General features: G+C 35.6%; 3 protein-coding genes and 1 pseudogene across 3 annotated transcripts; 1 reads left to right on the top strand and 3 right to left on the bottom strand.

Moving 5' to 3' along the window:
• Nucleotides 1-11,380: 11,380 nt before the first annotated feature.
• On the bottom strand, nucleotides 11,381-16,823 carry LOC133879221 (endoglucanase 13-like). Its single transcript, XM_062317751.1, has 6 exons — nucleotides 16,620-16,823; nucleotides 15,345-15,758; nucleotides 15,155-15,241; nucleotides 14,911-15,063; nucleotides 13,543-13,824; nucleotides 11,381-11,701 (listed from the first exon to the last, which is right to left on the bottom strand). The coding sequence occupies exons 1-6, from the start codon at nucleotides 16,821-16,823 to the stop codon at nucleotides 11,381-11,383; spliced, it is 1,461 nt and encodes a 486-aa protein (XP_062173735.1).
• A 7,870-nt stretch (nucleotides 16,824-24,693) lies between these two features.
• On the bottom strand, nucleotides 24,694-38,416 carry LOC133879220 (very-long-chain aldehyde decarbonylase CER1-like; annotated as a pseudogene).
• Nucleotides 38,417-46,035: 7,619 nt separating this feature from the next.
• Nucleotides 46,036-46,482, bottom strand: LOC133879219 (uncharacterized mitochondrial protein AtMg00310-like). The gene has a single exon (XM_062317750.1). It carries the CDS (start codon nucleotides 46,480-46,482, stop codon nucleotides 46,036-46,038), a length of 447 nt encoding a protein of 148 aa, XP_062173734.1.
• A 6,490-nt stretch (nucleotides 46,483-52,972) lies between these two features.
• On the top strand, nucleotides 52,973-54,838 carry LOC133879218 (uncharacterized). Its single transcript, XM_062317749.1, has 4 exons — nucleotides 52,973-53,487; nucleotides 53,536-53,935; nucleotides 54,095-54,620; nucleotides 54,777-54,838. The coding sequence occupies exons 1-4, from the start codon at nucleotides 52,973-52,975 to the stop codon at nucleotides 54,836-54,838; spliced, it is 1,503 nt and encodes a 500-aa protein (XP_062173733.1).
• Nucleotides 54,839-60,948: the final 6,110 nt, after the last annotated feature.

The raw sequence follows: 60,948 nt of genomic DNA, 5'->3' as shown, positions 1-60,948 counted from the left end.
TTATTATTTGTTTTTGACCACTTTTGGTTACATCCCTTCTCAAACTAGAGTCATAATGGATTTGTAGGCATTAATCATAATGGTTAACATATTTGAATTTGCAATAATTTTGTCTGAATTATTAATAATTGGGACAAAAAAAATAATATGAGAATCATATGAGGTCTACCTACCTTATTAAGTCGGGAGGCTGCTCAAAACTTTTTGAAAAAGTTAAATTTTATAGAAGCTTTCGCACATCTACTAGAGACCGCTATCAATTGTTAACTCATCAAACTCAAGGGAATGTATGTGTGTGTGTATATATATAAGGAATAATTTTACAAAATGGTATCGAATTATACGTCGTTTTGAGATAAGGGTACTGAACTAGCAAACGTCTAAAACTTAAATATTTACATTTCCAAACGTCTCACTTAAGGGTACTCTGTTAAGATTTGCGATTAAATCATAACAAAGTATCTAGAATACCCCTCTTTTTTTAGGAAAAAAAAAAGAAAAAAATAATGTTCGGATTTAGGTGTTAGTAAGAATTTAACGGAATTTATAAAAATACTTATACTTGAATATTTTAAAAAAATTATAATTTTTTTTTTTTAAAAAAAAAAAACACTGTATTATTTTAAAAATTTTGACAGGATTTAACAGCAAATCCTAACGGAGTGCCTTTAAGTGAGACGTTTGGAAACGTAGATATCACAGTTTAAAATGTTTGCTAGTTCAGTACATTTATCTCAAAACAATGTATAATTTAATACTCTTTTATGAAATTATCCCTATATATAATTTGTTTTCGTGTAAGTTCTATAACTCTTCCTTTCTTAAAAATGCTATTTTATATTTCGTGGTATATATTTTGTACTCTGAAGTGTCAATCCATTTCTTTTTCACATCAATAATCTGAATTTGTAAGACCAAAAAAAAAAAAAATAGCATTTCCCTTCTTCATTATTTAACTCAAAGTTAATTAGGTTAACAAATTCCCTCAAAAAATTAGGTTAACAAATAAGAATGACCCTTGGGACTTACAAAAAAATAAAAAAAAATTGACCCTTGGGGTTTTAAAGAAGGCTATAAGGACAACCATAGCTTATAGTAAACATCATCAATGTAAAGCTCAGAAAACAAAGAAAATAACGAATGGACATCATCAATCAATGTGGATCAGATCTTCTTCTGTTCAAATCAATTCAGAAATGCTAGGGGTTTTACTTGAACTTTTATAAAAGGAAGCTTAAAAACTGATATAAAGCCTCGTGAGAGGCTCCACATCAGCTTATTATTAAAATAAGTTAAAATAAATTTTAATATATAGACAAAAATATCCTTTCATCTCTTGAACCCACCTTGTCGGAAACTTAGCAAGTCGGCCACGACCACTCCGACCCCGACCATGCTTCTGGTTGGGGAAGGGCCAGATCCCGGCCGTTCTGGCCGAGGATGGGCAGGATCCAGGATAGACGGCCGGGAACGACCAGATGACGCCACTCGAGAGTACGACCGGCGCTTGAGGGGAGAACGGCCGGTCATCCTTTCATGGGTTCGGAAATGGGTTTGGAAATGTGATTCTCTGCAGTTTGGCCATGCTTCTTCAGTGAGGGGAGAACGGCTGGCGAGAGGGGTGACTGCTGGAGATAGATTTTGAGCTGGTAAAAAGAAGGGCATTTTCGTCTTTGTATAAATGCTACGTCAGTTTGTAAGCCTCCCTTTGTAAAAGTGTAAGTACCTCTAGCATTTTCCAATCAATTAGAGTGTTGTCCATTCATGTAAACAGAATTTTACCCTTTTGTTTATAACATGAACAAGCTCTCCTCCGATTGAAATAAACCGAAGAGCATCTAAAAAATATATTTAAGCAATTTTATTCTTTCGTTTACTAGGAAAGAATATATTTTCTTTAAATTCAGGAATAGTTACTTCTCTTAAATTAATAGGAATAGATATTTCTCAATTTAGGAAATAGTCATTCCCTCATACGCTATGGGAATGAATATTTCAAGTGTTGGAGTATATGTCTACTTTAACGCCAATACTATTTTATTTCACTTTCTTCTATTCATAATAAGGCTATATTTTTTTTCCTAATAAAATAACCATTCCGCGTACCAAACATATATATTCTTAGTGTTTTTTTTTTAAAGAAAATCATGGATATCATTATCGATCAATGCCGAGTACAATGTTTCATCCCTGCATAACGTATTCTTAGTGTTTAGTTATTTTGAAGGAAAAGATAGAGAAAGAAAATGTTTTGTGCACCGGCCTCATCACTTTAGGGACTTGATTTGGTTATTAAAAGTGTGGAAACTTATTTAATATTTTAATCTTACTTAACAAATTTTATGATAATAAAATGTATTTAAGCCTTTTTTTTTTCTTTGGAATAATATAGAATTTTTCCTTCTAAAGATCATACTATCAAGTGCAACTTTAACTTCGATTTTTTTTTTTTTTTTTTTTTTTTTTTTTTTTGTGATTGATTTTATTTCACTTTGATATAATAGCATAATTTAGCCTTCAATATCAAAGAAAAGGACAAAAATTATGACAGAGGTGATTTAGTGGAAAAATAAATTATAAGGATATATTGGTGATCACTTTCCCTTTTGCCTCTTGAAAACTTTGTCCCCCCTCCCTCCCACAGCTGCAGAAATCTTTTGCAAACTTTTAGACATGATTGCAGTGGGAATCTTTTGCAAAACTTTTAAATTACTTACCTGATGAAGTGGGGAGGAACTTTATATTATCATTTGATATGCTATCTTTCTTTTCCATTACTAAAATTTTTGGCTTACTTTTCTCAGAGTTGCCCCTTTATTCTCTTTTTCATTTTCTCCATCAAAAGTCTTACACTCACCTATATATGTCAGTTCCAACTTCTTCAACCATGCCCCAAATGTTGATGCTTGGGTCCAACTTCCAATATTTATCGATTCCCATTTCTAGCAACCAACGTTTACAGCAGCCTAATCGATGCTGACTGAATGGTAGTCTTTTTTCTTCTAGCAGTTTCTTTCATCTATCAATACTCAACGGCTTAAAACTATGCTCATACATAATACAAAAGAAATTTTAATCTAGCCTATAGGTCGTCCCTTCTGTGACTCGACCATTTTAAAGCCGTAACTCATTCGATCTCATACTCGACATGGTTGCGTTTTTTATATCAAATAATACAAACTTCAGGTATAATTCACTTTTGAAAATCAACTTGTAAGAGGAGAATGACCAAGAACTTATATACACATAAATAAACATTAATATAATCCATGCGAGAAATCTTTCGAAGAGAGATGATTTTTTTATGGCAAAAACAAGAATCTTTTCTTTTGGGGTCATGCAGGCTTTGGGCACCAAGGTTTTAGTGAGTTCCAGTAGGATAAAAAGTTGGCTGTTTCGTTGTTCTTTTTTCTTGCCTCGAGCACTACTATGGTTACTTTTTCCAATTTTCTTTTCTGTTTTATAATGTTGCTTTAGTTTAGACTTTTAGAGACTTCTAATCTTATATATTTTTTAAGTTTTTATTGGATCACATCAATAAAAAAGGAAAACAAAAAAGAAAAAAAAAAACTATGTTTTGTGAATAATTTCACAAACACGTGATGAAAAAATTTATTAAGTTTTGAGGAAATCTAAACCCTTTAAATTTGTTAAATAAAACCTAAACATTTTCAAACACAAAGTTTAATTTGAAATTAATTACAATCAATTTTTTAAAAGTTATTATCTTATAAGGTAAGTACCAAATCAAAAATAAATTACAAAGAAAAAAATATATTTTATCCATGAGTTTATATAGTTTTGATCGATACTCTCGAGCATTTCAAAGTTTAATTTATATACGTAAAATATTTAATTAAAATAAAATATTAAGCGTAGAGTTATGATTCAAATTCTTCACCTCTACTCTTTAATGTTTTAGTGTGTCATCAATTATCTTAAAGACAAACGCATAAAAACAAAATTTAAAAAATAATAAAGAGAGAGGATGATGATTAAACGACAACTGAGCTGATGTGAGTAACGTTAATTTGACAAGACAAACACCAAAAAGTTAGGATTAGAGGTTTTTTATTTTATTTTTTTTGTTTTGTTTTATTTCTAAACTATTGATCCGAGGGGACTTGACTTTTTGTGGGTAGGCTGTAGGCATCGGAGCCCGTAGAAACAATAGCAAAAAACAAAAAAAAAAAAAGTGTGTGGTAAGATGTCATTTGCAATGCAATAATAGATAAACTATTCTACGATTTGTCGTTTTAGGATTTTCCCACAATGTTTGGTCGGACGCACGTGGAATGTTATCTCTCCACGTATGAGAGAGGAAAAGGAGAGAGAGATTCATTGTATTGGAAAAAAGATTAAATAAATAAGGTGGGGTTTGGAATGATTGAAGTTAATTACTTAATTAGATCGTGATATCACAGCTAATGGAAAGTTGGTAGAGGAGAGACGAGACTGTACGTCGTTTGCGAATATTTCAATTAATTTGGAAGCATTTTGTAGTTTCCCAGCAATATTATTTGTTTATATATATAACACTCTAGTACCATGCTTTATGTAGGATGATGCTAATTGCACTCTCATTAGCGGTTGAGAGTGGCTGATCACGTGGTATTATAATTTTTATTATTTTTCTTACAAAATTTCGTGTTAATTAGTTTATAAAGTATGAAAATGAATATCACGTTGGTTGTCATATGGCAATTTAAATTTTAGTGGTTGACATGATAAGCATTACGTGGATTGTCACGTTTGTAAACGGGATAAGTATTATGTGGATTGTCATGTACAATTCACTTTTTAGTCGCTAATGCGTTAAGTCACGTGGATTATTACAATAGTTTGTAAGGAACTTATAGTGAAAAAATCATTAATCGTAACAGCACTCTTATATCTATAGCAAAGCATACATAATTATGTGTGTATGTATGTGTGGTAGTGCGTGAGAGTAATTGCCTGCATGATGGAGGGGTCTCGCCATCTATATATAGGTTGGTGTTCCCGCCTTCTCTCCCCTAGGGCTTTATGAGCCTCTAGCTAGATTTTTTGTTGAGGGGATATAAGGACAATGAGGTAGTTTCTGGCGTGGGAGGTTGTTATATGACCAGACGGAAGAGGCGATCAAATGTGGTACGTCCCATTGAGACAAAGGTGCATCCTGTTGTTAGTCTCAAACCTGGTGTGGACTTGGCCGCACCATGTTTGGTCCTAGCATGGTCTCGACTTTGCTGATATGTACATCTCTTAAGGCATCCTTAATTGTTATTCTTAGCAGTCGAGCCTTAAAAGCCAATTGATAACATGGTCCTCTAGTAGCCCCAAAGTTCCCTTGGATGGTTAGCTTGTTAACAAATCTACGGGAACTCGGTTGAGTTAGGTTTGGCGGTTGATGGAACATTAAGGTTGGGCCTTGAGAATGTACTGGTGATATGATCTTACTCCTCTAGTAACCTATCGCTTCATTTGGCCGACATGTCTAATTAGTTGGGCATTGAGAATCTTGTGTGTACTCACAATCAAGGTTGCTTCTCACCTTTAATATCGGAGGATAAGTGTTGGGCATCAGGTGCCTAGTCGGGACCGCTAGTATTGGAGTGCCTAGCTCGTGACATAAGTCTTAACCCCTCGAGCTCGTGACTCCATACTTCTCGAATCGTTGTCAGTAAAGTTGTCAAATCATTATTCCTTGGGGCCAAGACAAAGTCTTTGTGTAGATGCATGGGCGAAGCCATGACTTTAGTGTCTTGGGTCTAACTTAACGCCTGAGGGCTAAAACTACGCACTCGGTAATGAGAACTTGAGGTCTTTACCAATAATTAGAAGCCTATTACAAAATAACTTTCTAATCCGACAAAAAATTCTTATTATAAAAAAATTGTAGCTTGTAAAATATGGTCCTCTTAAGGCCTCCTTAATTGTGATTCTTAGCAGTCGAGCCTTAGAGGTCTATTGATAATATGGTCTTACTCCTCTAGTAACCCATCGATTCCTTTGACCGACTTGTCTAATTAGTTGGGCATTGAGGATCTTGTGTGTACTCGCAATCAAGGTTGCTTCTCACCTTTAATATCGAGGGAGAAGTGTGTTAGGTATCAGATGCCTAGTCGGGACCGCTAGTGTTGGAGTGCCTAGCGCGTGACGTAGGTCTTATTCCCTAGGGCCAAGACAAAGTCTTCGTGTAGATGTATGGGCGAAGCCACGTTTTTAGTGTCTTAGGTCCGGCTTAATGCCCAAGGGCTAAAAGTACGCACTCGGTAATGAGGAGTTGAAGTCTTTACCGATAATTAGAAGCCTAATGTAAAATAACTCTATAATCCGACAAAAAATTCTCTTATTATAAAAAAAAATTGCAGCTTGTAAAATATAATTCACCAAGTTACTCCAAACTTAATTGATCAGCAATCCCAAAATTGGAGCCGACAATCTCTAGATAAGACAAAAGTTTCTGTACACAAGGCCAACTAAGAAGAATTGGGCCAAAAGATGAATTATTTTGAAACCTATTGGTGGTCTAGATCAAATGTTGTACTTTTTTTTTTTTTTTTTTTAACAAAAAAAAAAAAATAAAGGAATGTTACAAAAGTTAAAGTATGTTATCCATCAGCTTATGGCCTTGGGCGCTGTGCGCGCGTGTCAAAAAGGTATGTGAATCATGTGATGATCATATCTCAATCGTGAATTTGTGATGATCACATCTGGGGCATTCACAACAACAACAATTAATAAGGATTACAAACAACTATAAACACAATTTCTTTTTCTTTTCTTTTTCACGTGATGAACACACCTCAATTGTCATTTCTCTAACCCTACTTTTCCCATTTAACAGTACTTTATACATGCTGTTAAAGATGAAAACAATTTTTTAAGTTCATGTGTTGAACAGCCAAGATCATGGCTTCGTGAAATGCAGCAGTTTGTGATGCCCAAAAACAAATTCGGATGTGTTTGGTGTCATTTACTATTTGTAAATTTATTGTTAAATTTATGAAATCTACATCATGTGGATTTAATATATTTAATGGTAAATTTGCATATTTTTTATAAGAAAATAACAAAAAAAATATGTAAGAATAAAACTAAACATTTCACATACAAATTTTAGAGAATTAACCATAAGACACCCGCAACCCCCAAGGAACAAAAGCTACGGGCACGTAGCCATGAGATCTTGAAAATCCTAGTGATTTGCATGTGATCGACTTGGCCTGAATAGCAACAATCCAATAGGTGGTGTCCATGTCGGTATGTTTCTTAGTTAATTGCTTTGGCTAAGAGAAACGCTACACATATTTTTACTCTTATGCTCCTAAATGCATATTTATGATATGACACTAAAATTTTTCATTAGATTTAAAATGGATCACGTACTATCGAATTTTAGATTTAATGGTAATTTTTAGTACCATCTCAGAGAGTATCCACTTAGGAGTACTGTACTGGTGGTAGTGTGTAGTAGGACTGTAAATGCGGGCTGGTATTAACCGCAATTATCCGATACCCGTTATCCACTATTCGCATATGCAGATGCTGATAGCGGTTAGGGTATGCGGATGCGATTAATAACCGCATCCACATTCCTTTTATATAATAATAATAATAAATTCACTAAAATGACGTCGTTTTGAATTTGGCAAGAATTGTTTGTTTAGCTATGATTAGGTTTTTTTCTTCTCTCATATAAAACATGTCCAAAACACTAAAAATATGTTCAAATTGTTTTTTAAAATCGTTTAAAATAGGCCTTAATAGGAACTCAAAGAAGGCACATTACCTCAAAATGTGAAAATCAAATAATAATCATATTTAATAACTGTACGGATGCGGATAATAATCGCATGATACGAATGCAAATATTGTCAATAACTGCATCCGCATTTACAACCTATCGGGTAGCACTTTTCGCCCGGCCTAGCAATTAATGGATCTTGATGAGGGGATTCCATTGAAATCAAATAGAAAAATTAAGGGTGTTAATTTGAAGTTTGAAAAGTTGAGGGCTCAAATTTACAATAACTAAAAAAATGGAAGAAATAAAACCAATTCCAACCAATAATAATAATAATAATAATAATAATAATAATAATAATAATAGAATAAAAACAAGAAGTAAATAATGACAAGGAAAATTATGAGGGGGGAAATCACGTGTAGCATGTAGCCATCGAGTGGATTTGAACATTTTATACGACACGTTTGTCGTTTGCTTCGATTCCTTGTGCTGCGCTGGCAGTCTCTGCCATGACTGACCAACATTGCCGTACGGCTCTCACGTCAGAGTGAGAGCAACCCCAACTCAACTGAGTACCAAATCGTACGCTGCCTGTAATTCAGAAATCCAATAAGAAAATTAAGAAAAAGAGACTAGCTAGTTCGGAGCCGGCCCTAAAGAGAAAATAAAAGAAAAAAAAAAGAAAAAAAAGAAAGAAAAGAGATGTTTGAGGAGGAGGGAGGCTCCACACTTTTCTCTTGGGATGATACTTCTCTCCTAGTCCCTTTAAGGTTACGGAGGTTTTTGTTTTTTTCTCGGCTTAGATTCAGTTGAGTTTTTGTTCTCCTAATCTTTCTAAGGATATGGAACTTTGGATCTCCTAATCCTTCTAGAGCTATGGAGTTTTGTATTTTTTTATTTTTTATTTTTTTCTTGTTTTTTGGTTTCTTCAGGCCGGAAGGTTAACATGAAACGTCTCGTAGGAAAGCGACATCTCCATGCATTCGTGTCACTGGCTAAAGTTTGGTTGAGCTTTCTTCTTCTACATCTACTTTTGAGACCATATCAATGTTTTTTCACCGGTTCCTACACGACAAGCACATGATCTCTTCCGACATCGGCTTGTGTTAGATGCTTTCTGTAGTGGGTTTTTTCTCTTTTTTTTTTTAGAGTAGTTTTTGAAAGTGTATTTGTTAAGTTTGCAGATTTTACTACACTTTTTATGGCTTATTAGCTAGATCAACCATCTTTTCTTTGTTAGGAGTGCTTTATTGTTAAAGAGTAGTTCAAATATCCGTCTTTGTAATATTTGTTGATTTGTAGTTCAAAGAGTAGCTCCGGTTATTTATTTATTTATTTTTTTAAAAAAAGGAATCCAATAGGTGCATGGTACTAAAAGAGTTTTTTTTTCAATGTTTTTATGTCTATCTGACAATTACCATTTTTTCCCTTCATTTTTCCTTAATTTCTACCAAAAGAAAAATGTTAAAACATTAACAAATAACTTTTTTTTCTCACAAAAACTCAAAGCTCGTTTTACCTTTGTATCATGTCACCAAAAAAAAAAGAAAAAAAAAGAAAAAAGAAAAAAAAAAGGCCCTTAAAACGGTTTGTCAAACACCACCTTTGATATTTTTGCTAAGAGAAAAAACGTTATAAAACCAGGCCAAAATTTTGTGCTAGATGTATGCACTCGTTAAGAAATGAGCTAGGATATGGGTTATGATTATCTCCCCAACTTAATACATATAAATGATGAATTTAATTTTTTAATTAATATATATATATATTTTTTACGCGAGGTTAGTACAAAGTCAATGTTAGAATTCAAAATTATGATTTTGATAGCATATACGATAAACCATTAATTATTTTAAAAATTTATGCTGATAAAAAATAATAAATTTGATCATTAAATGTCTCGTTTGGGTGTATTATTTTTTGAAAAATTGTGAATACTAAGAAAATTTGCTTTTTAAAATTATGTTTGAACGGTTTAAAAGACCTGAGACAATTTTTTTATTTTATTTTTTAAATAGATAAAATCTTAGTAGAATTTGATATTTGAAAAATATCTCTCACCCAAACATGCTATAACAATTATTATAAAAATTATGGCTTAATTTGGTAGCTAGTCTGGTTGTTTTTTCAAACCAGAAAATATACGTGAAAGAGATAGATTTAGTAAAGTTATGATTTATCATATGGCACAACCAATTAATTGACAAGTCAATTTAAATTAATCTTAGTCTTAATTAATACATTTATTTTCTACTTCAATTTTCATTGCTAACTTTCTTAAAATTATTTAAACTTAAAAACATGCTTCTTGCTGCGTTATTGTTTTTCCGGCCACTGTACTTTAATATTTCAAATGTAGGGTTAAATTAAAGGGTGGACCTAATTGTCTTCTTTTCTTTTTCCGAACAGACATATCTCCTGGGATCTTGTTCTGTGTAGGCTTCAGGTCCTGGCACCTAGGTGTCCCTCAATTGAGGTGGAGGACCAAGATGGTCGATCTTGATACTTTTGGATTTTATTCACCAATAATTGCCAGACAGATACAAATTTGGATTGTGGTATCCAATGAATCCAAATATGCTGTAACAAGATTGTGAAAATGATTAGACACAAGTGATAATAACCATAGAATTTGCATCTAGATTGTTGGAAATTAAGTGGCCTGTAAGCGAGAGTCGAGCTGAGTATTGAATGTTTATGTTCGGTTTATTTAATTTTGTTTTTTCGAACATGAGCCGAGCTTATCATCGAACCAGATAATCTATTCAAGTTCTGTTCATTTTTTTTTTGTTTTTAATTTGAACTCGTTCACGAGCTACTCAATTAATTTAGTCATTCCATATATAAAATAAATGTCGCGATTGTTCAATTTTTTTTTAAAAAAAATTAATACCAATTATTAGGTACTTAATTATAGTTAAGATTTATTATTTGAGTAATTAGAAAAATTAACTCAAATCTTAAAGAATCTAATCTCAATTTTTTATATGTTTCTCTTATAGTTTATATATACATTCATATGCACACATATATACATACACAAGCTCACTCATCATATACACACAAATGCACTTATATCTATATCTAAACTCACAATTACAATAATTCAACTAATTATATCTATTACATTACGAAGATCATTTTTTTTTTTTTAAAAGAAAAAAAAAACTTAATATGTTTTCATTATAAAGTTAAAAATTAAAAAAATGAAGCTATACAAGCCTATATACAAGCCATTTTATTTATGATAGATCACTATTAAATTTTGATCAAATTGTGATTTTAAAAGAATAATATGTTCTCATTACTTAATATATGTTCTTCAAACTGGCATACAAGAAAATTGTTACTATTAAATAATGAGTAATGCTATTTAGTAGGCAGTTTACGGTTATATGATTGTTGTATAACTGGAATAATGTAACACTGAAAATCAACCCATAATTATTATTTTTTTTTTTCTTTTCGACGACCTTCATTAAAGACCAATTTTCTTGTAGTGATCAGTTTATATTCTATCATTACAATGCTATTATTGCTATATAATAACTACTTTATCGATATTAATTCCTTGGATGCCCATGCACGTAAAATGCATGTTAGGCATCCGCATGCATGCATTTGAAAACTTGAAAGTGATGGGTCTGATCACGAGGCAAGGCGAGCGAGAACGCCGACGAGTGGTGCAGTGATAACAGTTGAGGGTTCGGCCTGTTGAAAGTTAGATCTGGAGTCGGTGTAGCGATCGTTCACATCGGGGCCTCCAACGACTGCACCCTCCAAGACATTTGGGTTGGGCTGGTTCTTGTTGAAGTATAAGTCGAACCCTCCTTTGCATGTCACAGGTTCAGGCTTCTTCTTTATGGATTCAATGGATGCTCCTCTGTGATGAGCTTGTTCCACATACTTTGACCCGAATCCTACCATGTAGCTCATCTTTTTTGGATTTTCACCCAATATATAATCCACCTAGTGTATTTAATTGGAAGCAAAAGTTAATGCACCCAAAAATTCAACATATATATATATATATATATCCCATTCAAATCAGGTTTTCTCAGATTTTTTAAATGTTTTGTATTTCGTAAAATTGAAATTAAAAAAAAAAAACTTCACTTATAATCTTTGATCTTTGATCACTTTTGTAATTAAGTACTTAAACTTTAAAAAGTGTCAATTTTCAAGAGTATCTATCTTTTAATTTTAACATTCTGTTAAAATTTTCTATTAAATCCTGTCAAAATTCTCAAAATACCCATACTTTCTATTAGGAAAAAAAAAATGCAAGGATTGAAGTGTTGGTAATTAAGAATTTAACAGAATTTGCAAAAAAAAAAAAAAAAAAAAAAACTCATGCATACTTGAATCTTTGAAAATTTTTATAATTTTTTTTTTTAAAAAAATATTGGAATATTTTGAAAATTTTAGCAAGATTTTACGAAAAATTCAAATAGATGGTTGAATTTTTTTTTTTAAAAAAGAAAAAATTAAAAGATTGATACACTAAATTGATATTTTTTAAAGTTTGAATATTTAACTATGAAAGTGTATTATTTCTACATTTATCTCTATGACCGGGCACATCCCAGCCACATGGCGACCCACTGGTGACCTGTGGCTAGCTAGGATGACATGGCATTGATGAGATGCTGACATGGCTTAAGTACCTTACATTTTCATGTGTCGTGCTTTAATTAGTTTGACATGCATGGATATACTGATAGTTGGCAGATTGTTAATTTGTTTAAAAATTGACAGAAAATTAATTAGCCGGTTTTTATTTATTTGTCCCAAGACGAAAACTCAAGCTTTTAATTGTCAAAATTAAAAATTCAACTCCTAATTTGTTTGTCGATCGAGTAAATTACTCGTACCCTTATATGACAATTTCATTATCATTATTTATTTTCATAATTTTCTTTTTGGGTTAAGTATTTCTTGTCTTTCCGTTTTTGGCTTTTTAATTAGGGGGAAATTATATTTAATCCCTAAATTTTCATCTAATTTGAATTTAGTCATTGAGTTTTCAATTTTAAGAATAAGGTTCTAAAGTTTTACTCAAGTTTTAAATTAGTTATTCTATCACTTTACCGTCAAAATAAACGATTTTCTATTTATCACGTGTGTCTCATTTGACACGTTAGAGTCTACCTCAGCGTCAAAGTTAATGGTTTTTCCTCTAACGCTACAAATCTAGAAGATTGCTTAGATGACAAAGAATAAAGTTTTTGTTTTTGGACTTGGCCGGAGTTGGGGTCTTTTGTTTTTGATTTTTTTTTAGATGATTTGGCGCTTAAAGATATGACATTAATATTAGAGAAATGCTAGAGCTCATTCTAGTATCATTCTGGGGTCCTTCTATGCTAACATGACACCCTGTTTTTAATAATAAAAAAAAAACTACAGCTTGATTTCTTTCTCCTATTTTTATTAAAATAAAAAAAATAAAATAAGGTGTTATGTCAGCATAGAAGGACCCCAAAAAAACACTAGAATGAGTTTTAGCATTTCTCTTAATATTAGGTACGTGTTGACATGAATGTTAGCATGTCAATTGAAACACATGTGACATAGGATATAAACTATTCCTTTTAACAGAAAAGTGATAGAGAGACATTTAAAATCTTGGCAAAACCTAAAAACTATTCTCGAAATTAAAAACATACCTAATGACTAAATTCAAATCAGATAAAAACCTATAGACTAAATATAATTTTTTTTCCTTTTAATTATAATATAAAGTTTGTAGCATGCATGTAGACAGTTTATTGTAAATACGAGGAAATTAATTAATTATAGTACATACATACCTGTGATTGGGCAAACGCAATTAGTTCAGAGGGCTGTACAATGCCACCAAGGCATTGGACGGAAGCCTTTTTGGCGGTGAGATAGTCGGAATAAACTACCGCAATGAATGTGGCGGTGGCCGTGTATTGAAGGTTACTCCAGGGTTGAAACCACAGCAAACCCCCCGGCGACTTCAAAATATTACGGTTGCCTTTCTTAAGACACGAGCATATGAACTGCTCTGCCTGCCACTTGTACTCCTTCCATCTGCCTGAACGCCCAACCTTCCCCTCCAAAACAAGCTGCCCACACAACATATATATATATACATGCACCATGTATTTAGCTCCCATATATATATATATATACACACACTCATAATTCACGAGTTCTACTAGAGATATTAGAAGTTTTTTTATAAATTGACGTGACAAATTTTGTTGCTTAATTTTTTTATTTTTTATTTTTTTTTTATTTTTTATCACTAAGGTATAATTAATGTCGCATGTATGTAAAGAAGTTAAAGTAAAAGCTGCATGTAATACCTAAATATTTTCCTTATGTCACATGAGATAGGGGTATGATTTATAGTGTTCCTAGTTGACCCAATTAATTAAGCAAACATTCTCGTGCATAACACTCAATTAATACTAAACTTCAAACTTGTTTTTTATTTGCGAGTTATTGCTTTTCTATATAAAATATTGGAGAAACTTTAATTTAATTACTTATTACCGATCTTTTAAGGGTTTTGCAATCATAATCTCAAATTAACAAAATTTGCAATGTCGGGTTCCCAAGTTTCAACTCCTTTTAATTTCACTCATCCATTATAAATTTCTATTAAATCCTAACAGAGGATGCCAAAATAACTAAAATACTCCCTTTTAATGACATTTGATGACCCATGGCTACGTGTTTTTTTTTTTTTTTTTTTTTTTTTTTTTTTTTTTTTAATGTCTTAAGGGCAAGTTTTTATTTTTATAAATTATATAGGGGCATAAGATAACATGTTTCACCTATTAGCCGTTTGATTTAACGCAAAACCATAATAATAGAGATGAAATTAAAAGGGGTTAATTATAATTGTAAAATCCTTAAATTCAGGGCAGGGTAAGTGCAGTAGTTCTCCTAAAATATTTTACACATTAAATTTTTGCATATGCAAGTTGATTATTCAAATTGTAGGCATTATCATATCTTAGGCATCACCGGAGTATATATATGTAGGGGTGAAAAGATGGTTAGCAGTTATTGGCTAAAACAGCTAACCGCAACCGCCTAGACGGTTATCGGAAATCAACAACTCCGGTTAACGGTTATATGCATATATTTTTATCATTATTTTAAGTTATTAATTGTATGTGAATAAGGGAAAAAGTAGGTACCTTGGCCGCTAGGACCTGTACGCCGACGAACTTGTCATCCCACGAAAACATGGATCTGGTGCCACCAGTGTTCCCTGTTCCGCCGAGGAAATCTAGGTAAGTTTGGTCGCCGGTGGCACGATGAAGCCATGCAGCCGCCCACAACAATTCATCCTGTACGTACGTTAAAACAGGATCAGCTCCTCTATCTCTTGTGAATCAAAACATTCAAGTACGTTCCAATTACAATCTGCCACGACAATACCTCAAATCCACTGCTGCTGTAGAATTTTCCTGCTACAGGAATGCTGTTTTGGTACAACCCCCGGTGATTGCGTGCAAAATCATAGAGCTGCATGTAAACAAATGACATACACTATTGTAAGAAATTAATTAATTCCCATAACAATATATTGTAAGAATATTAATGATGATTATAAAGAATGATAGGAAACCTGTTTTGAATGGTTTAAAAGCTGGGAAGCATAATTGGAGTCTATTCGCTTGAAAGCAATAGAAGCAGCGGCGAGAGAAGCAGAAGTTTCAGCAGCAAGATCAGAGCCCGGATGCTGATCGTCAATCTTAAAAGATGTGCGTGGGGTTGTCATATCTTCTGGTCTCTGCCAACATTCATGATCAGAATCGCCGTCACCGACTTCGCCATAGAGAATGTTTGGCTTGGGATGTGCTTTGATCAGGTAATCCGTGCCCCACTTGATGGCGTGCAGTGCATTTGAAAGCTCCTTCTTAGCATTGAGATGTGCTTGGAAATCTATTGCGCTCCAGGAAAGCATGGTTATTGTGAATGCCATCGGAAAACCGAACTTTACGTTGTCCCCGGCATCGTAATATCCTCCCACAAGATCAACCTATTATGAAAAAAAAATAAAAAGTATGTACAATAAATAGTAATGCTACCCCTACAATTCTTAAGGAACGTTTGATATTGCAATTTTGTAGACAAAAAATGTGATTTTAAATCAAATCGTAGAAAATAGATTGTTTGAAATTGTGATTTCACAACTTATTGACACGTGTTAGCATGTGATTGAAGGATTTTAAAAACTTTTTTAGTGACAGATGTGGCTTCAATCAAATTTTTATCCCACAATACTGATGTGGCAGCAGTCCTAACCAATTACTTAATATTTTTTTAACAAGTTTTGATCGAATGATTGGTTGAGACTACAACATAACATTGTAGAATAATTGTAAGATAAAAATATAGTTTATAGAATTTCTCATTAATTAAGTTTTGTTTTTCTTTTTTAATGAGAAGGGTATAATAGTCTTTTCATGAATTTCGTTATTTATTTGAAGAAAATATGGCTAAAAGTTTTAGATTTAAAATCTTTAAAAACCTTGGTTATTAAATTAGCCAAATTGAAAGCTCAAGTCTAAAATGCAACATTCTAAAAAACATAGGGAATTTTAAAATATTCTCCCTAAATTAAATTTAAATCATGATCAAACTCGCTCATCATATTCTCTCAAAATTTCCCACCCAAAAAAAATATAATAAAATAAAATAGCAATATCAGAAAAACTTTATATATATATCCTTGATTCCTTGTCATGGAAAAGGAAAAAGATTAATAGAATTAATTAATAGATATACATAAAAGTGAATTAAGCAATTTATAAGTAGTGAAGGTGCATGTAGTGATGATGATGACAAATTAACACAAACATATATTTTTTTTTAAAAAGGTGAAAATGATCGATCTTACTCCTCCATCGCTACCATCATGAAGCCCAGAATCTCCCCGCCATTTCACTCTCTGGTTAGATGGCAGCTTCCCTGATCGTTGAGCCTCAAAATACAACAAGGATTTGGTCAGAGCTACCCCATATTCTACTGAAGAAACTCCATGAACCAACAAAAATGTGGAGAGCAGGCTTATAACCAAACCAAAGACACTCCTACAAGACATGGTTTCTGATAATACAATATTAATTATTATGAATATATATATAGGGACACGTATATACAACATTATAGTTAAATATTTATTTCTGTAATTGCTTGAAATTAAACATAATCCCGACTCAGATTTTGCTTTACATATAATATAATTGTTTTTCACAAAGAGTCAATGCATGTCAAGTTCTACAATTTTGGCAGAGAATAAGAAACTTATATATGGGAATTAGAGGAACATTCCATATTAATTAGTTGGTTTAATGAAAACATAAAATCTAATGAAATTGTGGGTTTTGAGGATGGATTTCCAAAACAGCATTTACAATCAGGATCTTCTTCATTTTATGGTCGGGATTTTATTTTGTGTGTAATATCATATCATATAAAAGATACATAGGCACTATATATCCTCCCCCGGGGATGTTTGGAAGGTATGATTTTCTTTCCGGTCATGTCATATATTGTGTAATTGAGTAAATAATGAATGAGTAGTGATTCACTACCACCTAAATATACAACTTTTCACCACCTTGTCTATGTGGCAAGGTGGTCCCCCACTTTAATTTATTTTAAAAAAATAAAAAAACTCAAAATGTTGTGGGGGACCACCTTGCCACATAGGCAAGGTGGTAAAAAGTTGTATATTTAGGTGGCATTGAATCATTATTCATAATGAATTGATTGCAGGCTGTTTGTCTAGATAAATAGAAAATGTTGATGACACGATCAATTTACTATCAACTTTCAACAATATTATGTCAAATTATAGACAAAAAAAGTTCAACTACATTGCATGTATTATCATAAATTGTTAGAGAAAAATAATGTAAAAATAAATCATAATGAGACATTCGTGGATATTAGGATACTAAGATATTAAAATAATGTTAACATAACTCCTAATTTATAGCTACCTGATCCTGATTGGTAAATTATTTTGTTCAGAAAAAAAAAATTATATAAAATGAGGTTTGAATTGCTTAGGCAGCAACTCCAGTCAACAGCAACCGTGGTTAGGTTGAACAATGGTTCATTGGTTTGTCAAAGCATGCATTTGGCGGAAACCTTGTTGGTTGTAGCATGCATTTGGGGGAAGCCTTGTTTAGTTGTTGCATTTCATATATGTGGAGTGATATGTATGAAGATTCAAATGACTTGAAAATGTGAATAGAAAAAAAATATGACTTGAAAATACAATTAAAAAAATAAAAAAGAAAAAAAAGAAAGGGACTTGAAATACTATCGAGTATTTAGATGGACAAAATAGCAAACATCTAGACAAAAATAAGATGAAATCGCAAACACCCATTGGACGACAGGCAGAGACAAAGCTTAGACGAAATCGCAAATGAAAAAAAAAAGACGAAATTGCAAATCAAATATTCATGTGTTGCTTAATGCTTAGGGCTTGATATGAGTAGATCATATTGTTTGCTAATTATGTTCGTTTTATCACTCGCAGGTGCTGCTGAAAATGCTGTGCAGTTACCCGGTCATGAAAATCTTGCTGACAACTAATATTGGGTAACATTTAGGGATATTTTGTTTCTGTATAGTAATCTGTATAATTTGTTATGAACCACTTGATAGAGATTGATTGTATATTTTGTTTATTGAAACTTTTGTTTTGATTGTTATATATCTATGATATATATGTTTGTAATTGTTGATCATCGATAAAAATGCAAATTGTTGTGATTGTGTTGATCATGGATTGATGAAAATGCAATAGATTGTTGGAACTTTTATTTTGATTTTTTAATAGTTGTGATTGTTGATTATCGATAAAAATGTAAATTGTTGTGATTATGTTGATCACAGATTGATGGAAATGTAATAAATTAGGGTCTAGGATGGATTGCAGAATTTTTTTTTTCCAAAAAAATAAAAATTGCCTTAATTAGTGGCCTGTCAACCAGTGACACGCCACTAAATCATAACTTCTAGAAATGTCACTAATTACATGCCTTTGTTGTTTAGTGACCTTTCAGACATCTTGAAAGGCCACTAAAATGCAGTCACAAAAATCATGTATTTTTGTAGTGAGTATACACATACACATAAAAATGAATACATGCATAACGAAGCCTAGATGGGATATGCATATGTTGCCACATAACATAAATAAATCCGTGAAAATAAATTGAGATTTTTTGAACATAAATAATTTTTTTTGATTGAATTTCAATGAAAAAAGATATTGACTTTACCTCCATAGGTGAATTGGAAATGCTACAAAGAAGGTGTCAAGGTGTGACGTTCCACATCACCTGAGAATGGGGATGTGCTTATATGTATAAACGCACCTTTATTGACATAACACGTTTTAAAGCCGTGATGGCCATGAACTTATCAAAACTCCGCAGTTAAGCGTGCTATGACCTCTTGGGAAGTCTGGTTCGGGGGAGTCAAAAGCGGATAATATTGTATCATAGGAGTGGGTCGTTACAATTGGTATCAGAGTCATTGTTCAACCTGAGATTGAAAGCGTGCAAAAGCCTATGAAGGTCACCAGAGGGCACTTGTTGGGACGCCAAGAATGGGGTGATCACATGAGGGTTGCTAGCGAGGACGCTGGGTCCCAAGAGGGGGTGATTGTGATGTTTCACATTGCCTGGGAATGGGATGTGCTTATATGTATAAACTTATCATTCTTGACATAACACGTTTTAAAGCCGTGTTGGCCATGAACTTATCAGAACAACGCAGTTAAGCGTGCTTCTGCAAGAGTTGTATCGGGATGTATGACCTCCTGAGGAGTCTGGTTCGGGAGAGCTAAAAGCGAACAATATTGTGTCATGGGAAGTAGGTCGTTACAAATTGGCCCCAATTAGAACTCAAATTAAGTCTCACTAGCTATCTGCTTATTGCCAAAAGCATGCTGAATGGGATATTTCCAAACTCATATAAAACGGGTTAGTTGAAATTTCTCAAATTTCAGTTTATTAAACTGTTACCTGTCATAATTAAAGTATATGATTTTTGCGTCTATTTTCAATTTTCACATATTCTAATGACATATATTGTCAGTACTCCAACTCAATTTAAAGAAAAATTGTCCAATTACAAAGTAATTAATACCAAAGGATATTTCCAAAATGGGGGTGGTTATGGGCCAAAAGGTCCAACCAGCCTGCTGCCTAGCCCAGCTCAAAAGAATTACATCTTAGTATGGGAAATAGGCATGTTGAGCTACGTACCCTGGCTGAACATTTCAGACATAATCCAATTTTGTGCTGACTTGACATCAGTGAAGAAGTACGTAATTAATTGGAAAGAGGCCGGAAGATAGAGGAAGAAATAAAGAAAAAGGAGACAGAATTAATTTGCGAGTGGTTTGATTTTAGATACTTACGTCAATTACTAGGAAAGAACTCAATAGAACTATATTGTGCTCCTATATGTTAACTTAATCTGATTATGTACTCTCTATTTATATAGAGGTTACAAATAATTTGAATAGTTTCAAATGTATAAATTTGTAATTAATCCTAATTGATCAAATTTATTCACTTAGGTAATTCAATCCTCATTTATAAATTTTTTTTTTTTTTTTCATTTTTTTTAACGAAGATGTTTATATATATATAAAACCAAGACTATCGTTAGAGAGAGAGGGTCCCAAGAGTTTCTAGAAAGAGAGAGTTTGATTTTTTTTTTTGCTGTGTTCTGGGGGGGGAGGGGGTGGAGATTCTACGCCTCCCTCCCCCGGTGGTGCTTTCCTCCTTGCCCTTCCAGGGTGGGGAGGTTTTTTTGTTACTCCCTAATTAGATCTAATGGAGTTTAGGTGTCTTATAGCCATTAGGGTTGTGGAGTTTTGTTCCACCGGGTTAGATCCGGTAATGGTTGGTGTTCCATAGCAGAAGACTTCACGGGATTTGGGTTGGGAAGCGACTTTTTGGTATGTCTCCATCAGAGTTTCTGACCTGGATTTTTGTTTTGTGTTTTTTCTTCGAAGTCAAATCTGCTCACTTCAACAAGTTTTTCCAAGGCACGCTCCTCTCCATGGTGGTCACTGGCTTCTTCCAGTCTAGCAGCATTCAATCACAGCCATGCTGGTTCTTCACTCTCGACGTATGGCCTGCACACGCCAGGGAGGTAGACTATTTATTGGCTTAAATGCTAGATCTGCCATCTATTATTTGTTGTGTCAGTTTGTGATAGGTTTCATCTTGTTGGACAAAATTACTTCTATGTAATAATGCTTTTAAATAGGGATTCCGCTATTCAGAGTGCTTCCAGAAGATTCTGCAGAGTCTACAAGTCAGAAAAATCGGATCCCTTGTGGCCGTCCAGATGACATGATATACCGTCTAGACGCCTAACTGTCCAAAGCATTATCTGTCTGGATGACGAGAACTTTTCGTCCGAACCTTCCTCTATGTTGAGAAGCTTCAAATTGTTGGACAAAATCACTTCTATGCAATGATGCTTTTAAACAAGGATTCCGCTATTTAGAGTGCTTCCAGAAGATTCTGCACAGTCTACAAGTCAGAAAAATCGGATCCCTTGTAGCTGTTCGGACGACGTGATATACTGTCCGGACGCCCAACTGTCCAAAGCATCATCCGTCAAGACGACGAGAACTTTCCATCCGGACCTTCCTTTGTGTCGAGAGGCTTCAAACTATTCCAGTTTGCGTCCGTCCGGACGTTTTAGCAGCATTTTTCGGATGACATTCAGTGTTCGACCAGCTTCAGGATTTCTTTCCGAAACACGGATATGGGAAGATCGTTGCAGCCGTCCAGACAATGTGAATTCCCGTCCGGACGCGCTCATCCATAAGGCAAGTATCGCATTCAAAATCCATAAGTCCGGACGCTAGTCTTCATGGTTCGAATGTGCAAGCATCATATATGGAAATTGCGTGCATTAGATCAACTGTCTGGACAACCATTCCTTTGATCCAGATACGTGAAGCCTTAATATGGAAATTGTGTGCAGCTGAAGTGTGACTGTCCGGACGATAGGGCAACACCATCCGAATGCAGCTTAAATCAGGAAAGAATTTTAGCGAAATTTTGGAAAGTCGATCGTACAGTTGCCCGTTCGGGCACCCTATGACTACTGTCCAGACGGGGCCAAGGTTTTATTAATCCCGACACTCAGTTGAACCTGCAGCCTATAAATAGAGGTCCCTAGACTTGAGAACATCAAGAATTCGGTATTGAATTCCTTAGTGCTTAAAGAGTTATATTGTAAGGTTATTGTGCTGAGTTAGTCTCTCTGAAGCCATTGCTGATCTGAAGTCTATCTTAGGTGAAAAATGAAATTGACTTCTAACACAAGGTAAGTGTGTGTGTGTGTGTGCAAAGTGTTAATAAAATAATAACAATGCGGAAATTAAACAACACAAGAATTTTGTTAAAGAAGTGGAAAACTCAATATGAGAAAAACCACTCCGGGGCAGCCAAACCCAGGATATCCACTATTCAGAAGACAGGACTAGTTACAAGATAGTAGCACTCACATATCCTTGATGCAGTGGTCGTACTTTGCACTTTAACGTGTAACCCAATACGAACGCCTCCCAACCAAGTCTCCTACCTGAAGGGGTCTTCAATGGGATCCTTTACCTTAGGGCCAACCCCTAAGATAGACTTCAAGTTAAGCGCATCAACAGCACACACAGCAACAGCTTTAGAGAGATCAACTCAGCTCAATAACCTCACAATATAGCTCTCCAAGCACTAATGGAATTCAATACCGAATTCTTGCAGTTCTCAAGCCTAAGGGCCTCTATTTATAGGCTGAGGGTTCAAATGAGCGTCTGGCTTGATAAAATTGGGCGCCGTTCGGACGGTAGTCATGGGCCGTCTGGACGGACAACTGTGGGACCGAAATTTTGAAAATTTCGCTGAAAATTTTTCCTGTTTGAAAGCCTCATCCGGACGGTGTTGCCCTGTCGTCTGGACGGTCGCACGTCCACTGCAAGTAATTTCCATATGGAGGCTTCGTATGTCCGGACCAGGAGGATGGTCATCCGGACGGTTGATCTGATGTACGTAATTTCCATATCTGATGCTCGCGTGTCCGGACCATGATGACTAGCGTCTGGACGTCTGGATTTTGAATGCGATACTTGCCATATGGATTTAGCTCGTTCGGACGGGAATCCACGTCGTCTGAACGGTTGCAGCAATCTTCCCATATTTGTGTTTTGGAAAGAAAACCTGAAGCTTGGTCGAACACTGAGTGTCGTCCGGACGGGCTGCTAAAACCTCCGGACTGATGCAAACTGGAGCAGTTCGAAACTTCTCGACACAAAGGAAGGTCTGAACAGAAAGTTCTCATCGTCCGGACTGATGAAGCTGTGGACAGCTGGACGTTTGGATGGTATGGCACGTCATCTGGACAGCTGGTAGGGAACCGAATTTTCTAACTTGCAAATTGTGCAGAATCTTCTGGAAGCACTTCTGAATAGTGGAATCCCTGTTAAAAAGCATCATTACAAAAAAGTGATTTTGTCTAACAGAATGTGGCCAACTACAAACTAACATTAGGGGTTGACCCTAAGATAAATGATTCCATTGAAGACTCCTTCAGGTAGGAGACCTGGTTGGGAGGCATTCGTGTTAGGTGACACGTTAGAGTGTAAGGTACGACCACTGCATCAGGGGTATGTGAGTGTTACTAATTTGTAACTAGTCTTGTATTCTAAATAGTGGATATCCTGGATTTGGCTGCCCCGGAGTAATTTTTCTCATATTGAGTTTCCATTTCGTTAACAAAATTCTTGTGTCTTTTAATTTTTGCATTGATACTATTTTGTTGACAATATGTGCACACATACACTTGTTTATATTAGAAGTCAATTTAAATTTTTTTAATTAGTATCAGAGCTTGGTACACTCTGTTTAGATTCAATTCTTGAGTGTTATTTTTTTTTTACCTTCTAATTTATAAAATTTCTCAAAGTTTTAATACTGTTTCTGCCTTTGATGGTACGAACTATGGCTATTGGAAAGCTCGTCTGCGGTTCTTTTAAAAACACGCGACTTTCCAATGATAAAGTCCTCCATGCTCTTTGTCAAGTACTCTCACCATCTGAATTCACAAGAATTTCAAATAGTGAGTTCTTTAAAGAAGCGTGGCAAATTCTGGAAACAACATAAGAATGCACTAAACTTGTTAAATCTGCTAAACTTCAAATGTTGATTTCCAAATTTGAAGAAATTAAGATGTTGAAGGATGAGACATTTGGAGAGTTTTACTCCAAGATGAGTGACCTAAAAAACCAAATGGTGAGTCTTGGGAAAACCGTCTCGGATGTAAAACTCATACATAAAATTCTAAGATCTTTACCTGACCATTTCAGGATTAAGGTAACTATAATTGAAGAAAGCAAAGATCTGGAGGAAATGAAGATTGAAGAGTTGGTGGGATCTCTTCAAACTTATGAGCTGTCCTTGCCTCTGGTTAAGAAGCTGAAAACTATTGCCCTGAAAGCTTCCAAGAAAAAGGTCGAACTCTCATATGGAGACGACTCTAAGGATGAAGAAAAAGCAGTGGGCATGCTAGCCAAAAATTTTGGAAGATTAATGAGAAATGAGCGGTTCAAAAAAAAGTTTTCTGAAAAAATGAAGAAGGTCCCCAGAGAAGCTGAACCTGAGGAAGCAGAGAAGAAAAATCCTAGAGGCCGAAGATGTTATGAATGCTCAGGGTTTGGGCATATACGGGTTGATTGTGGAAATCTCAAGCAGGGTAAGGGGAAGGCATATAACGCGACTCTCAGTAATGAGTCCGAAGAAGAAGAAGCTCCTGAGCAAGAGAAATTCTTAGCGTTTGTGGCACCGCATGTAGAAGAGGAAGATTCTTACTTAGAGCTCAGTAATGATGGGGAAGAACTTAAGGAGGCTTATAAACCCTCTATATAGAGTTCAAAAAGCTGAGGGAAGGTCGCAAGCAGCACATTCATGATCGGAACAGTTTGCAGATTGAGAAGACTTCATTGCTACTCAAAATACAAGAGCTAGAGGAGAAGCTACTAGAGACACAGCTCCAATTAGAGAGAGTCACTGATGAAAAGTTGACTCACATGCTATCTATCCAGAAGAGCACAATCGACAAGATTGGTATTGGGTATGTAGCTCCTCCCTCTTATACTCCTTTTACTTCTAGGACTGTCTTCATTAAGCCTGCAGTCCCAGAGCTCCCCCCCCCCCCCCCCCCCCAACTGTTGAAGATAAAGGGAATGACAAAATCAATGGAGATGTTTCGGGCACTCAGAAGCCTCCTTCCATCAAAAAATCTCCTATATGTCATCACTGCGGTCTAAGTGGGCATGTCCGACCCAGTGCTCCCTTCTTAAAGCTCAAAAAGCAAAGGTCAAGAAATAAGTGCACAGACAAGCAAATTATGGCACAAGACCTCTGGCCCAGCATCAGACTCCATGGTATCAGGCTCCTTATCATGCTCCATGGAATCAAGCACCAAGGCATCAGGCTTCTCAATGTCAAGCCCCTTGGTCTCATGCACCACAACACCAAGCATCTCAGCATCAGCAGCCTCAACAGCAATTTGTACCTGCCAATCATAGTGGCAAATCTAAGACCAAATCCAAGCACTTTAAAAGGCCATAGAAGGTGGAAGTTGATCAATACTGCATGGAGCCACCTATTTGGATGCAAAGCATGATGAAGTTGATGGGTCAACAGATGAAGTCCTGCCAACAACCACCCACAGAAAGGCAGGCTTGGGTAAAAGAGAAGGAAGACGTTCACCCCATGAAGGGGAATAGACTCACCTAGTTGGTGAAAGTACTCATGCCTAGGATTTGGTTTCCAATACTAAGGCATCAGGTTAGATTGCTTGATTCTTACTTGATATATCCTGTGTTTGCTGTGCAATCTGGAAACCATCTTTTTGCCCCTTATTTCTCCTGAGAGAATATTGTAGGTACTATATAGGGAATAAAGAAAAAGCAGGTTGAGCAATTGTTTTTCTGTATTGGCATCATCGAGCTTGTACAGGTTTGATCATGTCTTGCATGTTATATGATGTTATTTCCATATAGCATTTATATATATAAAACAATTGAGAAATTGCAGGAAATTTTTTTTGGCATGTCAGATATAGCTTGTGTTTTTACTTGATATCTCAATTCTTTTTGCATTAATTTACTTTGTTTAGATATGATTGAGAGTTTAGGACTATATTTACCAAGTTCTTCCTGTATATGCAAAAATTGGATAGCTTATTTCCTCATGCGATGAAAATGTACACCATCCAAGACTCCCCTAAAGGTACATATTTCTTTCTCTGACTTTTTGCTTCAAGAAATTTTGGATAAGAGAAGAGTTTTTTTAATAAGATGGCCAGTTTGACCAAAATGCTAGTTGAACCTAGAACCTAAAAATTCTAACATTTTCTTGATTGCAGCACTAAAAGAATCAAGCAGTTATTCTTATGAATTATATGCTATGTGCTTATATTCACTGCTTATGTACTAAATTAGCAATATACCTTGTCCTTTATGGTGCAAGTAAAATTTTTTCTTGTCCTTCATGGTTAAAGTAAAATAATTGGGTGCTACATCTTAGAGGGAGTGTATTAGACGAGGGTGGCTAGGCCTTAGTAATTAATAAGATTTGACTTTTGACTAATCTTTTACTGATTTTCTCTTTTATCTAGAAAATCTGATTGCTTTTTGTCATATCAGTGGAAGTCATACCTTTCGGGAAAAGTTTTCACACACACACACACACACACACACATTGCATGAGTTAAGTAATCTATTTAAACTTTCTGTCTACAGGAAAATCTTTGTGCTGATTGAACTCTGAACTCTCTTTTATATCTTTGCATAGTTTTGAGATGCTATCTGATTGTTTTATCAGTTGATTATACTTTCGTGTTCTGAAGTTGACTTTAGGAAAAATATTTTCTGCAAATTTTTCCTCAGTTTCTGTCTCTTCAGTGTGAAGCGTCCGAATGGTCTCTTTTTGCATCTGGATGGGTGTGGCTCAGACGGCCGGACAGTAAGGTTACAAGTCCGAACGCGCACGGCCTGTCATATGTTTACGAGGCAACGCGCGTTCGAATGAGTTAATGAGCCGTCCAGACAGGGACCCCACTAGCTTTAAAAACCTTAGCCGCCACATTTTTCAGCTACCCTACTCAATTTCTCACTTTCCTTTGGCTTCTAGTGCTTGATTTCTTGAGATTTTTGCATTATCTCGCCATTTTTTATCCTTTTGTGCATTACTCTCCTCATTCCAGGTACTTTTTCTAGTTAACTTTATTCTTTTCAGTTTTTTTTTTTAATTGTTAGAATATTGATTATTTTGGGAATATTGTTGAGATTATAAAATGCATATTTGTGATATCTGCTGTGTTGGGATTATTTGTTTCAGTATTATTATGGACTGTATTGTGATATTTCCTGTTTGTAATTTTTGGAAAAGTCCATTTTACTGCCGTTATAATGCCAAATTTTCTATGTGAACTAACAAGAATATTTCTTTTGGAATTATTATTGGCAAATCTTGTTGGTTTCTTTTGCAAAACCATGTCTGCAGGCAGTCCACAGCATAGAGTTTGACAGAGGGCAAAGGGAGATAGGGTAGCCCTTAGAGCTAAAATTATGGACCGACGAATTATTGCTGAGAGAAATGTAGTTCGGTCAGACATCTTGGTGGTTCCTCTGGACAGTATCCACAACACTATATAGACCTACCATTGGGGGTATCTGCACAACTGTGCCTGTGTTGTGTACACTAGGCTGGTCAGACTATTCTATGCCTTCCTCGAGGTGATTCAGGATGATGACCGCGGGGTGGTGCTTCAGTCCACTATAGATGGACATACTATCACTGTTGATACCTAGATCATCAGTTAGTTTATAGGAGTGCCTGTTCTCCAGATCTCTGGCAGCCCATACAATGAGGTGGTCATACCTCTTTATTTGGATGATCTCAGAGAATTTTTTCATGTCGTTCCCCAAGGAAAGGAGCGTGCCACCACCATCAGGATCGGTTCCCTATATGCTCTACACCGCATGCTAGCCAAGATTGTCCAGCACAACCTCTGGCCCGTTGTTAGGCGCAGTGATCTGATATTGAAGATGGCCCAATTTGTGTATGCTATCAATCTTCGCTTGCCTTTCTGCCTGTACAAGTATATTTTGGGCGTTATTCTGGAGGCCCGTGATGAGAGCAATACCGGTCTCCCGTTTGGCTGCCGGCTCACTCAAATTATCCTTCAGTTAGGCATTAGGCGAGCCAAAGATGAAAATCCAGGATCTTATTAGCAAGCAGACTCTGATGAAGTCCAATGCTCAGCTGCGGCCAGATGATCAGGATGATGATGTGCCCCCGCCTCCTCATATTCTTGTAGGAGTACCAGATGTGGCATCCTTGCCACAGATTGCTCCATCACCTCAGCAGGATGACAGTTATTCTCAACTTTTGGAAGCGTTGGCAGCTATACAAGGGGGCATGAGTTCCAGTAGCTATCCATGTCATCCATGCAGCAGTCCATCTCTGCCATGCAGCAGGAGGTTCACTCCATTAACCACCGTGTAGAGCAGAACCAGCTGGACCTTCGAGAGTGTCTCAAGTTCCATCATTCATCCAGCAGTGACGATGAGGATGATGCGCCTATGACAGAGGCTGCTTGAGTTTATTTTGTTGTTTACTTATTTGATATATTTTTGTTAATTTGCTACATTTGTTTAAACTCCTGGATATTTTATTACTCTGTTTACCCTGGTCCTTCTGAGACCTTTAGGGGGAGTAATTTTTAGTGTGTTTGATTCCTATTACTTTATTTTACCCTTTGTCCCTTTGTGACAAAAAGGGGGAGTAATTTTTATATTTTGGACCGGGATTGTATTTTTAACCAGTCAAGTGATTTTTGTTCCAGAATGGCCAAAATGGGAGTTTGTTAGTTTGTGATTGGCTTCATTCTGTTAGACAAAATCACTTCTATGTAATGATGCTTTTAAACATGGATTCCTCTATTCAGAGTGCTTCTAGAAGATTCTACACAGTCTACAAGTCAGCAAAATCGGATCCCTTGTAGCTATCCGAACGACGTGATATACCGTCCAGACGCCCAACTGTCTAAAGCATCATCCATCCGGATGACGAGAACTATCCGTCCGAACTTTCCTCTATGTCAAGAAGCTTCGAACTGTTCCATCTTGCATTCGTCCGGGCGTTTCAGTAGCACTTCCGAATGACACTCAGTGTTCAACCAGCTTCAGGATTTCTTTCCAAAACACAAATATGGGAAGATCGCTGCAACCGTCCGGACGATGTGGATTTCCATCTGGACACGCTCATCGATAAGGCAAGTTTCGCATTCAAAATCCAAACGTCCGGACGCCAATCTTCATGATCCAGACGCGCGAGCATCATATATGGAAATTGCATGCATCAGATCAACAATTCGGATGACCATTCATTTGGTCCGGACGCACGAAGCCTCAATATGAAAATTGCGTGCAGCTGAAGTGCGACCGTCTGGATGATAGGGCAACACCGTCCAGACGCGGCTCAAATCAGGAAAGAATTTCAGCGAAATTTTGAAAAGCCGATCTCACAGTTATCCATCCGGATGACTTATGACTACTGTCCATACGACGCCTAGGTTTTATCAAGCCAGACACTCAGTTGAACCTGTAACCTATAAATAGAGGTCCCTAGACTTGAGAACAGCGAGAATTCTATATTGAATTCCGTAGTGCTTAGAGAGTTATATTGTAAGGTTACTGTACTGAGTTAGTCTCTCTGAAGCCATTGTTGTGTGTGTTGTTGATGCGTTGATCTGAAATCTATCTTAGGGATTGGCCCTAAGGTAAAGAATTCTATTAAAGACCCCTTTAGGTAGAAGATCTGGTTGGGAGGTGTTCGTGTTAGGTGACACGTTAGAGTGCAAGGTACGACCACTGCATCAGGGGTATGTGAGTGCTACTACTTTGTAAATAGTCTTGTCTTCTAAATAGTAGATATCTTGGGTTTGACTGTCCTTGAGTGATTTTTCTCATATTGAGTTTCCACTTCGTTAACAAAATTCTTGTGTCTTTTAATTTCTGCATTGATACTATTTTGTTGACACTTTGTGCACACACACTTATTTCTATTAGAAGTCAATTTAAATTTTTCATGTTGTTTGTGCTTAAATGTAAAGAGTGGCTTATTGTTATCCATATAATGTTTATCTATTGTTTAGGTTGCTGGTCAAGTCAGATTTTTCTGGCTTAGGATGTTAGGGGTCTTGTACCTATTTTCTCTATATTTGTTGCCCTACGACTTTCTTCAGTAATATATGATAGCATATGCTATCTGTTCAAAAAAAAAAAAAAACGAAGATGTTTATGTGAACCAATCTAGATCTGCATTTATAAATCTTGCTACAATCTCTTTGGTACATAATTATTCTCATATTTATAAACTAGTATTTCCGTAAACGTCTTTTTTCTTCTTCAATAGTACTACATGCATGCATCAAATCACATGAGATATGTAGATATATTTTATTTGGAGCGAATATATAAATAGACACGCACACACATATATAGAGATATATATGTTCTACATATGAATATAAAGTAATAAGCTAATTAAAGAACGATCAAACGGGCACTATAAAAGAACGGAACCCATGTCGAAGACTTGCTCTCCATACATCCTCAATATTTAACAAAGTTTTTCCACACTCATTCCCATTCCACCCTTCTAAGGCATGCAATATTCCAGCAACACGTCAAGCACTCATCACTTTTCTTGGCAGCCAATTCGGTCACATAATGAAATATGAAGTACGTGTTAAAATACTAACTAAATGATTAAATTTATCGTTTCCTTTTTTATCATCAAAAGTTTAAGCAGTTGGAATAATTGGTGATTCAAAATATTAACCTCACAAGAGTGCATGTTGATGAAAGATGTGGGAGTGATCATTGCCGGTGTGCTGTAGAAGAAGCAATCTTTCCGCATTTTCTTTGGCGGGAACTGAGAAAAAGGAATGAATAATGTTCCTTTTGATGCCTTTAATTGTTCGTCTTTGTTCCATCCGTCTCCCACTAACCACGTCTGCAAGTCTCATTATGTCATATATATCATAGTCTTAAAAAAGTTTAATTAATTAATTAGATCCATTAACAGAAACTGTAGGGGTAGTAAACACTCTATTTTTCAAAAAAAAAAAAAATCTTTTTTATATTTTAATTTTGCCACGAGTCTCATAAAAGGGATATGCTTATAATGTTATAATTTTTACTACAATCTCTTTACAAAATAACGTGATAGTTCACGTGACACTACTATTTAATTTCACCTTCAATCTTCTAATAGCGTTCCACGTAAAAAATCTATGAATAAACTGTACAAATTTCTCAATTATACACTTACGTCTTTAAACCAGTAAAATAAAAGGAGAGTTTGTTTAAAGTGAACTGCTAAATACATATTTATGAATGTTCCAATTTTTCAAGGCGGCCGGAAAGAACAAAACAAACTAATTAGAAATTCACGTTTATATGTATATAGCCTCTACTCATTTGAGAGATAGATTTGCCTCAATTGTTAGCATTTGGTTTACAAATTTTATATTTAATAATGTTCCACTCTTGCATGTACGTACGTGGACCACCATATATCAACGATAAAAATGGTGAACTTTTAAGTGGTATACAAACACTAAAAGGAGCGGAACCAAAAATCAATGTGAGGGGCAAAACTAAAAATCATTTTTCAGAGTGTAAAAAAATAATTTTGAATGATTTATATTATAAGTAGTCCAAAATTTAGACGTAAATTTAAAAATTTAGGGGTACTATGGACCTCCAAAGGTTATGAGTACTTCCGCTCTTGACTAAGAGCATGTTTGGTTGTTCGTTTGAGAAGCTAATACCTACGTACGTTTTAACACCTAAAAGGCTCATTTAAAGAAAAACAAAAAATCTATATAATACCATTTCTTTCTTTAAATCCAAACAAAAACAAAGAATATTGTGATAAGCAATAATCATACGTGAAATGGACTGCAAAATTTACCTTCTGATCAGCATAACTTGTTGAAAGGATCAAGTTATTTTTCAACTTTGTGGTCAGCCTTAATTGAAGCTTCTCATGCTCATCCTTATATGGCAGTGCAACCTGAAACAATTATAGCATAGCGTTAGAAAAAACTAAATGAAAAATTTAATGTATTTCTCTATTGTTTAATATAACAGTAAATCACATTGGTGAAATTAAAATGAAATCTATATATTATTCATGTGAGAGATGAGTATTACTCCTAGAATATTGAATACTTTTTATTTGTATTTCCACAATTAATTCCATTAATATTGTCTTTACATATAAAAGTATATATATTAGAAGGGCTTTGATTAGAATAAATTGAGCTTTGTTTAAGCCAAATTCTTGAATAAAGTTGTTTCAAATCACCACTTAAATAATATTCTAAAAGTTTAAAAAGATATGAATGGTTGATTTAATCATTTAATTAATGTAATACCCTAATACTTCTCCTCGATCACGTGCAGTTCAACTATCTTCTTTTTCCCTTTTTAAGTTAAGAAACATTAGAAAAAAGAAATAAAAACATTGCAATCTAGGTCGACCAAGGATTTTACAGTTAAAACGTACCTGAACACCCATTTCACATAGAGCATCGGCAATGGCATAAGCAACCTTAGTAAAGTTGTCCCTGAGAAATACTTGAGTTGTTCCTCTCGGAATGCTATTTAGCACCACAGCCACTACTAAGCTACTTCCATCCACCAACTTTATTTTAAGCTGAGGGTACTTTTGGATGTAAAGCTCACCATTTTTATTTAGTTCCTCCCCCTGCTAAAACTTACATAAATAAAGGTCACTAAAATACTTTGAGAAAGAATGAATATCCATGTATTTTTCTTTTTATTAATTTCTTCAATATTTCCAATAGGAGGAGTGCATGAGGATAAAAATATAAAAATAAAACTGAATCATGTTAGAGATCCAGTATATACATGGATTGAATTTCTCTTAAGCCAACAATTCTCCATTGTGTAAACTAACCATTGGATCGACAAAAAAATGTTTCAAAAAATATTTTAGAAAGCTGGATTTTTATTTATTTACTTTTTTTCTTGAGCGAATAACAAAAGCAAACAAACCAAAACGGAAGAAACATAAAAAAAAAAAAAAACAAAACAAAGAAACACAACAAGGAATGAAGCACCTAAGTGGAATTCAAATTACTAATCGAGACAACAACGGGGGTGAGATAGAATGTGAATGCTTCCATTTTGACCAGTTGAGATGATCCAATTAGCTAGTAAGATTGTGGGTAGACCTATAATTTTCACTAAGATAAGTGTAGTTTTTGTTCTTTATCAATTTAATATTAGAAAGCTGGATTTACTTGCCTGATTTAGAAGACCTAGACTTAGCACCTTAACTCCTCTCACTTCAGCATCTAGTATAGCTTCATCAATCAAGTTGTTGAGGGATTCCCTTCGCCATTGTAACATGTACTGAAGATTAAAACAAAAACAAAAACAAAAGAAGAAGTTAGATAAAAATAAAATAGAAACTAGTTGAATCAAATTGAATGTGAGCAGCAATAATCGGGTTTGATTTAATTGGGTTCAATTCTAGTTGTTAATGAACTCGTTTAAATAAGAACACGTGTCTCATAATAGGATATAAAGAGCACATATCCCAATGCCAACGAATCCAACTTGAACTAAAACTGAATACAAGCCGAATCACAATAGTCAGATAAATGAATGTTTCTTACATGTATATTGTATCTTGGTACCATCCAAGACTGCAATTTGAGCTTTTGGAAGATGATGCTCTCTAGAACAAATGTACGGCCATAGTTCCAACTTAGAATCAAAGACCATAGTAATGTCACAGGCACATTGACCACAGGTACCATTTGGAAGTGTGAGGCCTTGAGGCCAAGGAGGCAAATCCTAGCCGTAGATGATAGATGGACTGTGGTGTTGTTAGATGCGTTAAATGTACCACATCAGGTGACTCTTCACGTCTTTTTGGTGAAGCCTCATATAGAGCATCCAAGGACATGTCCATGGTCCCATACATGTGATCATATATATGCATGAAAAGTGAATAGTTGGTGCGGAATTGGGTGTGATGTAGTGAATGAAATCTGTTTAGTCAAAAAATTTAGATTATAATTTCTTGAAATTCATATAATGAATGAAAACAAAAATAATAGAGATAATAATAAAAATAAATTTTGATTAGTTGATTGATTAGGCATAAGTCAATCGTTTAAAAGGACTGAAACTTAAAAGTATTCCATAATGAACTTTAGATATATGGTTCACCAATGGTAATGGACAGGTTCCCAAAATACTTCTATATATGTTTTTTTTTTTTTTTTAAAAAAAAAAAATTATAAATTTTTTCAAAAATTTAGGTATGGCTATTTTTACTAATTCCGTTAAATTCTGACAAATACCTAAAAAGAAGGGGTATTTTGAAAATTTTGACATGATTTAATGGAAAATTCAAAAATGATAATTGAAATTGAAAAAAAATTAAAAGGTGGATATATACCATAAATTGACACTTTTTAAAGTTTGAGTACTTAATTGCAAAAATGATAAAAGATCAAGGGTTATAAGTGAAGTTTTTTCCAAAACAATATATGGAATGAATAGAACTACTATGATCGATCGGATGTGACGAGTTTTAAGTGGCTAATAATTTTTTTTTTAATTGGCTTATATGAAAAGTCACTTAAAATACGTTACGTCACCAAATGAAAAATGGATGTAAAGATTAACATTACTCTATCAACATTCATCGGTACTTCATTATTAATTAGTATATTTATTACTATTTATCATCTTATCATTGCTTACCATATATAGAAAAACAAAAAATATGGTCAATATTAATTAAATTTTAAAACAACTGTTGGGATTTGAAAAATATACTAAAAATCCAATCCAACAAAGGGGGAAAGATGATCGATATTATATATGGAAGACTTACGAGGAGGTGTACATGAAGTACTTGAGCGGGGGTTAAGACGGTGAAGAGCCACTTTGGAATGAGCTCCAGATTGCAGTAACCCAAGTTGTTCATGAAATCAACATATGTGGCGTAACCGAAGTGGGATGCTATTGAGGCTGTCCCCGTGAACGATGTTGTCAACGGATGGATCACAGCTGCCAATCATATATATATGAACATCAAGTACTTATTACTAATTAATCCAAAATATTCTTGAACATACAAATTACAAAACTAACAAGTGTAATTTCTTTTTCTTGTATCATGCTGTACGGCCAGAGTTGTCGAAATAGTGTTATATATTCTTCTTAATACTATATGATGGACCATATATATGGTTTTGATTTATATATGTCCTGTGCATTTAAGCTTTAAAAAAAAATTATTTAATTATTTAGCTAATATTCTAACACCCCATCACGTGTAAGATTAATTAACTCATTCGATCTTAATAAGTAAGACCCAATACGTAGAATATTTAATTGAAACAGGAGAAAACGATAGAAGCTTATATAATTTTAAGTCAAGGCTTTTACTCTGATATATATCATATTATATATCTAAACAATTTAAATTTACAAAATAATTTATTTAATTATTTAGATAATATTCTAACTCCACGCACAAGTTTTCAAAATTATTGATGTTGGATGTACGTAGTGTTAGAAATAATTAAATAACAATTATTTATTTAACCTAACATGCGCAGCGGAAAACAAATAAGATAGGATTCAGGCTTACCTCTAGCCATATTTGCTCAAGCTTTTCCAAGATCCATCTGAAGAACAAGAAAATATTATTTGAGGGATCTTCTAACCTATGCCTATTGCTTGATGGCTGTACTGATGGAGTACACATGCACTCTATTTATAGGCTAGGTTAGGGACCCTCAAATGGTAAACACCGTATTGTTTCCTTCCATCAAGGAAACAATATTGTTAATTGATTTTTAAAATCAATTAACCGATTCTATATTTACGGTAATCTAAATTAATAGAAATAACCATAATACCGATTCCATATTTACGGTAATCTAAATTAATAGAAATAATTATAATACCGTATATGTTTATTAAAAAAATAATAAACATAGCAAACACCGTAAATGTGATATAAAGGCCATATAAGGGAATAATATCTTACACGTAGCACTTTCAACTACAAACGACGCAAGCCTTACTCCAAAGATATATATCTATATATATCTATATATATATACCCTTATAATTGATCAACTGATTTTAGAGTATCTCCAATAAAGTAGGCAAATAGTTCATAATAGTCAAATTTAATATACGAGCCATTTTTCGTCTCCGGCATAACAAGCAAAATAATTTATTTATTTATTTATTTTTTCCTTCTAGTGTGAATAGTAAATAGGCTCTTCTGCCTATTCACTATTCACACTACAAAGAGTTTCTTTTTTTCTCGGTCTCCCTTTCCTTCTTTCTCTTTCTCTCTCTCCCTATTTCTGCCACATTTTTTCTCACACAAAATAATATTTAAATGCAAGTATAGAGTATAATAGAGTATCTATTTGAGAGAAAATATATTAAAAAAAAAAAAACAGTAGTAAAAATAGAGAGTTGTACATTTTCAATGGCTACTTTGGCAATTATTAGGAGCAACCACCATAATCGTCAAAACAAAACGTGTGTGTGTAGTTTATAATTATAGGCAGGCCTATAAAGCAAGGCCTCAGGGTTCGAAATCAGGTAGGGGCCGTGGGGCACCATAGCGGACCTAAACTTGAGGTCTAGGGTACAAGTGATTTTAGAATTTACTCTTGTGTCTTTTTTGAGTCCTTCTATGAATAATGTGATTTTTAAAATCATCACTTTATCAAAATTTAATAGTGATTAACTATAAGCTCAATGATAATTTTAAAGCCACATCGTTTTTTGAGAAACAAAAGAGTGAGTACTTCTAGCTAACTTTACTCCTAAGGTACCATATATGACATTTCCATAGTAGTTAACTACTATAAAGATAGAAAGAACAAAATGGCTTGAGAGATGAAGTGATTGAAGATAAAATATCTTAATTTGCTTGTGAGGTAAAGATTTTTTAGGTGATTTTTGTTTTTAATAATAATAAAAGTGATTAATATAATATAAAGTAAAAAAAATTTATATGGAAAAGTAAAAAAAAAAAAAAAAAAATTGTTTTGTAGTGGAAATTTTTGTTTGAATAATAATTAATGTGATATTTAAAATGAAAAAAAGTTAGAATGTTTTAAAATTAATTTTTTAAAGAAAAAGTGAAGGTGATAGCAAAAATCTTTGCCTTCCGCATCTCTTTCTTTCTTCTTCTTCTTTTTTTTTTTTTTTTTTTTAATTTTTTAATTTTTTTAATTTTTTTTATTTTTTTTAAGTATTGATTCTAAAGTATCTACTTTCTAACATGACATTTAAAATTATTTTTGAATAAAATAATAAGTAAAAATATATATAATATTCAACGATAATTTTCACTGACCGAACCCTTAATTAACAATGAGCACTTAAGGCTTCGTTTGATTCGCAGAATAAGTTTTTGGAATGAAATGATTATTTCATTGGCATAGCTATTCCTTTTATTTTTTAGAGGAATAGTTATTCCTAAAGGAATAGACAATATTTTAAAAAACAAAAAAAAAAAAATTAAATTAAAAATTAAAATTAAAAAAATTATAAATAATAAATAAAAATAAAAAATTAATGAATTTAGATCAGATCTGTCACCCACATATCTAATTAAGGTCCAATATTTATTTATTTATTTTAAGAATTGAGTTTTTTTTTTTAAAAAAAATAAATAAATAAGAAATTATGTGGGTTTAATTTTGGGTCAATTCCAATTGTAGTATATGTATTGTCACCAAACTAAGAAATTGAAATAATTATTCTATTCCACTTTTTTTCATTCCCAGTAATAACTATTTATTTTTTTTAATAGAATACCCATTTTACGAACTAAACAAAGCTTAACGACACCTTCACTTCTCCAGAAGGGTAGGTTATGAGTCCCAGGAAGATTAATCATATAGCCTACGTAAAATAGTACTCCATTGAACAAGATCTGATCATCCCTGTAAACAAAATATCCGTCAAATCATGCATGTGTCAATTGATGATCATGCAAGTAGATTAATTTCTGAATGAAGCTACTTACTTACCAGCCCCTTTCTCTATCAACCTGCTCGAATTCGATACCTTTGTTCACGATCCTATTATTGCCTTTGGCTGTTCGGTAACGGGATAGAGAAATCCATATCTGGTTGTGCTGCATCCTCAACAAAAGGAATGGAAGTATAAGGAAGTAGAAGAGGTCTCTCTCACCTTCTCCCTTCACCATGAACGAGTAAGTGCTATGAACCGCCCATGGAGCCAAAATCACGTACTTAATTCCCAACAGGAGAACACAAAATTAAGGAAATTAAGTTAAAAAACAAAATACGTTAAAAGAACAAAGATCGATGCTAGCTTTATGAAGATCAGTGTAATGAACCAGTATATATGACCTAATAATTTGCACATCAAACTTGACCATGAACTGCAAGCATGTCCAATACCTTGAAGCTACCAAGAGGCTTCCATGGCCAGTCTGTGAGGATCCCTGGTTTCGTAGCCATACTCCTAAGGTATTTGTGCTATATATTTGTGCATGGCTTTCGAGGGCTAGCTATATATAATGCATGCTCTTCTATTATTCGTTAATAAAATGTAGAGATCGAAGCCGCCATGAATGCAATGACAGGGTCCCCAACGCCCAAATGCCATGTGGCATGCCTTTACGGGCTCCTTTTTTTGTGTCATGCCTGAGATTTTCGTTTGGTAACCCGAGTAGGATGCTCTCAAATCACATGAGAAAGAATTTTTGTTGAATGGTAATAAGAAAAAAAATAATTGATGTAAAATAAAGTAAGAAAGAAATTTTAAATTTTTTTTATAAGTGAAAATGTTTTATTTTGTAGTGAATTTTTTTATTTGAACAGTAATAAAAAAAATTTAATGTAATATAAAAGGTAAAAAAAATTGAAATGTTTTTATATTGATTTTTTTTTTTAAAAAAAGGATGTGAAAATAAAAGGAAGATTAAAATGAGAAATAGGTACCAAACAGTTATCTTTTTGGATGAATCATGGCTGTGATTTTAAATAAGATATTATTATTTTAAATAAATCATGACTGAGAGGAGGAGGAAGCAGATCTACTCCGATCCCTCCTCCTCTATCTTTCCCTTTCAACTCTTTGTTCTTATCATCCCCTCCCATTCTAGTTTAATTCTTTTGTTTGTAGGTGTTCTCCGACTAGATCAGCAATTTTTGCCTCTCCTCTATGCTTCCGTATTGGGCTGTTCATCTCCTCTCTAGTCGCTGCTGTTTGCTGGTTGTGATGTTTCTTTGAATAAGAATTTTCTTCTTTTTATATTTGCCATCATGGACGATCTATGAGATAAAGGTTAGTCAAGTGTAAGGAGTTATCTCTCACGGCCGGTTTAATCTAAATAAATTTTTAGGATATATAGCTACAATTTGTCTTAAATCTAGTATGCTTAGAGCAGATTTACTCTTTAACTAATTTTATACATGGGTTAGCGGAAGATGAAAGTCATAGATATCACTTTATTGTAAGAATTTTGTTTGTATCTATGATTATGTAACCTCATAGCATGTGACTATGAATTTGTAGAGCTTTATACTTTGTGATGTAAGAGCTTTATGCCTGTGATCTTTGATCAATGAAATACTTAGATCATTCTTTAAAAAAAATAAAAATAAAAATAAAAAATAAAATTTAACTTTTCCTTTTCATTTCATGCATTTTGAACGTTGGACTTAAAAAAAAGGAAAAAAAAAAAAACTTCATATCTCATGATCCAGATGGCATTTGGGACTAGGGATAAAAATTTATTACTGACTGGCTGTCATTTGTAAATTATAATGAGAATCTTGGAAGGCCAAAAAAAATATCTACCCCACATTAACAACATTCAACATGAGAATGGGTTGATATTATTTGATTTCCTTATTAATTTCGGGCTATCAATTTTTTCAAAATTTGTTTCAATAATGGAATATTGAAAATTTAAGTTTTTAAGAGACTCAAATGATATTAGTGCATTTCTTAATTACTTATTTATCATAATTTGGGGTCTTAATTGAAGAATAATAACTGTAATTAAGGCCTTAAATATTTTTTTTTATGGAATCAATTTTTATTAATATTTATTAATTTGAGGCCTTAGGCGGCCGCAAGGGTGGAATGCCAGCAGTGCATGCTGCTATTGACTCCTTTTTTTTTTTTATCTCATGCCTACGATTATGACCAAAATATAAACACGAGGTGATCAAGTAAGGATTCACACCAATTAGTTGTTAAATTTTTTAGTAATTTAGATAGTTAAGGTAAGAGAGTTCACATGAAATCTATATGTCTCAATAGACAGCCAAATAATTTGAATTTAATTCTCTCACATTACATAATTAAAAATTATGTTTTATTGCATGTAACGAAATATATGATGTTACGTTATTTAAAACTTTAAAAGAAGTAATAACATATATACTATGTTGCAAAACGTATACCATTAAATTTATAAAATTAATTTAAACTATAAAATAATCATTTCCATTTTACAAGTTGGATCGTGAGGGAACCAGTACAAAATCAATGGGGAAATAGATTTTTGCTTCCTTAGTTATGTTGAAAAGCATCGTAGATAGAGATTAGGATTCTCAACAATTTCAAAAAAAATTCTCAAATTATGTGAATTTAGACCATTTTTTACATCAAATAACGTAAAAAATGCTACATATTAAATATATGACATGTTATCAAGACAAAAACAAAAAAACAAAAAAACAAAACAAAAAAAAAAAAACAAAAAAACAAAAAAAAAAAAATCATTCCAAAAAGCTTTTTTCTTCACTTTTGAAGAGACGCTTCTTCCTTACTAAACTAAAAGACAATTTTTTGCTCAAAACTTTTATACGACATGAAGCGTAAGAACCTAATAAAACTATACCCAATTCTCATTGTTATCATGTCATATTTTTAATATGTAGCATTTTTCATGTCGTTCGATGCATGAAATAACATTAATTCACATAATTTGAAAATATACAATTTTAAAGAAATTGTGGAGATTCTGATATGATAGGATACCTAATTGAGATTCCTCTATTTATTGGTCGGCCAGCCTTTTTTATGTTGAAAAGCATCATAGATACCTAATTGAGATGGACAGAAGTTTCCTACAAACCGGTTTGTAGGAAATTTTTTACAACCCACATATAAAAATGACATGTGTCCTTTAAGCATGTGAGAAACATATGTTTTTTTTTTATTAATACTATTAAAACAACATGTGATTCTCACATGTTAAGAAACACATGTCAATTTTATATGTTAGTTGTAAAAAATTTCCTATAAACTAGTTTGTAAGAAATTTTTGTTCAATTGAAATACCTCCATTTATTGGTCGGCCAGCCAATAAATGTAGATACCTAAATTTTAACTATTTAAATTAACATATTACTAATTTAATAATTTTTATTAAACATCTAATGACATATATGCAAAGGAATTTTGTATTTACAAAACTTATTAGATTTTGTTTTTTGGTTGTTTAGGTGCGATGTGACATAAAATGGTTTTTAGTTTAGTGTAAGTATTTTATATTTTGAATAATTTGTTAATGATTTCACTTTTTTGCTAAAAAGCAAAAGACTATCCTAATTAAAAAGCCTTACCGGCCAAATGCATGAGTTTTTTCTGCCTTTTGCTTGTGATTTGATGTAAAGATAAAAATAGTTATAAGTGTTTTGTGATAATTTTTGTTTTTGCTATTAAAAAAAAAAAAAAAAAAAAAAAAAAAAAAAAAAAAAAAAAACTATCCCAAAAAAAAGTTTGGGAAATGCTAAAGAGGAGACTCTCATCCCCCTCTTGTCACCCTCTTTTCCTTAAAAAAATTTGTTTTTATTAAAAAGTTGTCTCTGATATCACATCAGAGACAACTTTTTAATAAAAATCAATTTTTTTTATTATAAAAGGGTGATAAGAGGAGGATGAGGGGAGGATGTGTAGAAGCTCTCAAAAAGTTTCGAAATGTTGCTTCTTTTTTTTGAGAAATAATACCGTCCCTGTCCACCTTTTAATATTAAAATAATATATTATATAAACAAAAAATGAAAAAATTAGAGAGGATAAATGAAAAAATATATATAATATAAAATTTTAATATTAAAAGATGGTCCGTCCAGACCGTCCCCTTTCCATCATTTACCTTTTTTTTTATTTTCATGTAAGTACGTAGCTAGGAAAGTAGCTTCTCAATAGGTAGCCCGGAGCCCGGAGCCGGTCCCATTCTAATAAAGTAGATCCGACTTAAAACGTTGTACCTAATTTTTCCCTGCATTATTATTGTACGTAGCAGGAAATTGTGAAGCGATTCAGCTTTGTGTTGAGCGATAAGTACTCTTTAATTTGTAGTTGATTAATGAATCTAGGCAGTACATCACAATCTAAAAACATGTGCATCTTAGGTTACATTTATGATTTTTGAAATAGTACTGTCATAGGTTACATTTTATATACATATATATTTGGAGAGCAGCGACCATTTATTTTTTTTCTTGTAGCTTTAGCTTTAAAATATGGAAAACTCGATCGCTTGCAGTGATGACAATTTTCAACTTCTCTTTCTGATTGGTCTGATATCATTAGAGAGAGCAGCAGAGAGTTGAAAACTAAGTTTTTGAGGGGGTAGTTTTTGTAGAGTTACCTTAAGTGCTACTGTATATACTTTAGATTATCACTTATTTCAAAAATTTAAGTTGATAGGAAAAGGTAAATTTAATCACTTAATCAATATTTTAACACTCCCCCTCACGTGTGGGCTCAGACTTCCTTTTTGATAGATAAGGCCCAACAAGTGGAATATTTAATTGAAACGGGAGGTAAATGACGGAGTCAAGGTTCGAACTTATAACCTTTGGCTCTGATACCATGTTAAATTACCATTTATCCCAAAAGCTTAAGTTGATAGGAAGAGGTAAATTTAATCACTTAATCAATACTTTAACACTATAGACTATGGCGTGCAAGGAATGAAATCAAGCTTAGTAGGTAGTCGAAGATACAGGAGCAGATGTTTGTATCTTTTTGTTTTAATATATAGAGAATCACTTAGGGTCTGTTTGGGTTTGCGATTTTAAAAAGTGCGATTTAAAATTACGATTTTAAAATGTGCGATTTAAAAAAGTGATTTTTAAAAACACAGTTAAGCGTTTGGCAAAATCGCAGTTTACCGTTTAAAATCGCAAGTTAGACTTTAAAATTTTGCGTTTTCAAAAAAGCACCATCTTACCTGGGATTTGAAAAAGTAGATTTTATGCGTTTTCAAATCGCAATTTTTAAAAACACAGTTGCCAAATGATTTATATTCTGCGATTTGGTTTAAAATCTCACTTATTATCTACGAAATCGCAATCTCAAACGCACACTTATCCATAAAAAAATATATATATATTTGTAGCTGATTGAATTTACGCAATACATCGCAATCTAAAAACGTGTGCATCTTAGGTTACATTTATGATTTTTATAGTACTGTCATAGCTAGGTTACATTTTACACATTTGCAGTTGATTGATTTTAAGCAGCACGTCGCAATCTAAACCATAAAATAGTCCTGTCATAGGTTACATTTTATATATTTGTACGGCTCTCACTCTCAACCCCAGCTCAACTGAGTACCAAATCGCACGCTGCCTATCATCCAGAAATCCAATAGGTGCATGGTACTAAAAGATAACTCATTTTAGAGTGTTTTATATATATATATATTTTTTTAAAAAAAAAAAAAAAAAATTATTTTAATATGATATAAAAATGAAAGGAAATTTGAGTATTTTCTGTTTATAGTTTTTTTTGTAATGTTTTTGTGTCTATCTGACAACCATTTTTTCCCTTCAATTTTCCTTAATTTCTACTAAAATAAATTGCTAAAATATTAACAAATAACTTTTTTCTCACAAAAACTCAAAGCTGGTTTTACTTTTGTACCACGTCAACACAAAAAAAAAAAAAAAAAAAAAAAACAGCCCTTATAACGGTTTATCAAACGCCACCTCTAATATTTTTGCTAAAAGAAAAAACGTTATCAAACGAGGCCAAAATTTTGTGCTAGATGTTCGCACTCGTTAAGAAATGAGGATATGGGTGATGATTATCTCCCCAACTTAATACATTTAAATGATAAATTTAATTTTTTTTAATTAATATATTTTTTTAGAATTCAAAATTATGATTTTGATAGCATATATGTTAAACCATTAATTATTTTTAAAATTTATGATGATCAAAAAGAATAAATTTGATCATTTAATGGCTCATTTGGGTGTGTTATTTTTTCAAAAATTGCGAATACTGAAAAAATTTGTTTTTTGAAATTATGTTTGGATGGTTTAGAAAACCTGAAACAAAATTTTTTTAAAAAAGAAAAAATGATATAATCTTAGTAAAATTTGATATTTGAAAAAAGTATTTGAAAAATCTCTCTCACCCAAATATGCTATAACAATTATTACAAAAATTATGGCTTAATTTGGTAGCTAGTCTGGTTGTTTTTTCAAACCAGAAAATATACATGAAAGAGACGGATTTAGTAAATTTATGATTTATCATATGGTACAAACCAATTATTTGACAAGTCAATTTAAATTAAGCATAGTCTTAATTAGAGAAATGATCCCTACACTCATTTCTCACAACAGCCCCACAACAAGCTGACGTGGCTGGTAGTATTTTATTAATTTTTTACAAAAAGAAAGAAAACAAAACAAAAAAAGTAATAAAATATTACCAGCCACATCAGCTTGTTGTGGGGTTATTGTGAGAAATGAGTGTAGGGATCATTTCTCTCTTAATTAATACATTTATTTTCTACTTCAATTTTCATTGCTAGCTTTCTTAAAATTATTATTATTATTATTATTTTTTGAAGAGAGCTTGTATTCACAACAAGAAGATTACAAATATCACTCAGGGATAACAAGACTCGACAAACAAGAGGGTAAGGAGTCAAACCAAACTTGGTTTTGAGGATGGGAGACAGCAAGTTTGGCTAGTTTATGAGCCACCATTCCATTCCCTTCTAACATGATTAACAGCCCATCGGTTGAAGTTCCTCAACAAAAGGCGAGTTTACCAAAATTACCCGCATCATCATCCACCCAGGTTAGGGCCTTAACCACCTCCAATGTGTCCCCCTCTAACACCACAGACTGTAACCCCAAAAACAGGCCAAATTCAGCACAAAGTTTAGCTCCGTAAGCCTCAGCCACTAAAGAATCCGAAACGTAGTGTTGGTAGGAGCATCTGGCTGCCAGAACCTTTCCGTCAGAGTCTTGGGCAACAATTCCCATCCCTATCAACTTCTGCTTTCTGTCCAAAGTAGCCTCCCAATTCAGTTTATAGAACCCTTGAGGGGGCTTGGACCACTGGTGGGACAAAAGGGGAGGTCTTTGTTATATATTTAGAAATGTAGAGTCATGAGCTTCCCTGTAGACAATTAGGGCTTCTTTTGCACCTTTGATCAAGCAGCTGGGAGAGGTAAAAACACCGTCAAAGACATACTTATTATGCCTAAACCAGATCCTCTGGGCTACCATAGCAAAAAATTCAAGATCTTCCAACTCCAGCCTCGCACTCAAATTACCAAAAAGAGTAAAAAATCTATATCCCCTGAAATAGATTTTTGGATCCGAGGCAGGCATCCCGACCAGACTGATTTAGCTGCATCACAGAGCCAAATAGCATGAGTACTGGACTCAACTTCTTTTCCACACAGAGGACAAAGCGGATTCTCCACAAGACGCCTCTTCCATAGTTTTTCTTTGGTGGGAAGGATATCATTATAGACTCGCCAAAGAAACAATTGCACTGATCGAGGAATTTTCAATTGCCAGAGGAGTTTCCAGCACGATCTGGTAGAAGGATAAACAGAGCTACTTCCGTGTTGCTTGGCCACGCGATCCAGATCAAGATAATATGCACTGCGAACAAAGAACTATTCGTTATTGGTTCCTGCCCAAACCAACCTATCCTTCATTAGTCGGGGACTAATGGGAATGTTACAAATCTGCTCCACCATTTCTGCCAGGAAAATTTGCTCCAATAGAGGTATGTTCCACCAATTTGTCTCAAAATTAATCAACTCAAAAACTATAGCATTCGAATTTAAATTCTACACCTGAGCTTGAATCATATGTGTCTGCGTTGAGGGTATCCATTTATCATCTCTAATTCTTATATTTGAACCATCACCAATCCTCCACATCAGTCCTTCCCTTAAGAGCGGTTTAGCCTCCCAAATACTCCTCCACGCATATGATGGACGAGAACCCAAAGATGAGCCCAAAAAATCCCCTGTTGGGTAGTATTTTTCCCGAAAAATTTTGCCTACAAGGGTATCGGGGTATTTAGTTAATCTCCATCCTTGATTTGCAAGGAGAGCATTATTAAAACTAATCAGATCCCGGTACCCTAAGCCTCCATCCAACTTGTTCCTCCCTAAACCACTCCAAGCCATCCAAGCTATTTTTGAATCCTTCTCCTTATGCCCCCACCAAAATCTCCCCATAATAGCATTTATCTCCAGACACAGCAATTTGGGGAGCCTGAAGACACTCATCGTATATAGGTTTGGCTTGAACGACAGACTTAATTAGAGTTTCTTTACCCACATGTGACAAAAATTTCTCCTTCCTCCTTGGTATTACGGCTAAAGAAGAGAGCCGTTTTTCCCGGTATATCTGCTGCCCTGAAGCCGCCTCATATTTCCCAATAAGGAATTGAATATGACCACATTCCCTGAGGTTGGCACGGCAAAATAGAAGACTATCGTCAACGAATAACAAGTGGTGAATTTTGGTTCCTCCTCGGGATATAGGGACTCCCAAAATAATACCCTCCCTGACCTAGTGCTGCAACAAAGAACTCAACACCTTCGCACAAAGGATAAAGAGATAGGGTGAGAGAGTATCGCCTTGCCGAATCCTCGAGAAGGAATTACATGACCTTGGGGCTGTCCGTTTAAGGATAGAATAAGTTACAGTCTGAATACAGGACATAAGGAGGGCAATCCATCTATTCGCAAAGCCTAACTTCCGAAGCACACCCTCCACAAATTCTCATTTGAGCCTATCATAGGCCTTATTCATATCAAGTTTCAAGGCCATAAAACCTTCCTTCCCCTTCAAACGAGTGTTCATAGCGTGGAGAGTTTCAAAAGCCACCAAAATGTTGTCTGTAATGATTCTCCCCGGAATAAAGGCACTTTGTTCTAAGTAAATAATATGGGGTAACACCCTTTTAAGACGATTAGCAAGCACCTTAAAAATAAGTTTGTAAATCACGTTACATAAGCTAATCGGTCTAAAATCAGAAACCTTTGAAGGAGAATTCACCTTAGGAATAAGGCATATATATGTAGAATTTATTCCCGCTTCTATGAGCCCCCCATTAAGAACATCAAGAACAGCCTTAGTGACATCCGCACCCACCACTCCCCAGGACTGTTGATAAAAACCAGCTAAAAAACCATCACGGCCTGGAGATTTTAAAGGGTGCATTTGGAAAAGGGCACACCTAACCTCCTCCCCCGTGAAAGGCCTCAAAAGAAATTGGTTCATTTCATCAGTTACTTTACAGTCCAGAAAACTAAGACACTCTTCAATTCCATAAGGATTCTGAGAGGAAAAAAATTGAGTGTAAAAATCAATGAAAATTTTACTAACCTCTTTTTTCCTCCTACAAACCCGCCCCTCAACATCAGTAATACTGCGGATAGTGTTCGTTTTTCTTCTCTGATTCGTCCATGAGTGAAAGAATTGTGTATTTCAATCCCCAGGCAAATACCAGTGTTGTTTAGCTCGCTGTTTCCACCTCAGATCTTCTCGTTCCAAAATCTCATTGATTTCTACCTAGAGGGCTTTGGTTTCTTCTAAGGAGCTTGAATTGGACCTTTTCTGAAGTTCCATAAGCTATTCCTTCTTCTTCTTCAATAATTCATTTGCCTTCCCGAATTCGCTCCTACTCCACTGAATGAGCTTCCTTCGACAAGAGGATAAATGATCAATGATGAATCCCAGGATAGAATCCCCCTCCTGCCTATCCTGCTCCCAAGCATAATGGATATAAACTTAAAAACATGCTTCTTGCTGCGTTATTGTTTTTCCGGCCACTGTACTTTAATATTTCAAATGTAGGGTTAAATTAAAGGGTAGACCTAATTGTCTTCATTTCTTTTTCCGAACATACATATCTTCTGGGATCTTGTTTGTGTGTAGCAGTGTAGGCTTCAGGTCCCGGTACCTAGGTGTCCCTCAATTGAGGGAGGACCAAGATGGTCTTGATACTTTTGGATTTTATTCACTACTAATTTCCAGGCAGTTACAAATTTGGATTGAGGTATCCTATGAATCCAAATCCTTATATGCTATGACAAGATTGTGAAAAATGATTAGATACAAGTGATAATGACCATAGAATTTGAATCTAGATTGTCGGAAATTAAGAGGGTTGTAATCGAGCCGACTATTGAATGTTTAAGTAAATGTCAAACATGAGCCAAGCTTGATCGAGCTTATTACCGAACTAGATAATCTGTTCAAGCTCTGTTCATTTATTTTTTCAACGAACTCGAACTTGTTCTCGAACTACTCAATTAATTTAGTCATTCCATATATAAAGTAATTGTCGCGTGTTGGGAAATAATCCCGATCCTGCCCAATGGGCCAGAATCATAGCCCATCAGAATCATTCTCGGCTAATTTCCGAGAATGCGTACTTAAAGTCGGTAATTTACTGGTGCCACGTTAAGGTCAAGGACGCCCACTCCCTACATGATCGCTATTCCTTAGGAAGGCGTCCCCACGATCTAAAAGCAGTTGAGGACCGACTTGGCCACGATCGTGAGGGCGGTTGAGAACCGATTCCAGAAGTGGTATTGAAGCACTACTCCCACGATCTCCAGACGGTTGAAGACCAACCTGGCCACGATCGTAAAGCGTGTGCCTTAATCCCACAATTTGAGCGGTCGACAAGTGCTCCAAACCTGACATGTGGTCCAATGAAAGAACCAGATCGCTCGCAACATGACATGTATAAATACCTCACTACTGAACAGGTAATTTAGATTGCTCATTGTGATACAAGGGTGATATACACTTAAGATAAAAACTGACAAAGGCATCGGGGTGGGATTGTCGGATTCCCCTCGACGTAGTTTGTTTTATTTGCAGGATAACGAAGATAGGCTCTTCTGGTTCGTCAACTACCATATCAGAAACTGTTCTAACAGTTTGGCGCCGTCTGTGGGAAACGACTAGTACGTGTGCGTCGTTTACTACGCAAAAACAAAAATTATCTGAAATGGTACGAACAAGAGCCACGACCTCAGGAGCAAATAACCCTCGCCACGAGACGGGAGGTGGGTCTCACCAGAATGCAACTGAGATGGAGGCACGAATAGCCCAGATGTCTAGGGACATGGAGGTCCTAACTCAACAGAACCTTCGTCTGTTAAGGCGATTAGCGGACGAACGAATTCCTGAAGTGGCCGAGGGAAATGAAGAAGAAGAAAGCAATACCCACAATGAAGCGGACAGGGAGAGCAGAAGGATCACAGAAAGAACTCAACAAGAAGACCAACCCCGGCCAGCTGAAGGAATCGCAAACCCCCCTCCTAGTGAAGGTATGGTGAATCATCAATATGAAGAAAGAAGACTTAACGAAGCCATCGCCACACTCGATGAGAAATATGAAGATAAGTATAACTGACTGCAACTCGAAATCCAGCAAAACCACAAAGGGAAGACTTCTCAGGTGGATAGCTTGTTGAACAGGTCTTCCCCATTTACCGAGCGTGTCATGGCAATTCAGCTCCCCGAGAAATTTAAAATTCCGGCCATTCAAGCTTATACCGGGATTGAAGATCCCACTGAGCATCTCGACAACTATAAGATGCATATGGATCTACATGGGACCCCTCAGGAGATGGCATGCCGAGCTTTTCCACTTACCCTGTCTGGTTCAGCTCGTGATTGGTTCCGAAAACTCCCGCCGAATTCCATCACATGTTTTGATGATCTCGGGCGGAAATTCGTAACTCAATTCCTAGCTGGATGCAAGAAGAAGAAGCCCTCTGGGCAACTGATGGCGATGCGCCAAAAGGAAGGCGAGTCTCTGAAAGACTATGTGGCTCGATTCAATCAAGCGAAGCTCACAGTTGATAGTCCAACTGAAGAAATGGTCTATGCTGCCCTATACCAGGGCTTACGGGAGGAAGGGCCCTTGATGTCGGAAATTGCTCTCAATCATCCTGAAAATTTGACCGACTTGACAGACGTGATTGAGAAATATGTAAACCAAGAGGAAACCCTCTCAGCGCTAAGGGAATCCCAGAGGCAGAAGGTTGCGGAGTCGAACAACTCCGTAAAGAAGGAAAAAAAGAATCAAAAAGAAGAAAAGCGGACAGAAACCAAACCAGCAAAGTATTACCAGTTCTCCATAGAGGAATGGACTCCCTTGAATGCTCCCATTAACGAGGTATTGATGGAAATCAAGAAGGATCCGCAATACGAGAGGCCTTTTCCCCTTCACAACAAGCAGGTAAGGGAAGAAAATAGACACAAGTTCTGCGCGTACCATGATGCTCGGGGTCATGTTACCGAGGAATGCAGAAATCTCAGAATCCTGATCGAGAAGTTTATCAAAAATGAAAAATTACTCCGTTTTATAGCAGACAACCAGGGTCTGCCTCGGTAGAATCAGAGGCCATAAGAGCGTAGAGACCGAGAGCAAGGACGTAGAGAGCGTTCTCTTCAGAGACATAGAGAGCGTTCTCCTCAGATACCTAGAGGGCGTTCTCCTCAAACACGTAATGAGGATCACCGAGACAGAAGGGAGGAACCTCAGCGAGGCAGAAGCAGAAGCAGAGGCGCAAAAGGTCATGAACCATGGAATGGGCCGGTCATCGCCGACATCCGAACTATATTCGGAGGTTTTGGCGGAGGAGGAGAAACAAGTGCGGATAGGAAGGCATACACTCGGTATCATAAACATCAGGAGGTGATGGCTATAGAGAGACCCCACAAATCCTACCTGAGGGAATCTATGGTGGTGGGGTTTTCAGATGAAGATTACGCTGGAGTTTCACTTCCGCATACCGACATGATCGTGGTCACGCTGCAGGTGGCTAACAACCGAATCCATCGAATGTTCATCGATAATGGGAGCTCGGCTGATATCCTATATTGGTCGGCCTTTCGAAACATGGAGATCAGTCCGGAAAAGGTGATTCCGGCTACCTGCCCTTTGGTAGGATTTGTTGGGGAACAGGTCTTGCCGATCGGGTCCATTGAACTCCCCGTGACTGCTGGGGATTATCTGACCACAAAAACTATTATGGTTAAGTTTTTGTTGATCGATAAACCCTCGGCCTACAACGCAATCATTGGAAGAACAACACTTAATGATCTGAAGGCGGTCACTTCCACTTCACATTTGAAGATCAAATTCCCAACCGAGAGAGGTGTTGGAGAAGTAAGGGGAGAACAGGGAGTGGCATGTCAGTGTTACAACATAACGCTGAAAGGGACCCCTTCACAGAAGAGTTGTAGGGAGAAGGGCGAGCAATAGCAATCACAGCAGGGGGAACCAACCGAGGAGATGAAAGAATTTGAAATAGGAGGCAACGGGAAGAAAGTTAGGGTCGGATCCCTGTTATCTTCGGAAGTCGAAGAATCCTTGGTAGCTTTCCTTCGGAATAATACCGACGTGTTTGCCTGGTGCCATGACGATATGCCAGGAATTGATCCATCGGTAATTTCGCATAGGCTAAATGTCGACCCTAATCACCGACCAGTGAAGCAAAAAAGAAGATGCTTTGCTCCAGAAAGAAACCAAGCCATACATGAGGAAGTGGAAAGGCTATTAAAAGCCGGTTTTATCCAAGAGGTGGACTACCCTCAGTGGTTGGCCAACGTTGTCTTGGTGAGAAAGTCGAGCGGAAAATGGAGAATGTGCGTGGACTTCACCGATCTCAACAAGGCATGCCAAAAAGATAGTTTTCCTCTCCCCCGAATGGATGTCCTAATCGACTCCACCTCGGGGCATGAGCTCCTAAGCTTTATGGATGCCTTCTTGGGGTATAATCAGATACACATGAGCGAACTCGATAAAGAAAAAACCTCTTTCATCACTGACCGGGGGCTGTATTGCTATAATATGATGCCATTCGGCTTGAAGAATGCCGGTGCAACCTATCAACGGCTAGTCAACAGAATGTTCCGTGACCAGATCGGAAGGAATGTAGAAGTATATGTGGATGACATGTTGGTGAAAAGCCGAAAAGCGACCAACCATCTGACCGATCTCGAAGAAACCTTTGACACATTAAGGAGATATCAAATGAAGTTAAACCCGGCGAAATGTGCTTTCGGTGTCTCATCCGGAAAGTTTCTGGGATTCAGTAGAGGAATCGAGGCAAACCCCGAAAAAGTCCGAGCTGTACTTGAAATGCAAGCTCCTCGTACAACAAAGCAACTGCAGCAATTGACCGGAAGAATTGCAGCCCTAAACCGGTTCATCTCTCGGTCAACAGATAAATGCTTGCCCTTTTTCAAGATACTCCGGAATGCGTTTGTTTGGAACGACGAGTGCGAAGTGGCTTTCGGTCATTTGAAAGAATACCTAGCCAACCCACCGCTCCTCAGCTCACCAGAAGAGGGGGAAATTCTCTATCTATACTTAGCAGTGTCACCATCCGCTGTTAGCTCAGTCTTGGTTCGGAAGGAGTCTGGACTGCAAAAGCCAATATACTTCACAAGTAGGGCGCTTCACGGGGCCGAAGAAAGGTATCCGGATTGAAAAGTTAGCTTTTGCCCTTATTACTTCCGCCCGAAGGTTGCGACCATACTTCCAGGCACATGCTATAAGGGTACTCACAGAGTATCCTTTGAGGAAAGTATTGCAAAAGCCCGACCTCTCAGGAAGGTTAGTAAATTGGGCCATGGAACTCGGAGAATTTGACTTGGAGTTTTATCGGAGAACCACCATCAAAGCCCAAGTTCTGGCAGACTTTATAGCAGAATTCAGCAATCTCCCCCGAAAGCCATGAAATGCCTACGAAAGAAGCCTGGATAGCCTATGTGGATGGATCATCCACGAAGTCCCGAAGCAGAGCTGGGGTGGCCTTGATAACACCGGATAAGGAGGAAATCGCAGTGGCATTGAAGTTAGACTTTCCAACCACAAACAACGAGGCGGAGTACGAAGCAGTAATAGCAGGCCTTAGCTTGGCAGAACATCTGGGAGCAAAAAACCTCGAAGTACGAAGCGACTCACAGGTTGTTGTCGGCCACATCCAAGGAGGATCTGAGGCCAAAGGTGAAAATATGATAAAGTACCTTGCCAAGGTGTTGGGTTTTTGGGATCGCTTCGAGCAAGTGGTGGTTACGCAAATCCCGAGGGCCGAAAACGGACGAGCCGACGCATTAGCTCGGCTGGGATCGGCAACGGACGAAATAATTTCAGCTTCAAAACACCGGGTTATCATTCTGGACAAACCTTCCGTGGAGGATGTCAGATCGGTAATGCAGATCGATGACGCCTACGTAATTCCTGAATGGGCAAGGTAAGTGATTGAATATCTCAAAAATGGACAACTGCCAAATGACAAAAGGGAGGCTCGGAAAATCTGGATGCAGTCAGCACGATACGCTCTTGTCGACAACATTCTATATCGCCGAGGCTATTCACTCCCATTATTAAAGTGCCTCTCGGCGACTGAGGCCAAGTACGTGTTAAAGGAAATTCATGAGGGAGTCTGTGGCAGTCACTCGGGGGGTAGAATGTTGGCACACAAGGCTGTACGAGCGGGCTACTATTGGCCAACGATGAATCAAGAGTCAATGGAAATGGTCCAAAGGTGTGACAAGTGCCAAAGATTCGCCAAGTTACAAACCAAACCACCAGCAGAACTTAGCTCGGTTTCTTCACCATGGCTGTTTGCCCAATGTGGGGTTGACATTGTAGGGCCCATGCTCACGGGAAAGGGGAATTGCAGATTCCTAGTGGTTGCAGTAGATTACTTCACCAAATAGGCAGAAGCGGAGCCTTTAATGACTATCACGACCGGGGTAATTAAAAATTTCCTCTAGAAGGCAATCGTATGTAGATTTGGGATACCTTACGCCCTAATAACTGACAATGGAATACAATTCAATTGCAAGCCATTCCAGGAGTGGTGCGATGAGCTCAAGATTCGACATTTTTTCTCGTCGGTATATTATCCACAGTCAAATGGGCAGGTCGAAGCGACAAACAAAACTCTGGTGAAAATATTGAAGAAAAAACTCCCGAAGCGTAAGGGAGGATGGGTAGAGTACTTACCAGAAGTTATGTGGTCGTACCGGACGACAGTCAGCTCGGCAACTTTCGAAACTCCTTACTCACTAGCCTTCGGGGTCGAAGCAGTGATACCAGTTGAAATTGGTTCCCCAAGCTTCCGCATTCAGCACTATAATCCCGGATTCAACAACACAGGATTAAAGCTACACCTAGATCTTCTAGAAGAAAAACGAGGAGATGCAAAAGTCAGAACTTCCGCTTATCAAGAAAAGGCAGCTCGGTATTATAACAAAAGGGTAAAGCCCCGATCGTTCAATGCTAGCGATTGGGTGCTACGGAGGATTACTGCGGCAGCTAAAGACCCCACGGAAGGGAAGTTGGGGCCGGTCTGGGAAGGACCATTCCGAGTTATTAAAGGCAATCCAAAAGGAGCGTCCATCTTGAAGATACAAACGGGAAAAAGCTGCAAAGACCATGGAATGCCGAGCATCTCCCGAAATATTATATGTAATTTCGGTTATATTATATGTAATTTGTTTATTTTTAGACTTAATGTTTATCAATAAAATGCAGATTCAGACAGCATATTCTATCCAAGTACAACATTCGCAAGATTGAGGCTTGAATCACGTTGAGGGGATTCAAGTCGGTCAAACTCCGAGTTTTGAATCACGTTGAGGGGATTCAAACCGGACCAATGCCGAGGCTTGAATCACGTTGAGGGGATTCAAAAGGATTATTAACTGATGGGATTTTTTTGTAGTATTTTTTGTAGTGTGTACCTGTTGTGTGTACCTGTTGTGCAAGTTTGAAAACACATGGGATGAGATTCATATAGCAATACCCACCACACGAGTTTCACCTCATGTGTTTATAAAAGTGCACAACAATTACACAATCAACTCTTGTTTAGATGATTGCATATCGACAATCTTCCTATCCAAGACATGTGTATTTTGGCTCCTTAATTTAATTACCCAATTCCTCTTTGTTTTGACTTAAACCACGCAATTAGGGAGATCATCTTACCCTTGTAGATACGACTCCGTACAGTGTCACATGTTCTAATTTGGTTCCATCCCATCCCCCCACCTGTTTGTATTTAGTTGTACAGTGTCACGTGTTCTAATTTGGTCAAGCCGCCCCCCACTTGTTTGTATTTAGTTAATGAAATCAATTTTGCCTGCTGATATGGTTCCATCCCATCCCCCCACATGTTTGTATTTAGTTGTACAGTGCACGTGTTCTAATTTGGTCAAGCCGCCCCCCACCTGTTTGTATTTAGTTAATGAAATCAATTTTGCCTGCTGATATGATATGATGTGTTTTTTAAAATTTAGTAGTGATCAATCACATGCTTAATGATAATTTTAAAAGTTACGTTATTTTTAGAAGGACAGAAAAAAAAAAAAAAAAAACAAAACAAAACAAAACAAAACAAAACAAAACAAAAAAGTGACTTCTAATATTACTCAGACGAAAGACACCCTCATGCCTAAGTCAATAAAACGCTCAAAGAGAGTGACCAAAAGGCAAGAGAATGAAAAAAAAAACAAAAAAAAATGTGCAAACTTCTCTTTGAAAGAGGATCCACTCCTCAACCACCTTACTTAAGCCCAACTACCCATAAAACTCCAAAAAAGGAAAGTCTAGTACTGTTCATCCAAAGAAGTAAAGGCTAATACCGCTAAGGAAAATGTTAAAATTACAACCCTCACTCAACTATTACACAACCCTAAGGCATATTGGGGTGGAACCCATTGTGTGAATCTCATCCCAATATATATATCTTGGGGTTGTGCAATAATTAGGTGGGAGTTGTATGTGTATCAAGGCCCTACTCCTGAAGGGGTAGAAGGGAAAGGTGATGGGCTTAGATAGTGACAAATCATGTGGCCAATTAATTAAGATTCAATACGAAATTACTAATAAGAGGAAGAGGAATTTAGACTCTAGATGGCACTCAACATCATTAGTTATGAGCTCCATCTGTCATCTCCAAAACCATCAAAGAAAATGAAATAAGATGTTCCTTTTATTTTTATTTTTCCTTTTCTTTCTTCTTCTTCTTCTTCTTTATTTTTTTTTTATTTTGTTTTTTATTTTTTTAAGATACATGAAAAAACTTATAAATAGCATAAAAACAAATTACAACAGTACAGGGCTGGACAACCTTACAACAAAAATTTAAAAAGTAAGTACGTGAAAACAATGCGTGATGATGTGAGCCTATTAATTTTTGACACAGATGCCAAAAAAACTAAGCCACCAGAAAAAATGATTAAAATTGTATTAAGGTCTATTTCTTAAGTAGTTGGCATTGAGATAAGATATTTCTAAATTCATGTCACAACCAATAACCAATGGCCATTTTGCAAAATTAATGACTCAATTGGTATCCCTCTCCATCAATGGGGCGGCCTTCCGGCCTCTCACCATCCTTTTAATTAAATATATTTACTAAAATTAGTATTAGTCATAAAATGGTCTCGTGGGTCCTCCCTCCCAAAAATGTGAACTTTTTTTTTTTTTTTTTGAAACCCAAAAATGTATACTTTGAATGTATGGACCCAACAGATCTAGCCACAGTGATTTGAAATTTCATAAGCTATAAGTCAAGAAATTCTCATATATATGGTCCTCGTCATTCATAGTACATGGTCACATCCTAAGTTACACTTTGAATTTCCTCTATTACTGTTGGCGCTCTTTTTTTTCCTTAAAAATGAAAACTACATTGAAATTGTTGATAGAGTAATGCTAAAAAGAAATCTCATATATATCCTCCTTTAATCCTTTCGAAATTAATGTAGTTTTTAAAATTATCATTAGATGTGTCGATATATCACTATTGAATTTTGATCCAATAAGAATTTTAAAATCAGTCCCTGTGTTTTACCTGATCTACAATTATATCGGTGTGGTATTAAAATGAACTCAATGGCCATTAGGGTATGCCAAAAAAATAAATTACTTCATGTAGTCAAATTCCATTAAACACTCAACGAATTCCGTTAGTGTGTCAGTTTAGCACCAATAAAATGATGACACATATCACTTCTAATAAAAAAATTTATAAATATAAAATTTATAAAACTAAAAAATTAAAGAAATAAAAAAACTTACAGAACTATTTTTTTAAAAAAAAAAAAAAAAAAAAATGAAAGAGGGTGGTTGACAGGGCAAGCCACCCCAATTTTTTTCAATTAATGATTCGTTATAATTTTTGGTTAAATTCTATCAAAATACCATTATGTTTTTTTTCAGTTTTGAACGAAGATTCCAATATCACATAAATTAATACTCATAAAAAACAATTAATCCCACAAAGAGGATCTATGGATAGTGTTTATTCCCTAATTACAATAGATAAAATACTCAAAGAAAAGTCTTCCAACCAAATATGCATCTCTCTAGATAGCCATAGAGACCGGGAAGTTTGGGTACCACCATTTTCTAAATAAAAAAATTTATTTTCTAAATCTATGTTTGGGTCAAATTCATATGGATTCGAATTGCTCTACCCGATTGGGTTATATACCTGGTAATTAAAATTAACTCCACCCGATTGAAAGCGTAAAAAGTATTCGATTTTTCCCAAATTTCAACGAAATGTGCTCATGGTCCTGATCGTGTGTAGCTTGTTTTTGTTCTTTGGGGTGAAACTTGGTTTACAGACCGTTGATGGTGCTGACTTTTCCTAAGTTGGTAACATGAAATCTGCATGTTCAATTTGCAACAAAAAGTTGCTGCCTATGCAGATGAAGACCAAGTGCCTTCAAGCTCATCATCTGGAGAGCCTGCAACATCTAGATTTACGTGGTTCGACACGTACCTATATTTATTGGTCTGTGATGATTATTACGAACCTAAATTTAATGGCTAGTGAGATCGACCAATCAATGGAGGAATCTCAAGTTTTCTTCCCACTTGCCGTCCATTGATATCTTTTCACCCTGGTTTTTAGCTAGCTTCCTATGATTCTTTTCGACATAATTAAGGAGGCAAAAATGAAAAATCTATTGGCATGTTGACTTCGTTTTTGTTGCCATCCAGATGAGTTAAACCGTTCGGAAACCATTCATTTCATTATTTAAATTAAATTTTAGGGGTAATTACCTTTTCCCCCCATGAACTATCAAAAAATGCGCGATGCCCCCATGAACTACCAACTCGACCAAAATAGAGCATTCAACTACCAAAGACAACCCTTTTCCCCCCTTCCCTCAGTCAAAGGGGTTAAAACAAACGGTCAACAGGTCACGTGACGGTCACACGCCGTTTTACCCTCATTTTCTCCCTCTTTTCCCCCCATGAACTACCACCATCTTCCTCTTTTCCCCCATGAACTACCACCATCTTTCAACATGCCCCCATGTAAAACGGCACATGACCCGTTGACTGTTTCTTTTAACCCCTCTAACTGACAGAAGGGGAGAAAATGGTTGTCTTTGGTAGTTGAATGCTCTATTTTGGTCGAGTTGGTAGTTCATGGGGGCATCGCGCATTTTTTGGTAGTTCATGAGGGGAAAAGGTAATTACCCCTAAATTTTATATATATGCATGCAATAAACTAGATTCTTAATTATGAAATATGAGAGAGTTGATTTGGGATTTATTTATTCAAATGAATTTTGAATTATTTAATCATTTATCTAAGCAGGTAAGTTCTATATGAACTCTCTTGTCTTAATTAATTGCTCAATTTACTAATAATTTGGACAATTAATTAGTTTGGATCGTTATCCAGGAAATTTAAAACATACATCTGAATGAATATTTTGTCATAATCGCAGGCAGGACATAAAAATGAGTCAATAGCAGCATGAAGCATTGCATTTGGGTGTTGGGGGTATCTTCTTGGCTTTCATGGCAGCCTGTACGTGCTCGGTCAAACGATGAGCCATGGGTAATGTAGTGGGTTTGATCGTGGATGTGCGAGAAAAGGAGTACACATTATGTCTAATAATTAGCACTTATCTTGTTTGAGGAATGCTAAACATATAAACACTTTTTTTTAGAATTTAATTCTAACTTAATGTGTCAAAATCTAATGAAATCTATCATTTTAAAAAATTTGTTGCAATCTCATAGGATTGTGACATATAGGTTAGAACCAAATTTTAAAAAAAAAAAATGATAGGATGTCAAGCATTTCTCATATTGTTCAGACAAGAAAGGGGAATTAATATCTTGTTTAAAATCTCTGTCATGACATAAAAACGGAGACTTTAACGGCATGCGACTTGGCACTTGCATTTGGGCGTTGGGAGATCGATCTGTCATATCTTGCATTCATGGCGCAGCGTTGGGGCTTCTCTACAATTATTATTATTTTTTTTTTTTTGTGATGAATAATAGAAGAGCATTAATTGGGATCGGAGCTAGGCTGTTGACCAGATTATTCAAAGAATCCTTATTAGAGCTGGATTAGAACTACTACCCTAATTCAACTTAAAGTAAGATTATTCACAACACATTTCATCCATGATTGCTTGTCACAATCTTTCTTCTTGAATAGATTTAAAGAAAGAAATGATATTAGATTATTTTTTTTTCCTTAAATGAGCTTTTTAGGTGTTACATGCACGCAGTTATAATTAGCTTCTCAAATGCACAACCAAACAGGCTCTCAGTTAAGAGCAAAATCACTCATAGCCTTAGAAGGTCCATAGTCCCCCCATATTTTGAAATTTACCTATAATTTTGTACTATTTATCATATAAATCATTCAAAATTAGTTGTCACTACAAAAAAAAAAAAAAAGGCATTTATGGATGGTTTTATTCTAGACGGTTTTAAAAACTGTCTAGAAAAAAAAATTTGCAGACAGTTTTTTTGAAACCGTCTGTAAAAAATTTATTATGGACAGTTTGATTAAACCGTCCATAAAATTTCAGACGGTTTGAACTAAACCGTCTGGAAATTAATGAAACCGTCGAAATTTATAGACGGTTTCAAATGAAACCGTCTAGAAATTTTTTTCCTCACCCATGTCATCGATCCGCATGATGCTCCCAAACTTCACCACATCCGTTTGATTTTGTTACCAGCCAAAATCACAACCATCCATTTCATTTGACAACCAAAACAAAATTGTACATAGAAATTATAAACCCAGCTGCCCTGAAACTTCACAACCGGCCATCATCGATGCTCACGGATTTGCAGTAACATTTCAGGGTGAGAGTGAGATCGACCTGATTGGGCGTTGAGGAAGAGATCGACGGTGACGGCTCTGTCCCTCGATCCGGATCCACCGGCTACACGGCCCGCGGTCCATGCCGCAGTTCCCTAGCCCACTCTTCCCGGCCGTCCGCCGCATCTCCACCCTCCCCAACTCCCACCCCTCCAAGGTCGTTCGACCTCTACGTCTTCTTCATCGACGGCGACGGTCCCTCCTGGCCCTACCCCAACAACGCCAACGACTGGATCTACCCTCCCTTCCTCGGCGTGTATCCCACCAGAGGCAGATCGAGCGGTCCCGCTCAAACCCTAGCAAGCTCGAGGCGTCGGCTGAATTCGTTGTTTTGAGTCTTTTGACGCCTTGTTTGCTTTTTCATTACATAATTAATTAATTAATTATATTAATATAAAGAAAACGGGAATTGAAAGCAAAAAAAAAAAAAAAAGAAAAAAAAAAGAAAAAAAAAAAAGAAAAAAAAGAAAAAAAAGGAGCAAATCTGGATTTTCTGGACGGTTTTGTGAAACCGTCTAGAATTCCAGACGGTTTTGTCCAATCCGT

This window comes from Alnus glutinosa, chromosome 10 (genome assembly GCF_958979055.1).
Source record: "Alnus glutinosa chromosome 10, dhAlnGlut1.1, whole genome shotgun sequence".
Classification (NCBI taxonomy): Eukaryota; Viridiplantae; Streptophyta; class Magnoliopsida; order Fagales; family Betulaceae; genus Alnus; species Alnus glutinosa.
The sequence above is the reverse complement of the archived record's forward strand: the minus strand, read 5'-3'. Positions and strand labels throughout refer to the sequence as shown.

Bases quoted from the DNA above. Each gene is read 5' to 3' on its own strand.
- LOC133879221 (XM_062317751.1), bottom strand. From the start codon at position 16,823: ATGTCTTGTAGGAGTGTCTTTGGTTTGGTTATAAGCCTGCTCTCCACA. The intron at 15,064-15,154 runs GTATTGTCGTGG...ACGTACGTACAG, and splicing joins ACAGCAGCAGTGGATTTGAG to GATGAATTGTTGTGGGCGGC. The intron at 11,702-13,542 runs GTATGTATGTAC...TAAATACACTAG, and splicing joins TTGCGTTTGCCCAATCACAG to GTGGATTATATATTGGGTGA.
- LOC133879219 (XM_062317750.1), bottom strand. From the start codon at position 46,482: ATGAGTGTCTTCAGGCTCCCCAAATTGCTGTGTCTGGAGATAAATGCT.
- LOC133879218 (XM_062317749.1), top strand. From the start codon at position 52,973: ATGCCTACGAAAGAAGCCTGGATAGCCTATGTGGATGGATCATCCACG. The intron at 53,936-54,094 runs GTAGATTACTTC...AAGCCATTCCAG, and splicing joins GCAGATTCCTAGTGGTTGCA to GAGTGGTGCGATGAGCTCAA. The intron at 54,621-54,776 runs GCAATCCAAAAG...AATAAAATGCAG, and splicing joins ACCATTCCGAGTTATTAAAG to ATTCAGACAGCATATTCTAT.